The 60,948-nt window shown below is 44.5% G+C and overlaps 1 protein-coding gene and 1 pseudogene across 1 annotated transcript; both read left to right on the forward strand.

The window, feature by feature from the left end:
* The first annotated feature begins 32,667 nt into the window (after positions 1 to 32,667).
* On the forward strand, positions 32,668 to 34,370 carry LOC148136918 (putative G protein-coupled receptor 139; annotated as a pseudogene).
* Positions 34,371 to 34,518: 148 nt separating this feature from the next.
* LOC148136919 (putative G protein-coupled receptor 139) lies at positions 34,519 to 56,083 on the forward strand. Its single transcript, XM_087982857.1, has 4 exons — positions 34,519 to 34,607; positions 49,630 to 49,746; positions 54,401 to 54,447; positions 55,173 to 56,083. The coding sequence occupies exons 1-4, from the start codon at positions 34,519 to 34,521 to the stop codon at positions 56,081 to 56,083; spliced, it is 1,164 nt and encodes a 387-aa protein (XP_087838983.1).
* Positions 56,084 to 60,948: the final 4,865 nt, after the last annotated feature.

A 60,948-nucleotide genomic window follows, 5' to 3' on the forward strand; every position in this document is an offset into this window, starting at 1 on the left:
AGGTTCATAAAGGTCAATCACAGCTTAAATCTTTGGGTGTGTTAATTAGTCCTACTGACCGTTCCCTTACTCAGGAGTGGATTGCCCCATCTTACAAATCTTGCCCCAACTCACCCAAAAGGATGAGAGCCATTTTGGGGCTGGTCAAATTTGCAGGCAGTGGCTTCCGAACTCCTTATTCCTCTCCGAAGGCTCCCCTTAAATTTCAGTTGTCTGACTCGGCCATGCAGTCAGTTAATGCCCTCAAAGGCCGCCCGCTATTTGACCGACCCTTTCAGTTTTATGTTAATGTACCAGATGAACGAGCCACTGGTGTCCTAAGTCACCAGCACGGTGACCGTCATCGCCCAGTAGCCTATTATTCCACTCAATTGGATCCTGTTGCCTGTGGTCTCCCTCCCCGCATTCAACTCCGAAACGTTGCCCACTTGTTAGTAACAGGCAGCCTCTAATCTGACCATTCACCAGCCCGTACTGGTGTACATCTCGCACTCCGTTGTCACCTTCCTCACGTCGAAGCATGGCTTAGAAAGGGTGGATGTTGGGAATTTGTTTCCGTTCGGTGGGGAAACTAGGACCCATTAGAAGGGGCAAACTTAGAACGGAAATGAGGAGACATTTCTTCAGCCAGAGAGTGGTGGGCCTGTGGAATTCATTGTCACGGGGGCAGTGGAGGCCGGGACGTTAAATGTCGTCAAGGCAGAGATTGATCAATTCTTGATCTCGCAGGGAATTAAGGGCAACAGGGAGAGTGCGGGTAAGTGGTGTTGAAATGCCCATCAGCCATGATTGAATGGTGGAATGGACCCGATGGGCCGAATGGCCTTATTTCCACTCCTATGTCTTATGGTTTCATGGTCTCAGCAGACCCAACACGTCAGCCAAGCTAGTCCTGAGATCCCACTGTTGCAGAAGCCTTACCCATCGTTTCGCTCCTGCTCCAATTTGAATCCTGCTACATTCCTTGAGCAACCTCCTGACGATCTTCCTGATTCCCACCCCATGACTAGTTGCTTAGGATTCACTTACTTACTGTACCTTGCCCAGATTTGGCAGTCTTCCCATTGGAAAATCTCGAACTCATGCTTCGTATTTTGGGGAATGTCCTCTGTTTCCCTGGACGGTGTCCAGCAGCCAGGCTATGTTATAGCAGCAGACACTGCTGTTCAAGAGTCTGCTGCTTTTCAGACCCCTGTATCTGCATAGAAAGCCAATGTTTTTGCCCTCATTAGAGCTTGCATTCGCTTTGTTGATAAAATTGCTAACATTTATACTGATTCGGTGTTGTCCATGAGTTTGGTTGCCTCTGGCAGCCGCAAGACTTCCTTGATTCTACGGGGACTCCCATTCAAGATGTTCTTTCGGTTGAAAATCTCCTCACGGATAGCTTCAGTGTGAGTAGGGGCTGCCGTCAGGGATGTCCCCTCTCGCCATTGATATTCACGCTAATAATTGAACCACTAGCAGAAGCTATACGAGCTGATCCTAATATAGTGGCCCCAAGGATTGGTACAGGTAAACATAAAATTACCCTTTATGCAGATGATGTTCTTCTATTCCTCAGTAACCCTTTGATGTCCATACCTCGCTTAATCCAAGTTATTAATACATTTAGTGCATTCTCAGGCTATAAAATTAATTTTTCAAAATCGGAGGCTATGCCAATGGGTGGCCTTGCTGTGATACCCCGCTTAGCGGACGGTTCCCTTTTTCCCTTTCGCTGGTCCCTGGAGGGTTTCTTATATTTAGGCATTTTTATTACTCCAGTATTTGGTCAGTTGTATAAGGCTAATTTTGTGTATTTATTGGAAAGGATAAGGCAGGACCTCCAGCGATGGGGAGACCTGCCAATTTCCTTGTTGGGTAGAATAGCATTAATCAAAATGAATATCCTGCCCCGTCTCCTATATCCTATGAGAATGCTTCCGGTGATGCTGCCGAGGACAGCTTTATGTAAATTATACGGCTGACTGAGTTCCTTTATCTGGAACCATAGGCGGCCCCTCATTAAGCTGAAGAAGCTACAGCTTCCACAGGCAAGGGGTGGATTGGACTTCCCAGATTTTAGGAAATATCAATTAAGTTCCCTATTAAGTTACATAGCTGATTGGGTCTTGTCTGATCCACAATCAATCTGGTTGGACATCGAGGCTTCTCAAGTAAAATACCCACTTATTAACCTTTTATTCTCAGACAAGAGGAAAATCATTACAGATCACTGTAAAAACCCTATAATACTGAATACAATCAAGGCTTGGAATATAATGCGGCAAAATGAGGGCAATTCACATAAAACATCCCCCTATGCACCGATAGTGGGAGCATGGGGATTCCAACCGGGGTTAACAGATGCCACTTTTAAACTCTGGAGATCCAGGGGTATCTCATGTCTCGGGGATTTATTTAAAGATGGGGTCCTGATGTCTTTCGGACAGCTGCGTCAGAAATTCGGATTACCCAATGGAGACCTCTTTCGATACTTCCAAATTCGAGATTTTATACAGAAAAAGACTACGTTATTAGATAGTCTTTATAAATCCGATAGAGAATGTAGTGTCCTACGACCAGTGGGGGTATCTTCCGTCAGTAATATTTATCATTTACTACATGATGAAGTATCAGGAGATATGGATAATCTGCTTAAAACATGGGATCAGGATCTGGGACTAGAAATCTCCACAGAAACGTGGAATGATATCTGGGAAAATGCTAGAAGAATTACTATTTGTAACAGAACCCAGGCTATCCAGCTGAAGATACTTCATAGGGCCCATATAGCACCGGTTCGATTGGCAAAATTTAAGGCAGGAGCATCTCCAATGTGTCCTAAATGCAAAATTGAGGTGGGCACTCTTGTACATTGCTTATGGACCTGTCATAAGATCCGTAGATATTGGACTAAAGTAGCAAGTACCCTGACAGAAATTTTAGGAACGGAAATAAAAGTGGACCCTGTATCTCTCCTCTTGGGCTTTTCGAACTTTCCCTCCCTGGACACGTACGGGAAGAGACTATTTTCTATTCTTTCTTTCTGTGCAAGGAAAAATATTTTGATGAACTGGGTGGCGGAGGGCCCCCCTGGACTTTCAAATTGGCACAGACTAATTATGGAATGTATTCCCCTTGACTTCCTTACAAATATGGTGCACCGAAAGACCGAATTATTTTATAAAATATGGCAGCCCTTTTTGAATTACATAAATACAGATATTTCGGCTATCCTAACAAGGGCTTTTATTTAATTGAGATTACAAACCTGGCTGGTCCGCGGCCCCTCGGGGGAGGAATCCCGCACGAATACGGGTTTTATTATATCTGATGCTAACACATCCCGAGCATGTAAGAGACTTAAATATACACCCTGGTTAGTTGTAGGTTAGATTAGTAGATAGTTGAGTTTTGTTTGTTTTTTTTTTTCTTTTCGGTTTTTTTTTGTTGTTTTGTTTTTTTTTTGTCAAATTTTGGCTATTGTATATTTGAGCTAATTGTATATCAATGTTTATATCTGAGAGTTTTGTTTATTTTTGTAAACTTGTAAAAATGTTAAATTTCTAATAAAAATATCTATTAAAAAAAAAAGAAAATCTCCTCGATGCTATTCGCCTTCCTCATCAATTGGCTGTTATTCAATGTACCGCACATGCAAAAGTTGTCACTCCGGTACAATGAGTAAATGCCCATGCTGATTCGGCTGCTAAGGAGGCAGCTGCATCAGCCATTTTAGTTGGTGCAACTAACAGGAATCAGGCTCGAAATCAAGTAGCTACTTCAGGGACAAAGGACATGGAAGATCTAACTGCAATTTAAACTTTACAGAGAAGCACCTCTGAATCTGAATGTGCACTTTGGAGGTGGATGGGATGTTCGCATTCCTCGACACGAGACGTCTGGCTAACACAGTTAAAAATCACACAACACCAGGTTATAGTCCCAACAGGTTTAAATGGAAGCCCAGTCCAACACCGGCATCTCCGAGTCTGGCTAACACCGGTGGGTCGGGTTTGTATTCCTGATTCTTTGTTACCAGTGCGTATTGATTACTCGCACATTTGTACCCAACATGGCAAGGAAGGATCGGTACAGCATTTTTTTAAAGCCTCATGGCACCCAGATTTGAATACAGCAGCTCAAATGTGGCGAGATCGATGCCCTATTTGCATAGGTAAGGCAAAGGTATTAACTGGCCTTCCACGACTACCCCCCGCGAGATGGTCCTTTTGCTTGTATACATCTTAATGTTATTGAATTACCTGGTACAAATGTTATAAATACTGTTTAGTGATGGTCGATGTATTTAGGAAATGGATTGAAGACTTCCCCACTAATTGTTCTGCACATACAGTAGTGAAAAATATTGCTAACTGAAGTTATTCCCTGCTTTGGGTTACATCAAATGATAAGCTCAGACAATGGGCCACAATCAATGCTGAATTACTGAAACGCTTTCAATTAAACAGCAGCGTGCATCTTCCGCAGACAGCGGGGACTGTGGAACGGGCTAACAGTGCCTTAAAAGAAAACTCATCTAAATTAGTCAAAGAAAAGAGGTTAAATTGGCTCAAAGCTTTTCCCTTAGCACTTTTTCACATGCTAGTGACTCCACATTGACGGACCGGACGATCAACTGCAGACATAGTTTATGGTCTGCCAATGAGGACTCTGTGGGATGTTCATACTGAAACCCTAAAGGCCGTAGATCTCCACGTAATGGGTGAGCAATTGCAGAATTACTTAAAGCAATTAACTCTTTCTCTGAAGTTTCTTCAGTTGCAGGTCCACCAATCGCATTGCCAGATGAAGAAAACATGATCGCATCCCAGTATCCACGAGTAAACCCAGGGGATTATGTGTTGGTCAAGAATTGGGAAAGAAACTAATTAGGACACCACTGGAGTGGCCCCTTTCAAGTGCTACGAGCAATACCAACCTCAGTCAAAATTGAAGGACTTTGCAATTGGGTCCATCTATCTGATTGGAATCATATTTCTCCTCAACCGGTCGATGACACAGCATGAACATCATTTTGGTACTCTTTGGACTTTTTGAACAGTGAACATTTGACATTAACAAACCAGCCTCTTCAGGAACTGCATGTAAACATCTATTTACGTATGTCATGTATGTATGCTGAGAAATTAAATATAAGTAGGTGTTGGGTTTGTATCCATATCCCCATCCATTCAATGGAAGAAATACCTCTTCAATCCCTTCCTATATCATAAACAGTTGAGTGGATGTTACGACAAAATCACACAGGGTCTAATGGGGAATTGAGGTTATGGAAATCGGCAGGTAATGAAATGACTACATTTTTGACATGGTATCAGCCCACATATAATCACAACTCAGTTCCTCCTTCCCTTACAGACCATTTGAATAATGCTACAGGATCGCAATGCTTTAGAAAAGGAATGCTCTTGGGGCAAAGCAAATATTCTCTCCCATTTGACTGGCAAGGTCCAGTAGTCAATATTTCAAGAAATGGGATGTTTAATTGTGATTGGACCTGGATCTGGAATATTACATCTGATAGTCCATGGGCCCATTCCACCATGCAGTCTTGGATGCCTTTTGCTGATGACTTTACAGCTTACAATGGCACATACCTTATATGCAGCAACAAAGCGTACACATGGCTTCCTACCAGTTGGATAGGATCCTCTGTCCAGGTTATGTTGTACCCTATATGCATCACCTGAACTCCCTTAAGCACTACTATCCACGAACTGCGAGACCAGTCCCTCTTGTTGTGCTTTCTGTTGCAAAGAATAGGCCGGGCATCCGGCGAATTGGTTCACACAGCCTCAACACTGGAACACCTGGCCAATGAGACAACTTTGGAAACCAAGGCAACTGGACAAGCACTGACTGCGGTCTCAGCTGAGCTGGTGGCTGTTTGGACAGTGGCATTGCAGAATCGACTGGCTTTGGATTATCTGCCAGCCTCGCAAGGGGGAGCATGTGCTGTTGTGGGTCAGGAGTGCTGTACCTATATTCCAGATACCTCTGAAAATATCACCAACCGAGCTGAACATATTAAGCAACATGCTGACCACATACAAGACCTTGGCAGGGAATTCTATGATTATAGCCCACTGAGTTGGTTGGGTCACGGATTGCTTGATAGTTTCTTTAAAGTCTTTTTCGGTCATGGTACTAATGCTAGTAGGAATAGTGTTACTTGTTTGCTTGTGCCAATGCATTTTCAATCGGATTTTCAATGTGCCTACATAAGTGATTGTCATAATAGACAAAAGGGGGACATGTGGAGTATTGTGGGTTTCATTTAACATTGCATGATGGGAAAAAATGGCCAACTTTGGAATTATAGATCAGGACTGTGGCAAAAGGCCTGAAACAGCTTTCAGGACAAGGCTGATTGTAAACAAATTCCACGAGTTTCATAAAACTTCAGTAATCTTCTTAACGGTTCCTTGTATATTTCAAACTGCAGATTTTAGCCTGAACTAAATGTCTGCAAAGAAACAGGGTTACAGAATGAGGCAAGTGATTAATGTTTTTCAGGCTGTGTTGTGATTGTCCCTGGGTCTGAGACAATCCTTAATTGCCCTGGGTATGAGACAACTGGAAGACATGATCGAGCCATTTCAGAAGCAGTTAAGGGTCAACCACATTACTGTTGGTCTGGAGTCATGAGTAGGCTAGACCGGGTAATGGTAGCCTATTTCCTTTCCTGAAGGGTATCAGTGAACCAGATGGGTTCTTATGCCAATGATTTTTGATTCAAGATTTTCCTGAATTCAAATTTTACCACCTGCAATGGATGGGATTTGAGTGTATCTCTGCAAAATGCCAAACTGCTCTATATTCCTGGCCCAATAACTAAATCACTGCAGCGGCAGTGCGAATGTTGCATTCATTATTGCATATTCTTTTACTTTCAAATGAAAGTCAAGAAAATATACCCTCAAAATAATAGCTGTGATGTGAAGTGCGTTGACCCATTGGCATTATCAGTTGACTGGGAGGACACAGGTCAAATTTAGGACACGGGGCTTTAATCCTATTCGTGCAGACTAATTTGGATGTGATTTGAGTCCAGTTTGACCCTGTGTGAGGACATTTCCCTTGACCTTTGTGAATGGGTCAAGTACTCATCTACCTCACCAATCCAGTCAGATTGAAGAGTTGACAAGGAGAGTTCACCAGGATGTTTGCATTTACATAATCGGTTCAATATTCCATCAGGTACTGAGAGTGAAATATAGTGAGAAAACCAGAATTAAAAACATTTGTAAATGATGTAAACCATTTATCGTTTCAAATCTGTCCATAACTACACTTGGGGCAGTCTCCAGGTCAATGTCATGAAAAAATTTACATTGAATGCAACCCAAGCTACAACTGCCAGCATGTAGATGTAAGGGAAGTTTTATGATTTTACTCAGTATCTCCTGCGTTAGCAATATGATGGTTTACAAGATATGCAGGGCCATGGGGTTACTACATCAGAGAATCATCAAGCCGTACAGCACAGAAACAGATTCTTTGGCCCAAGTCAATCATGCCAACCACATTTCACAAGATCATCTCATGCAATTTGCCTGTATTTGTCCCATATTCTTCTAAACACTCTCTGTTCCTGTACCTGTACAAATGGCTTTTAAATGTTGCTATTGTACCTGCCTCTACTGATTCCTCTGGAGGTCTTTACACATATGCACTGCCCTCTGTGTTAAAAGATTGCCCTTCAGTTCCCTTTAAAAACTTTCTGCTGTCTCCTTAAACATATGCCCTGCAGTTTAGAACTCACCTACCCGAGAAAAAAGACCTTTGCTGTTTACTTTATCTATGCCCCGTCATGATTTTAAAACCCTCTAAGAGCTCATCCCTCAAACGTCTCTGCTCCAGGGAAAGAAATCACAGCCTTCCCGTTTTTTCTCCTTATAACTCAAATTCTGCAGAACCGATAATGTGCTTGTAAATATTTTCCACACCCTCTCCATTTTAATAATATCCTTCCTGTGGCAGGGCGACCAGAACTGTGCACAGTACTCCGAAAGTGGCCTCACTAATGTCTGTACAACTGCAACCTGATGTCCCAATTCCTATATTCAGTGGTCTGAACAAAGACAGCAAGTGTGTGAAACAGCCTCTTTACCACCCTGTCTATCTGTGAAGCAACTTACAAAGAATTAGGTTCCTGGACCCTTAGGTCTCGCTGTTGGACAGCATTCCCCAGGACCCAGCCATTAACTGCGTGAGTCCATAATTTTCCTTGGAGTCGAGAAAGCAGAGGGGTTCTTATTGAGATGTACAAAACAACGAGGGGCGTCTCGAGGTGTGACGTCGAGATTTCCCCCTCGTAAAGGGGTCAATGACCTGGAGGCACAGATTTAAGTTAACGAGCAGGAAATTTCAGCTATTTGCGGAAAAGTGGTTTCACTAATAGGATTGTGGGTAGCGGGAGATCATTGTCTGAAGAGTGACCCTGTAACAGATTTAAAAAGGATTCAGGTAAGCATTTGAAATGACATGACATGTATGGTTTCAGAGCAGATGCTGCAAAGGGAGATTAGACGAGATGTTTGATGACCAGTCCAGATTGGAGGGGATGAGGTGGTCTGGTGGCGCTGTTAGTGAACTATTATTCCAGAGACTCTGGTAAATTCAGAGGGGGTAACCTGAATTCAATCTTTAAGAAACGATCAGCGGTTATGTCACCTGAACTAGCACAATCTGAAACCTCATGCCCTGGCATATCTCACACTCAATCATTATCATCAAATTAGGGGGATCAACTCTGGTTCAATGGAGAGCGCAGCACGGCATGCCAGGCGTAGCACCGGCCAAACCTGAAATTTAGGTGCCCACCTGGTGAATCTACCAAACAAGACTACTTGCCATCAGCACCAGACAGGGCAAGGCTAACGAATCAGATCCAATCCTGCCACATTGGAGGAGGAGGCTCCACAAATATCCCCATCCTCAATGATGGAAGCGAAGGAATGTCTTCACCCTGGGAGAGAGTTGGTCACTTTCTCAAGCACAACTAAGGAGGAGCAATCAACGCTGCCCAAGCCAGTGACAAGCACATCCCACAAATTATATTTTTTTTCAAAAAAGCCTACTAGGGAGTATTGGCGTGGAATTACTTTCTTCAGGGCTTGGTATGACTATCCTCAGGAATTATATGCAGTTGTGTGAATCCAATTGAAGCGAGGAAATTATGCCAGGACTTATTTCCTCTTGTATTTAGTTTATGGGAAGAGTCCTGGGTAAAAAGTAAATTTCAAGAGTTTTGTAACTAGGTTACTGCTTGTAAAATTGCCATCTGTGGGCAGAGAGAGCATCCAAATATTTTTGAAAACTGTGAGTGAATCTTTAATTCCAGATAATACAATTGGCTAGTCTCGATGGACTGTTCGAAGTTGTATGATCTATGAATGTTTCTTTTGCGTATCTGAGCTCTGGAAAGATAAGGAAAATTGGAATTTTGAGTGTTTCCCCAACTGCTAAGATCTGAGAAAAGGCTTTGAAGTAGTAAACTCACACAAAGGAAGTAAACTATTTCCTCACCTAGAAAGCAAATATAACACATGGCCCTTATCTCCTCACCAGGAGGAAGAGGGAGGTGCTGACATAATTATGTCCAAAAGACTATTGCATCAGCTCAGAGCATTTAGATTTTATATGCAATACGTTTTATGAATCAGAGGTACATGGACTAATTAACCCATTCTGCTTGAAGTGGGATAGATGGATATATTTTCATTTTTAAATTTTGTTATTTTCCGAATTTCTGAATATGTCTGAATGCTTCTTGTATCACAGCTGTTCCAAGTGGACGTTAATGTTGGGGCTGATGATGAGATGGACTTCTCCCTTGATTTAACGAATATCAAACAACACGCGAGCGAGAAATCCGAGAGCGGCCATCAACTGGGGCTGTTATCTTGCAAAACAAGGCAAGAGAGTTGTTAGTGTTTCCCCAACTGTTCCACCTCAGTGCAGAGAGGTAAAACCAGTGTGTAATGTCACTCAGGAGCTGGAACGGGTGGACAAACAAGTATAATGCTTCAGAACAGCTGAGGAAGAGACCCACAAGTCCCTTTCCCCTAGTGAACTGAAAGAAGCTCTCTATGAAAATTGCATCATACTCAAAGAGATTTCCTATGCAGGTTACAATGACAGCACCCTCACCTTCAGCTGAAATCAGTACTAACATAGGGAGTCGCCTGAAAGAATCACTGCAAAGCTGAAAAATAGTATTTTTTCTTATAAATACTGTAGAAAAGATGTGAACAAAAGAAGCTTAGCTTGTCCTCTATTGCAAGACATCCAGTTTGAACACAAATTGTCATGAGAAATGTTTTGTCAGTATACTTGTTTCATTTTGAAAGTGGCATTGAAAGAAAGATCTGGAACATTTGTTAAGGAAATTGAGATTAAAAATGCCAGTTTGAGATTGTTGGAAGATTTGTTTTGACAGTTTTTGAACAGAGTACGTGGAAGTATGATATGAACTCACCTGATGTCTTGGGTTCTGCTCCCCCCACTCCTCCCCTCAACAGTTAACTCTTCTGTTGACACTTTGAAACCATCTCTCCCAATTCGTGCATGGCCAGATGTGTTGTGTGGGTATTCCTAACCCACTGGGTTTCTTTCTGAGCCACCATGGGTATGTTTTTATTTTGATTTTTGTTTGAACAGGTTTCAAGAACAGGGTAAGCGAACTGGAAGTATGGAAGATAAGTCTTTGAAATCAAGTGAACCCTGAGCTGATTACAATCACTGGCATCTCCAATATAGAACACTGCTCAGAATGGCTATAAACAGGTCCAGGCAGCGGGCTGTGGAGGGGTCGTAATGACCAATTACCTCTCCCTCTTCTGTGGCTACGTTTGAGCGCGGTTGTCCCTGGAGAAGGAGTATGCAATACCTTTGAGCTGTTCAGGGAGAGACGGGCACTGCAGGGAGTGGAGTGTTTTATTGCCCTCTCCAACTCTATTTTGATTTCATCCCTGCCCACCCCTTCACTTTTCTGATCACACAGCATTGCCTTTAGATGTGAAGGGCATTATTTGTCACTGGCCACTGAGGTGCTTCCTTTCTTCCTGGTGGTGGAAAAGGAATAAAGGAATATACACCAGTTGTCTTCCACTGTGTCTCACACCTGCACATACATACACACACACATTATGCATGCTGGGGAAAATATAAGCACGACTAGTGTTAGGCGGTGGTGTGGGGGAAAGAAAAAAAAATAAGAGCACTGCTTAAAACCACCAAGCCTGGATGTGTAACTCTTTCTGAAATTTGGATTAATAAAAATATTTGATACAAGTTGCTTGTTCAATTTTCCAATAGGATATTCAACTGAAGTTTAAATAGCAAATCCAGTTGTATGGCTGGTAGAAGATATTTATTTTCCTCTTTTTTCTGCCATTAATGTTCCTGGCAATTCATATTTTAAGTATTCCTGATGGTGCGAATTACGTTGCTTAATGTTTATTATTTACCACTGTATAGATTCAATAACAACCTATCCTAGAATTTAAATGTTGCTATTAGATCTGCTCATTCACTCTTGTAGCGAACTAATTTTACCATTGATGATGACCTATAAGCCTTGTTGGCATATTTTATTCATTTGTTCTTTGGATTCCAAAATATGCTGTTGTAAACTGTGTTTCATACATATATTTGTAGGATAGCACTTAATTATTCAATTTACACCTGTCATGAAACAGTAAACCTGCAAATTGGGCCTAGGTTCTGTCACATTGTTCTTTGAAACTGGACTTGATCTGTAAATATTACCTTCTATTTCACGCCCTTCCCTCACAGTTAATTTGGTGGCAATTATGATCCTGTCCCGCCAAAAGTGCGTTCTCTCCAAGTGTGTAACTCATTACTTGATTGGAATAGCAGTGGCTGATCCCCTTGTTGTTGTATTTGATGTCATATTGTGGATCGCTGTTCCAATGTATTTACCACATTCGTTTGTGACAATTACTCCTGTGTGTAGTCTTTTTTTCCATCCTGGGGTCAGCCGCCACAGTGGTTTTGGTTTGGTTTGCAGTTACATTCATGGTAGTTTGGTGCACTAAACTCTACATCGCTGAAGCCAGGCGCCATCTCATGGAGACATCCTTCTACCGCTCCCTCGACCACTACATCACCTCTCATCACTAAAGCATCACTAAAGCATCATCAAGATTCGAAATCCAATGGGGGATTCCCCACGCAGGTTCAAATTCTGCTCACAGCGTTGTACCCGTTGAAATCCACTACTTTCTTATGGGCGGCATGGTGGCACAGTGGTTAGCACTGCTGCCTCACAGCGCCTGAGACCCGGGTTCAATTCCCACCTCAGGCGACTGACATGTGTGGAGTTTGTACATTCTCCCCGTGTCTGCGTGGGTTTTCTCTGGGTGCTCCGGTTTCCTCCCACAGTCCAAAGATGTGCAGGTCAGGTGAATTGGCCATGCTCAATTGCCCGTAGTGTTAGGTAAGGAGTAAATGTGGGGGCATGGGTGGGTTGCGCTTCGGCGGGTCGGTGTGGACTTATTGGGCCGAAGGGCCTGTTTCCACGCTGTAATGTAATGTAATGTAAATGTAATCATCTCCCAGACCATCCACAACATCATCACCTCAGGGGATTTCCTATCCACAGCCTCCGACCTAATAGTCCAGGAATCCCGCACCGTCTAGTTCTATCTCTAACTAAAAATCCACAAACCCTACTGTCCTGATCGACCCATCGTCTCCACCTGCTCCTGTCCTACCGAACGTATCTCCTAACATCTTCACACCATTCTTTCCCCCTTGGTCCAGGAATGCTCCAAATACATTCAGGACACCGCCCACACCCTCCACCTCCTCCATGATGTCTGTTTTCCCTGCTGTGAATGCCTCATCTTCACCATGGACATCCAGTCACTCTACATGTCATTCCACTATGACAAAGGCCTCTAAGCCCTCCATTACTTCCTCTCCTGCAGACCCAAACCAGTACCCCTCCACTGACAAACTCATTTGATTGGTGGAAATGGTCCTCACCCTCAACAACTTCTCGTTCAAATCCTTCGATTTCCTCCAAACCAAAGGGCCCGAGCTCTGACTGGCTCTTCGTTGGATAATTGGAACATTCCATCTTCTTTAATTACATTGGCATTCCCCGCATTTTCCTTCACTACATTGGTGACTGTATCAGTGCCACCTCGTGCTCCCACGAGGAGGTTGAACAGTTCATCAATTTCACGAGCACCTTCCACACTGACCTTAAGATCACCTGCACAATCTCGGATGCTTCTGTCCCCTTCTGGACCTTTTCATCTCCATCTCCGGCAATCAACTCAGCACAGGCATCTACATCAAGTCCACCGACTCCCCCAGCTACCAGGACTTCACGTCCTCCCACACCCTCTCCTGTAAAAATGTCATCCCTTACTCCCAATTCCTCTGCCTCCATCGTATCTGTTCCCAGGAGGAACAATTTCACTCCAGGACATCCCAGATGGCCTCCTCTTTCAAACACTGCAAATACCCCTCCCACTTGATTAGCAATTCCCTCTAGGGAATCTCATCGACGTCTTGCATCTCCACCATTGAACCCCACCCCTCCAACCACAACAAGGATAGCACTGTCCTGGTCCTCACCTTCCATCGAACGAATCTCTGGATGCAGTGCATGATCCTCCTACATTTCTACCACCTACAAGCAGACCCCACCACCAGAGATATGTTTCCCTCCCCATGCTCACCAACATTCTGTAGAGAGAATTCCCTCTGTGACTCCTGCGTTAGGTTCATGCACCCCCCCCCCCCCCCCCCCCCCACCACCACCACCCTAGCAACCCACTTTCCAATCCTGGCACCTTCCCTTGCCGCAGCAAGAGGTGTAAAACATGTGCCCACAACTTCCCCCTCGCCTCCATCCAAAGCCACATAGGTTCCTTCCACATGCTGCAGAGATTTTCCTGCACATCCAGCCACCTCATCTACTGTGTCCCTTGCTCTCGGTGTGGTCTCCTCGACATTGCAGAGACGGGACGCCAACTCTCAGATTATTTCACAGAATATCTCTGGGGCACATGCACCAAATAACCCGACTGCGCTGTGGCTGACTGCTTCAACTCCCCCTCCCACTCTGCCAAGCACATGGAAGTCCTGGGCCTCCTCCACCCCAAATCCAAGCCACCAAACACCTGGAGGAAGAATACCTTGTCTTCTGCCTTGGGATCTTTCAACCACATGGCATCATTGTCAATTTCAGCAGTTTCCTCATCTCCCCTCCCTCCACCTCACCCCAGATCCAAACCTGCAACTCAGCACTGCCCTCTTGAAGTGTCCTACATGTCCATCTTCCTTCCCACCTATATGCTCCACCCTGCCCTCCAACATATCACCATCACTCCCCAGCTACGCCTACCTGTCACCTTTCCAGATTCCTCACCCACACTCCCACCTCCACCTCCAATTTATCTCTCAGCCCCCTTCATTCCTCTCCCTTCACACCCAACATTTCTGATAAAGGGCTTCTGCCCGAAACGTTGACTCTCCTTCTCCTCGGATGCTGCTGTGCTTTTCGAGCGCCACGCCTTTCGACTCTGATCTCCAGCATCTGCAGTCCTCACTTTCTCCCATACTCCTCTCAACCTTTCCCATTCACGTACCTGTCCAAATGTCTTTTAAATGTTGTGGTTGCACCTGTCTCTGCCAATTCTGCTGTCAGATCATTTCCACTCATGCACCAGCCTCTGTGCAGGTTAGGTGGATTGGCTAGGGGGATATGTAGCATTGCAGGAATACGGAGGAAGGGGGTGGATCTGCGTGAGATGCTCTTCAGAGTGTCAATGTGTGCTAAATGGGCTGATTGGCCTGTTTCTACACCACGGGGTGCTATGATTCAATGATTTTAAAAGCGGAATGATAAACAAATGCAAAATGACATTTTTCCTTTAAAAACTGAAAGGATACCACTGGAAGATGACTTTGCTAACCTCTTCAGGAAGAAACAAGGACAAAGGTTGACAGATCTGAAACCGTAATAACTTGTTAACACCAATAACAGTGAATCTGAGGTAAATACATCTGAATTAATTATGCCATTAATGGCCTGCTAGTATTTTCTGCACCTTTACGATATTTTCTCAATATTTTGTTCCACACAAAGTCCAGCATAGTGACATCAATCTCCTCACATTGGCAAAAACTAATCAAATCATAATGCACATTTGTCAAAGTGAATCTGTTAAATGGGTAGGATGTTGTTGTGGTTCTGTTCGCCAAGCTGGGAATTTGTGTTGCAGACGTTTCGTCCCCTGTCTAGGTGACATCCTCAGTGCTTGGGAGCCTCCTGTGAAGCGCTTCTGTGATGTTTCCTCCAGCATTTATAGTGGTTTGTCTCTGCCGCTTCCGGTTGTCAGTTCCAGCTGTCCGCTGCAGTGGCCGGTATATTGGGTCCAGGTCGATGTGCTTATTGATTGAATCTGTGGATGAGTGCCATGCCTCTAGGAATTCCCTGGCTGTTCTCTGTTTGGCTTGTCCTATAATAGTAGTGTTGTCCCAGTCAAACTCACGTTGCTTGTCACCTGAGTGTGTGGCTACTAAGGATAGCTGGTCGTGTCATTTCGTGGCTAGTTGGTGTTCATGGATGCGGATCATTAGCTGTCTTTCTGTTTGTCCTATGTAGTGTTTTGTGCAGTCCTTGCATGGGAGTTTGTACACTACATTGGTTTTGCTCATGCTGGGTATCGGGTCCTTCGTTCTGGTGAGTTATTGTCTGAGTGTGGCTGTTGGTTTGTGTGCTGTTATAGGTCCTAGTGGTCGCAGTAGTCTGGCTGTCAGTTCAGAGATGTTCTTGATGTATGGTAGTGTGGCTAGTCCTTTGAGTTGCGGCATGTCCTCGTTCTGTTGTCTTTCCCTTAGGCATCTGTTGATGAAATTGCGGGGGGTATCCGTTTTTGGCGAATACATTGTATAGGTGTTCTTCTTCCTCTTTTTGCAGTCCTGGTGTGTTGCAGTGTGTTGTGGCCCTTTTGAATAGTGTCTTGATGCAGCTTCGTTTGTGTGTATTGGGGTGGTTGCTTTCATAGTTCAGGACTTGGTCTGTGTGTGTGGCTTTCCTGTGTACCTTTGTGGTGAATTCTCCGTTAGGTGGTCTCTGTACCATCACGTCTAGGAATGGGAGTTGGTTGTCCTTTTCTTCCTCTCTAGTGAATCGGATTCCTGTGAGTGTGGCGTTGATGATGCGGAGTGTGTGATCTCTATTTCTGTGTTTTTAATGATTACAAAGGTGTCATTCACATATCTGACCCAGAGCCTCACAGGAGGCTCCCAAGCACTGAGGATGTCACCTCAGGGGACAGGGGACGAAACGTCTGCAACACAAATTCCCAGCTCGGCGAACAGAACCACAATAAAGAGCACCCGAGCTACAAATCTTCTCACAAACTTTGGGTAGGATGTTTAAAAAGTAACTTATTTTGTGGTTTTGATTCTTTTTCTTCCTTTCCCAAAGCAATCCACAAATGCAAGAAAAATAGTCTACATCTTTGTTGCTTCGAGGAAGAATAGCCAAGGTCTTGTTCTCAAGGTAGGGGAGTCCAAAGCTAGAGGGGCTAAGTTTAAGGTGAGAGGGCGGGGATATATATAAAAGGGACCTAAGGGGCGACGTTTTCACACAGAGGGTGGTGCGTGTATAGTAACAAGTTGCCAGAGGAAGTGGTGGAGGCCAGTATCATAACAACATTTAAAAGGCATCTGGATGGATATGCGAATAGAAAGGGTTTGGAGGGATATGCGCCAAATGCTGATAAAGGGGACTAGATTATTTTATCAGACATGATCGACATGGATGAGTTGGATCAAAGGGTCTGTTTCTGTGGTTTGTGATGCTATAACTGCACTTTTCCACTTCCAGACTTTCTTCCCTGTCTTTTCCTGAATCCTCCAGATCTTTTATAAACTGGCCTTTGTTCATTGTGGCTCACGGATTAGGAGAGTCAGTTGTTTAAAGTAAATGGCTGAAAGACAGAGAGTGGCACATTTGTCGATTTTTATTTCAGGCTGAGAGAGGGTAGAGATGTTCTACAGTAGCCCATGTTAGATCCACTGGCATTTTTGAAACATATAAAGGACTTAAATATTGGAGAGCAGCATAACATTTGAAAATTTGTCGATGATGCCAAACATGGAGCAATGGTATGCAGTGAGGTTGATAATAATTGGCTGCATGAGGACACAGTTAGCAAGTATAATGGGCAGACAAGTGGCAGATGGAATTTAATGTAGAGAAGTGTGCGATGATGCATTTTGGAAGAAGAGATAAGGAGAGGTAAGGTAGAATTAGAGGCACAATTCTAAAGCATGGCAGATACAGAGGGACCTGGAGCTTCATGTGTGTAGAATGTTGAAGAGGACAGAACAGAGAGAGAGAGAGAGAGAGTAGTTAGCAAAGTATGTGAAGTCATAGACTTTTCTAAAAAGAGGTATGGAATACAAAACATGGAATTTATGCGCTGGTATGACTTCAAATTGAGTTTTGAGGGTCTTTGAGATGGTGCAGAGGGAGCTTTATCAGAATGATTTCAGCAATGAGGGATTCAGCAACAAGGTTGGAGAAGCTGAGCTTGTTCTGCTCAGAGCAAAGGAAGTTGGGTACAGATTTGGTCGAGGTGTACAAGATCGGGACTGGTTGAGATCAGACAGATACAGAAAAGAAATTCCAATGAACTTATATGAAAGGATTAATAACTACACATCTAAAGTATGAGGAGGAGATTTTTAAAGCTTATTTTTTAATTGGAAATTATCATTGTGAGTTGCTCCAGCATTTCTTGCTCATCCCTCATTGTTTTTGAAAAGGTGCTCGTAAGCTGCGTTCTTTTTTTAAAATGTATTTCTATTTAAAAAATGATTTTTTTTCTTTTCAATATTACAACAAACACAAAACTAATATTAGTTCACACTAACATTAAAAAACAAACCTGCTAATTACATAAATAAATATCAAGTAATAACTAAGCTAAAAAATAAAAGTCTTAACAATAATAATAATGATAATAACCATAACACAGCTCAGCAAAACAAAACAATAGCCCTTGCTCATCGAGTGCATACGTTCATACATATTCATATGTTCGTAGTTCCTCCCCTCTGGATACCAGATTCATTACATAGAATTGCCATGGCTATATAAAAGCTCTTATTGGTATTGGCAGACTACTCTGTACCCCTGTAGTCCAAAAAGGTCTGCCATGTCTTAGAGAAATTCTCAGTTTGATGGTGCACCATACTCATCAGAAAGCCCAAGAGTATGTGCTCCATGACTAGCTTACACCTGACTGCCCGCCCTGGAGGAAGTTTTGACACCCACCCTAAAAGAATGTTCTTTCTGGCACAAAAAAGTGAGGCTACTGAAAAGCCTTTTGTTGTGTGTGCATCTAACGAATGTGAATTAACAAAGCCAAGCAGAAGAGATACCAGGTCCATCTCCATCTCCGCCCTCAAGGCCTTCGCTCTTTCGCCTACCACAGCGTTCCAGTATGTCCACAGTCTGTGGCAGGACCAAAGATATTGAGTAAGCGTCCCCATGCTCAGTTTACATTTTGGGCACCTTGGAGATGCTCCCAATTTAAAATTAGCAAGGCAGTCTGGGACTAGGTGGACCCGGCGTTGAATCTTCAGTTGCAAGGTGTGGGTCCTGTTGCAAACTGAGATTCTTCTTGCATTTTCCAGATAACCCCCATATTTCAGAAGAGATCTCAACATCCAACTCCCTCTCCCATACCTTACGGAGTCCTTCAGTCTCGTCAAAGGGACCCTCTCCCAATAGATAGTAAGCGTTGCTAACAGATAATGATTCCTCAGCACTCAACACTCTCTGCTCCATGTCAGACCTATAAGGATCAGTTAGAAGTGTAGTCCCTTTTTGTATGAAGTTTCTAATTTGAAAGAAAGGAAAGAGGTCCCTACTGGGCAATTCATATTCCCGACCAACTGGTCAAAGGACATCAGTATGTCCTCTTTGGAATAAATCACTCAAACAACACATGCCCCTAGATGCCCATAGTTTAAAGCCTGGCATACCATTTGTGGGTGTCAAAAATGATGTTTTGATAATATTGCCCTCACCCTGACCCATTGCCCTCCACGCCTTGACAGTACTAATAACCATTGGGCTATGGCAATATTCGTGAGCTGTTCTCATTTTGTCTATGAACAGCAGGCTAATAAGGGGGCATCTCACCTGAGGTGCTTCAATGTGCAGCCAAAGTGAGTGAGCAGCATTCCCCCCTCCCCCCCACCCTTTTCCCGGCCCAATCATTCAAGTAAGACAGCAACAAGCATAACTGATAGTTTTAATATCTTGGAGGCCTGCTCCTCGTAGTCTGTAAGGTAGCTGCAATTTAGTCGATTTAATTAGGGACCACTTGTGATATCAAATAAAAGAACTAAACCAGTTGCTCAGTCTTCTAAATATTTTCTTAGTAAAAAGCAGAGGGTGCATTCAAATGGTGGGCGGCATGGTGGCACAGTGGTTAGCACTGCTGCCTCACAGCGCCAGAGACCCGGGTTCAATTCCCGCCTCAGGCGACTGACTGTGTGGAGTTTGCACGTTCTCCCCGTGTCTGCGTGGGTTTCCTCCCGGTGCTCCGGTTTCCTCCCACAGTCCAAAGATGTGCAGGTTAGGTGAATTGGCCATGCTAAATTGCCTGTAGTGTTAGGTAAGGGGTAAATGTAGGGGTATGGGTGGGTTTCGCTTCGGCGGGTCGGTGTGGACTTGTTGGGCCGAAGGGCCTGTTTCCACACTGTAATCTAATCTAATCTAATCAAATAGGATACAACGGGGCAGAATGTTCATTTTAATGAGGGCTATCTGACCTAATGAAGAGATTGTAAATTGTCTTTAAATAGCGGATCAAAAATGGCAATAATAAATACACCTAAGTAGAGAAAGCCCTCCTGTCACCATCTAAAAGGGAATCAAGATCCGCCCTCAGGATCAGGCACTCTCGGGAGACCACCCATGGGCATGGCCTCTGACTTTGCAAAATTGATCTTATAACCCAAGAAGGCACAAAATAGATTCATGCATTGTATCAGGTGTGGCACTGAGACTGCTGGGTTTGAGAAAAAGGCAAGAACGTCATCCGCATACAGTGCGATCTTATGTGACTTCATCCCCACATCTTGGAATGGCTATATTGGGGTCCTTGCATATTCCCTCCACCAGCGGTTCAATCACCAATGTGAAAATGGTGACAAGGGACAGCCCTGTCGACTGCACCTCCAAATATTACAATTGCTTGATCTTACACCATTTGTGAGGACTGCAGCAAGAGGATCACTACACAAAACCTCCACCCACCTGATGAAGGTCCCTCCCAGGCCAAACCACTTCAAAGTATGAGAAAGATGTGGCCACTCAACCCTGTCAAATGCCTTTACCACCTCGAAGGAGATCACCAATCCCTGCAATGTTGACATACTTAGGTCATGTTAAGTAATCTCCTGGCATTATCTGTCTAGTTGTGACCTTTTATGAACCCCATCTGGTCCTCCTTAATGATGGAGGGCAGTACAGTTTCTAGCCTTAATGCCCGCGTCTTGGATAGGATTTTGAAGTTGACATTCAGGAGTGAAATGGATCCACAGGAAGCACAGTCCTCTGGGGCATTCCCTTTTTTAAGAATGATAGGGATGTTCGTCTCTCTCTTAGACATGGTGGGAGGAGGCCACGACTATGTGGGTCATTAAACATACTAAGCATCGGCCCTGACAATATACCTTATAGAACTTATTGGGAAGCTCGTGAGGACCCAGCGCCTTTCCAGCCTGGAGCTCCCTCACGGCCTCCTGCACCTCTTGCTCTGACAATGGGGCATTGAGGAGAGACTTTTGTTCGGGGGTCATTCCCGGAAAGTCCAAATTCTTTTAAAAAATGCAGTCTATCCTAACCCACCCACAATCACATCTTTCAAATTGGTATAATTCAGAATAAAATTTCCAGAATGCTACATTAATCCTTTTAGAATCGTGGGTCAAATTTCCAGTGTCCTCTCTGATCGAGGTAATGGTCTGGGTGGGGTGGGGGGGGGGGTGTGGGGGGAGTTGGAGGAACACTCTTTTTCCTAGCAATGTATGCGAGGTACTTGCCTGGCTTATCTCCGAGCTCCAACAGACTTTGACTTGCAAATGTTAATTCCCTCTTGGATGTCTGTGTGATCACGAATTTCAGCATCGCCCAAAGTCCTGTGATCCCCTGCGGTTTAACCAGTGAGGGCCTGTCAAAATAAGCCTTTTCAGCTACTTTCAGACGCATCTCGAGCAAGCGTTGCTGTTCACCCGTCCATCGCTTCTTACTAGCTGAATAGGAAATAACCAACCCCCTAGCATAGGCTTTAGTTGTTTCTCAAAGGATAGATGGGCTACTGGCCGAGCCTGAATTAATATCTAAAAAAGCCCTGAACTCAGTTGAAAAGAATTCAATAGCTTGCTATCCTTGAAGAAGGAGGGGTTCAGTCGTCAGTGCCTCGAGCCTACTGAGCTGCATTCTTGAACCACTGCAGTCCAGAGTGTAGCTACATCCATAGTGCTGTTAGGAAGAGTTACACACGATTTGGACTTGGTGATAGTGAATGAACTGCAAGATAGCTCCTCGTCTGAATAGGATGTGGGTTAGAAGAGCATTTGTAAGCAATGGTGTTCCCATATATCAAGTGTCCTTGTCCTATGATCTCAACTGGTAACCATATTAGGCATGTCAGATCCTAGAATGGAAACTGGGGTGATACGTGGTGTGTTAACCTTTGCAGTTGGTTAATTTGGTGGTTAGTCGCTGAAACATTTGTGTGAGGTTGCAGATATTATTTAGCAAGAGAACAAAAATTTATTATGGAAAGAAGAAAAATCAAACAAATCTACATGCATGTTGAAAACAGTTAGAAAGCTCTGAACACAGACATAAAAACAAAGGCTCATTTCCACATAAACATTACTCTTTTACTCTGACGCTGAGGTATCTTCTGAAAAAAAAAGACACTTACGAGGGATCATTCCCAACGACATCTTTCTGTACTGTCCTTCACTTTGTTTTAACAAATTTGATGTCACTTTTCCTACGGTGACAGCTCAGATTAACACATGCTTTTCTCTTTTCTGTGTGGTTCCTGTGCTGTGACAGCTTCACCAACGAGGAAGTGCTGCAGAGATTCAGCAGCGTCGACGTCAAGGCAAACCTATCATCTCCCAGATGTGGGCAAGTGGCAAATCAGTGGGCACTACCACACGACCAAAGAAGAAGACCGGGCCAGATAAAGAAGATTCAGACAAATATATTTAGGGAGGACTGTCAGGAATGAGGTACCGCCTGAGCTGGAGAGAGAGAGAGAGAGAAAGAGAGAGAGAGAGAGATTGTGTTGGACGTTAGCTGGCAGCAGAGCCTTGCTCCTGTTATAACCTGGAACAAAAGGATCTACATCTAATTTCTCTGTCTTTCGTTGACTGATCTACTCATGCAAGACTGTCATTTTATGTCTTTATTTCAGATCCCTGACATTTGCACAATTTTCTCTTTAGTGATGATTGATCAATCTCCAAAGACATTAGAGAGCTAAACACCAAGTGTCGATCTGCAGTTGAAGTAGCTTGAGAAGCACAAAGACAATTGTAAGTGCAATTCATTTCCCTTTTTGACTATACCCATACATTCATTACAGTCAGAGGAGCCTCTACAGAGTAGAGGGCGTGTGGAGTTACAAATACCATTGTCATTCATTAAGAAGATAAATGGGAACATCAAATCAGGATTGACAGGCATTGAATGCCACTATTTCATTGTTGAATACCACTTACCGAATAACATATTTAAAAATAAGAACCAATGGCTTGTTGATGTGTTAGACATTTGACAGCCATTGCCATGTATTTGAATCTTACCTCTTTTGTTAATGTTACTTTGACATTGTCAGTCCTGCAGATGAACTCATGCCCATTATTCTGCTTCCAGTTAGCTGCTGTATTGCATCTTCAGGCTCAGCATGTAAAATGGTCTCACGGCCATCAGCGATATAAAAATTCTAAAATTTCAGATATGGAACTTTGAAATCTTGGAACTATTGATGTAACCTTGGAGAGTCTCAGCCTCACTGGCTGGGTCTTCCTCTAATGTATCCCTACACTCGTCATATTACTGAGCGGTTCCTGTATGGATGCTCCTGTCCCACGTGGGATAGGAGAGTGCAGGAAATCCAGGTCCATCGCAAAGGAAAGTTACCTTAGGATTAAAGCTGGGCCATCCGGGAGAGAAGCCTAAAATTATGTTTTTCACTGGAAGGGTGTTCGATAGCTGGAGAAGGCTCCATCACATAAAATGGTGATTACGACTTCAATGATTGAATGATGTGAAATCTGAGATTGGTGGATTTTTTGCTAGAGCAGGATATTTAAGGATACAGACCCAGAACCAATGCAGCTGAACACGAGGAACAAGCCAGCCAAGATATCATTGAATGCTAGAATAGGATCAAGTTACTGAATAACCTACTTCTACTGCTATATTGTTGCTTTCCTGTTTCTTCCTCATATTGCTATTGACTTCCAAAATATGGAAACATTGGCATACAGTACTCCTGCCATGTACTCATGGAGACTGTTAAGTGACAGCTGATCCTTAGTAGCGTAGCTATTTTTGTTTTGTATTTCTGCAAGCCAGAAATCACTAAACTGAGTCAATTTAAAGTGCAGTTTAACATCATGAATAGTATTGCAATTGACCATGGTGAGAAATGTCTACGGTGTCTGCCAGTCAGGGAGCACCATTGAAGTAGCAAGAACTACAAAACATCAGATATAGATCAGAAGGGGTCACAAGGGAAGGGAAGGTAATGGCCTAGTGGTATCATTGCTGGACAGTTAATCCAGCTACCTAACTAATGTTCTGTGAACCTGGGTTCAAATCCTGCCGTAGCACATAATGGATTATAAATTCAATAAATATCTGGAATTAGGAGTCAAAGGGTGATTATGAAATCATTGTCAGTTCTGGGAAAGCCCATCACATTCCATAATGTCCTATCGTGAAGGAAACTGCCATCCTTACCTGCTCAGGCTACACGTGACTCCAGACCCACGGCAGTGCAGTTGACTCTTAACTGCTCTGTGGGCGATTAGGGATGGGAAATAAATGCCGACTCTGTCAGTGATGCCCTCACCCCATAAAGGGATTTTTTTTTTTCTAAATAAAAAAGGCTTGTATCCCGTTCTGGTAGCTATGGCATGAAGCGATAAAGAAAATGAAAGCTGGAGATTGCAGCAGAAATTATGGAGGAGTTGGAGCTGAAAGCTATGGTTCATGCAACTAGAGACACCCAAATCGCAAACTTCAAAATTCAGTGGGAGACAGGCAAAGAGTGAGTGGAAGAGGCAAAGATCCAAAATTCAGGAGAAGGTGGATGGTCAGGAGTTCTGAGGCCGAGGCCTATTCTTAGACTGGTTTTCTTGATTAACTCGATTGACAATCTTCTCCAATTCCTGGTGGATTACTCACTCTACCCTCCCGTGTCATTGTGGGTCAAATCCTCTTCATCACTCTCATCAGTGTCCAGGCTGGTCTTAATATCCTTCTATTCCTTTCTACTGATGTCAGTACTGAGGTTTCCCTTCGTCTTTTTTTTAATTTGCTACTGTCACTATCAGTGACTCTTTCATGTTTATATTTTGTACTTATACACCTTCATTTCATGAGAGGTGCCTCATGGGATACAAGCCAGGAAACTCCATCCAATGAAATTGTTTCATCTCCATGAGCTGAATTTTCTCATGAAAAGAACAGATGGTATGAAAATCCTGGTAGTGTAGGAGAATCAGGTTTACTTTATTTCTTATATGATAAAGGTAGCTTGGCCACCCTATATTGATCGTCCCTAATTACCTCTGAGATCAACTGCCTTCTTGAACCGCTGAGGTCTGTGGTAGTGGAGAGACAACCAAATAACCCTTTGGGAGGTAGTTCCAGGATTTTCACCCAGTGATACTGATCCAACGGCGATTTCCACATCAGGATGGGGAGTAAACGAGAAGAAAATTTGCAGGCGGCAGTTATCCAAGTCAATGAGGACTTGAGAGCTCAGAATCATATCAAAATTTCAATTCATGAGTTGCAACATTTTAACAGAAGCAATTTTTCTCGCGCATTTGCATTGCCCTCATTCTGATGGCTGTGTAAAATAAGCATTGAAGTATTTTTTTTCAACAATTTTCTTTAAAGATTAAAATAAGCTATTTTCTGCTTGAGTTTAATTCTCAATTGCTTGTGGAGAAAGTGAGGTCTGCAGATGCTGGAGATCAGAGCTGAAAATGTGTTGCTGGAAAAGCGCAGCAGGTCAGGCAGCATCCAGGGAACAGGAGAATCGACGTTTCGGGCATAAACCCTTCTTCAGGAAGAAGGGCTTATGCCCTTCCTGAAGAAGGGCTTATGCCCGAAACGTCGATTCTCCTGTTCCCTGGATGCTGCCTGACCTGCTGTGCTTTTCCAGCAACACATTTTCAGCTCTCAATTGCTTATACCTTGGCCAAGCTAACCAGCAAAGAATCATAGATGCCAACTGATTATCTTCATTTTCCATCTTGATTTTTAGGAATCACATTGGATTACAGAGGATGCTCAAAGATAAACTAGCTCCTCAGCCCAATTAGTGTATTTTAGTGATCATGGTCCAGCCAGTCTCCTCCCATCTCTCAGCTAAATATACCATGTGGTCCTCCATGCTGGGAGGCACCAGTGCCAACCACTGAGCCACCGCCCAAATTGTCTGTCTACCATGTCTGTCTGTCTCTCTCTCTCTCTCTAATCCCACACTTCATTTGCCACAATAACCCAGAAAATGTATTCAGTCCTGATGGGACGCATGGGCTTTCTGGAGGAAAAGAAACTTGGAAATCACATGGCATCAAATTTAACCTGGATATAGAAACCTCGATCTGATCATTGCTGCCAATAATGATCTGCTGCCTTTACATGGGCTTTGCCTCCCACAGCATATTTGTATCTAACGTGGCAATTGTTACAGTTACCATTCTATAAAATAACAATGAGACACAAGTGATGTTTTTAGATTACTTACAGTGTGGAAACAGACCCTTCGGGCCAACAAGTCCACACCGCCCCGCCACCCACCCATACATTTACCCCTTACCTAACACTACGGGCAATTTAGCATGGCCAATTTACCTGACCCTGCACATCTTTGGACTGTGGGAGGAAACCGGAGCACCCGGAGGAAACCCACGCAGACACGGGGAGAACGTGCAAACTCCACACAGTTAGCCGCCTGAGGTGGGAATTGAACCCGGATCTCTGGCGCTGTGAGGCAGCAGTGCTAACCACTGTGCCACCGCGCCGCCCACCGTTGCTGTGGACCTGTTGCGACAGTAGGCAAATTGCAAGAGATCAAGTCAGGATGGGGGCTCGAGTTGATGTAAGCCATGACTAACCTCACAAAGCACTTCCTCATTACGGAGGTCAATGCCACTGGGTGGTAGACATTAAAGAATGCTGGAAGAGTTTGCTTTGGCATCAGGATGATTGTGACCTTCTTGAACAAGAGATGAGGTTAATATCAAACATGATCTTATGGAATAGCAAATCAGACTGGAAGTGCTGAGAGTTCTATTCTTGTTTCTAGTTCATGAGTTCATTTTAGCGGAATGAAGAGCTGTTGGACTGGTCCAAAGCATGGACAGTTTAGCGATGACAGATGTTTGATTGAGGGTTTCCATGTCTGAGGACCTGAGTCATAGTGAGAAATGTTTGGACGCTCGAATGTCATGTGTTTGGGAGAGATAATGGGGACCTGTGCTTTGGTCAGCGTTGGGCAATGTCATGGTAATGGGTCACCAACACAAACTACTTTTACAGATATTTTAACATTTCAAAAGAAGTCAAATGAAAAACAGAAAGTGAGAACAAACATATATTCAGTCACTATCTGACAAAGTCACACTTATGGGGCCAGTAGAATGTCGCAACAGCAGAGTGCCAGGAAAACGTGAAACAAGAGCAGAAATGTGACAGGAAGAGATAGCTCTCTCACCAAAAGCTATCTTTCATGAACATTTGCATTTTAGTTTTCCTGAAATATTTTTTAAAAACATGCAGTTAAATACAGGCAGTGACATTCATCTGTGCGTATTACTGACCTGAGATCCTGGTGTGTAGACTAATGTGTACTGTGAAGGTCACAGTTTTGAAAACTGTGATTTAAGCACCCCTGCGCTGCAGGTTATAAAACAGGAAAAGGCTTTTGCTCACTCTGAGTGATGCTGGTCTGCCATTTGTGAAAGGGAACAGGCCGAAAGAATTGGAATCAACTTATAAACCAAGAATCTCAAATTCGGCAGGACCTACTAAAGTCATGTCTACTGGTAACCTCCATTGCAAAGCTCATGAAATTTAACTATCTGCCCTTCAAGAACGTTCAGACCACACCCATCTTATTCTTAATTATAAATTTTGTCATGCATTGTCATCCTACTTTTTGTTTCTAATCTGCTCATATGTGAAATGTCGCATTATGCATTCTAGTTTAGTAATGAATAACCACAATATTTTTGTTGATTCAAGAATACCAGTAAAATTAGGGCCCTTTAAATCCTAAGATCATTTTGGGTCTGGGAGAAAGGGATAATTTTAAATGAAACTTTTTGCAACCGTTGACACGATTAGGTTTATAATCAAAAGGAGCTAGTTCACTTCATCTCGCACAGTTGTTTAACGGCTTGAAATCTCCCACCCAGAATTATAACAAATGGGGAATCTAGCCTGAAGACTGGTCGTAACTTTTAGAAACGCACTACCAAAAGTCAGGCAACATCAATGTCATGACCAGGCACCAGCTTGAAAAAAGGGATGGAATTACATTTCACCCACCACCAACCGTTACCCCCGACCCCAATTGACAGATATTTCAGTGTGTGGAACACCAACTATTGCAGTGTGATCAAATATACCCAGTGATGGGTGAGCGAGATATATCAGGGAGAGACCTAGAAACTCACCATGTAGCACTGGGAGTCTGTGTGAGCTGACGCCTAATCCGTAGATTGGGCAGAAAAGGGGGTCAGGAATCAAATCGATTACTCTTGGTGCCAAAGTAAAGGTGGGTGGGGCTCTGGGGAGGCTGAGGTGAGGGGTCTGGGGAGGTGGGTATGGGTGAGGCAGGGAGTAAGGGCTCTGGGGAGACTGGGAATGAGGGTTGTATGCAGGCTGAGGGGGAGGGGTCTAGGGAGACTGGGAGTAAGAGGTCTGTGGAGGCTGTGGGTGAGGGATCTGGGGATGCTGGGAGTGTTGGGTATGGGGGAAACTGGGAGTGAGGGCACTCAGGAGACTGTGATTAAGGGTTTTGTGTTGACTATGGGTGAAGCATCTGAGGTGAGGGAGCTGTGAAGGCTGGGGGTTACATTTTTATAATTTCAGAAATACAGCCTACAAATGGCAGAAAATGTGTTTATTCATCGAGATTTGTGAATGTCAAGTGCCTCAGTGAGAATTTCTCCAAATCTCTCCCAATCTCTCACTGGCAGTGTGAATGTCTGTGTTTGTGTGTGTTATTAAGTGTGTTCTTTAGTGTATTTATGTGTACGTCTCGATCCAGATGCAATTATCTGTCTGTTTGTGTGTAGGCTTTTAGGTTTGAGACTGCAAATGTATTGTGAGGGAGATAGAGGGCATAAATAGTGAATGTCCATTCACCCATTAGAGAACTTGGAACTTAAAATAGCAAAAGCCCTGGAGTAGTTTAGAATATGCAAGGGCGATCTTCAATTAGAAGAGCTGAGGAAAGCATGCACACAGGTAAAAATAAAAGAGAACCCCAATTGTTTTACAGGGACATTAAGGGTAAAATGATAACAAGTGAAGGAACAAGGCCAGTTATAGACCATGGTAGTAATTTGTGCCTGGAGTCAGAGGATATAGGTATTGTTCAAAATGAATATGTTGTGTCAACGTTCACAAGTGAGAGGGATGATACAGATATAATTATTAATGAGAAAGTCTGTGATATTCCCCAGAGCCCTCACTCCTAGCTTCCCTGGACTCCTCACCCACAGCCTGCCCAGACTTCTTACTCCCAGTCTCCATAGACCCCTCCCCCTCAGCCTGCACACAGCCCTCATTCCCAGTCTCCCCAGAGCCCTCACTCCCCGCCTCACCCATCCCCACCTCCCCAGACCCCTTACTCCTAGCCTGCCTAGAGCCAGCACTCAGACCCTCCCCAGACCCCTCACCCTCAGCCTGCCCACAAACTTCACTTTCAGTCTCCCCTAAACCCTGACTCTCAGTCATGCAGACTCTCATCCTCAGTCTCCCAACAGCCCTCACTCCCAGCCTCCCCAGAGGCACACCCCCTTTCTATTTTGGCACCAAGAGTAATCACATAAAGAAATCAGTGTAAGCAGAGTGGAGTTTGCATCGAATCAACATGTCCAAACGCACTCTCCAAAGAGCATCCCCACCCAGACTCAACCTCCTACCATATAACCCTGCATTTCCCATGGCTCATTCACCCCATCTAGGCATCCTTGGATACCAAGGGACAATTTAGCATGGCTAATCCACCCAAACCTGTGCATCTTTGGTCTGTGGGTGGGAATGCACATAGAAACAAGAAGAATGTGAAAACTCCACAGAGACAGTCGTGCGAGGATGGAATTGATCCCAGGTCCCTGCTGCTGTGAAGCAGGAGTGCTAACGACTGAGCCATCATGCCACTATGCAGGTTCTGAGTGCTCTGGCAGGCTTAAAAGTAGATAGATTTCCAGGGCCAGATGAAATGTGCTCCACGCTGCTGAAAGAGGTGAGGGGCAGAATAACATGGGCACTTGCAAAAATTTTCAATTCCTCTCTGGCCATAGAAACGGTGCTGAAGGACTGGAGGACAGCCAATGCGCTGCTGTCGTTCAATAAGGGAGCAAGCGATAAACTAGGAAATGACAGACCAGTCAGTCTAACGTTTGTGGTGGGGAAACTTTTGGAAGTAATTCTAAGGGGCAGAGTTAATATGCATTTGAAGAGGCAGGGATTAGTCCAATACTGTGAGTTGAGTTTTGTTAAAGGGAGGTCATGTCTGACCAACTTGATTTAATGTTTCAAAGTGCTGACTGGATGGATTGATGATGGCAATGCTTTTGATGTAGGTTACTTGGAATCAACAAGGCCTTTGTTAAAATCCTGAAGAAGGGCCTGTGCCCGAAACGTCGAGTCTCCTGTTCCCTGGATGCTGCCTGACCTGCTGTGCTGTTCCAGCAATAAAGTTTCAACTTTGTTAAAATCCCACATGGGAGACTGATAGGAAATGTAAGAGCTCAAGGGTTTCAAGGAAGTTTACCAAACTGGACACAGACTTGGCAGAACGCAGGGAGTGATGGAGCTCTGGTGTTGCTTTGCCTGGAAATCTGTGTCCAATGGGGTCAGTGTCTGGGCCATTTCTGTTTGTGTTTTCTATAAATGATTCAGACTTGAATATGAAACCGACGTTGGCAAGCTGCTAAATACAGAGGAAGATTGCCTGAGACTACAACACAGGCTTGTCAAATGAGCTGGTCAACGACAAATGGAATTCAGTCAAGGTAAACGTGAGGTGATGCCCTTGGCAAGGCAAGAAAATACATGATGAACAGTAGGACCCTGGGAAGCAACAAGAAACAAAGGGACCTTGGTGTGTATGTCCACCGGTCCCTGAAGGTATCAGATTCCTTGGATCAGCGCATATTGAGAGGTGACAGGATTGAGATGTTTCCAATTATGAGGGAATTAGACAGGGTGGACAGGAAGAAACTTTTCTGCTTGATGGAGAGGTCAATGATCGGGGGGTGGGTGTATTGATATAATGTAAGGGGCAGCCGATTCAGTGGAGATGTGGGAATAAAAACGCTTTCACCCAGAGGGTGCTGGGAATCTGGAACTCATTGCCTGTAGGGATGGTGTAGGCATGGGCTGAGTGGGAGTGACAGGGCTGAGTAGAAATGACAGAGAGTGAGCGGGATAGACAGGTGGATACTGCAAGGGAGAGTGTGGAAGGGAAAGGAGGTGAAATTAATGGTGACAAGAACTGCAATTGTCCTCATGTCGTTGAAGAAATATTTCGATGGACACTTGTGACACCAATGCAAGCAAGTCTATGGGCCAATTGCTGGGAAATGGGATGAGGAAGCTGAGGTGGTTGTTTCTGATGGGCGTGCTGTGATACACCAAGGGCCTTTCTCTGTGCTGTAGCTCTCAATAGCTCTGACTCTAAAGCAGATTGAAAAATATATATGGGAGAGAAAGGGGCTGACTGGGAGAGAGAGAGGGAATGGGTGGCACAGACAGAGAATGTGTGGCAGAGACAGGGCCTGAGTGAGAGATATGAGGTACATGGGAGCAACAGAGTGAGTTGGAGTGATAGGGGTTAAATGGAAGAGACAGGGAGAATCGGAATGAGAGACTGAATGGAAGAGATGGGAGCTGCGTTGGAGAGAGAGAGAATGAATCTCTGAGCCAGAAAGTGAGTGGGAGGGAGAGAGAGAACGAGGTTAATTGACAGAAAATGAGTGGAAAGGACAAAGGCTGATTGGAAAACGCATGGGCTGAGTGGGAGTGACAGGGCTGAGTAGAAATGACAGAGAGTGAGCGGGATAGACAGGTGGATACTGCAAGGGAGAGTGTGGAAGGGAAAGGAGGAGTAAGTAATGGTGACAAGAACTGCAATTGTCCATCCTGAATTGATCTTGAAAAGGTTGTGGTGAGCTGCCTTATTTACATTCATCTCATTGTTAGATATGCATGTGAGGGGGTATGGGTGGTGCTAATTTTGGATGTTCACTCAGCGACAGTAAAGGAACAGCAGCATAGTTCCAAGTCAGGACGGTGTGTGCCTTGGAGGGGAACTTGCAAGGGGTATTGTTCCCATGTGTCTGTCACTGTTGATCTTCTAAGTTGCACAGGTTGTGATTTTGGAGCCTGGGACATTTGCTGCAAAGCATGATGTAGCTGGCTCCCACTCCTCTCCACAACCCACCCTCCAAAACCTAACATACACACACACACACACACACACACACATAATCCTGCATCTTCATCTCCACCAACTGTGAATCCAACTCGTATTTCAAATGCCCCATTTAATCTAATACTTGCGACCTTATCAGGCTGGTGTGGGATGTCAATGCAACAACAGATTGATAAATTCTTAATCTCGCAAGGAATTAAGAGACATGGGAGAGTGTGGTAAGGGGAGTTGAAAGGCCTATCACCAATGGTTGAATGGAGGAGTGGACTTGATGAACCAAATGGGCTTACTTCCACTTCTGTGACTTCTGGTCCTATGGGCTTATAAGAGTGAGGGATGGGACTGTTGGTGACAGAAAGAACAAGCTCAAGTCATTATTGCATTAATATGATTCACGACTCTCCAGCCCTTGGAGGGTTCCAATCACTGATTCTCATAAATGCACCTGTTCAACAACAACATTGACTTCACACGATGGCACAATCTATTTGCTCAAGTAAAAAGCAAATTCAATTGGACCAATGTTGCAACCTCAACATTCCCATGATATTTCCACAGGGTATAAATTGAATGAAGGGAATTCTATCGTCTCAGATGTAATACAGCCAGAGTACCAGCTGCAAAACAGACACTTATCCTCACACAGAAAATGCGTGAAATATTTTCCAGCGTTGCTGAAATATATTACCTGATCCTTGCTGTTATTGGAGTTCCTGGTGAGTGACTATATCTGTGGACGTTGTTTAAACTGGGCTGTGAACTGTGCTTTGGTATTACTCTGACTGATGTCGATGTGCACTTATTTAATTCTTGCCACTCTATAGGTGCTCAATCATTCCATGAGGGTCAAAGTCATTACTTTTCCCTTCCCATTGTTAAAATTAATTGTCTCAACAAAAAAAATATCTCCATTTTGCAACTTTTCAATTCTAAGTTATCAGACATTTATGAGGGTGAGTGTTCCATACCGAACATCGACGTACCCTGTATCAGTGTGTCTGACAGTCCATGGGAAGAGTTGGAATGGCTAGGAATGGGGAGATTTTCCACGAGTACAAACGATACTCTGAAGTAGCTTATCTTCTCTGGGGACCTCACTTCATCTCCGTCCAGCCAACATTTTATAAAGGTATGGAAAACTCAGCAGCCCACTGTGAAAAATGTAAGAAAGGTTAAATCAGAGACATGCAACCTGATTAAGATATTTAAATTGAAAACCTGCCTCAGTGCGAGATGTTTCCAATTACCCTGTGCCCTGACTCTATTAATCATAATTGTCAGTGAAGCTGGGACTGTGATCAGGTTTGCACATTTTCATTTTTGGTACATGCACTGTACTTTGTAAATAATGATTGTTTTTGGAGTTGAACCCCTCTCTGGCTAAACAGAATGCTAGATTAATTAATTTACAGCTTCTTTTCTCTACTCTTCCTTGCAGTTAATTTGATTGCAATTGTGATCCTATCGAGAAGAACATGTGGCCTCTCGATCTGCACTACTCACTATCTGGTGGCCATGGCAATGGCAGATCTCCTGGTCATTATCACTGAGGTAATACTGCGGAGAATCAAATACTATTATTTCCCGGGAACATTCCTGGACCTAACCGCTGTGTGTAGTGTCACTTATGCCATGCGTCGAGCAACAATGGACTATTCTGTCTGGTTCACCATCGCTTTCTCCTTTGATCGATTTGTGGCCATTTGTTGCCAAAAGCTGAAAAGAAAATATTGCACGAGGAAAACTGCAACTGTGGTTCTAGCAACAATCTACATCCTACTCTGTTTAAAAAATGTCCCATTCTACTTTATCCTTCAACCTGGATGGATAATCAATAATGTATCCTGAGACTGCTACCCAAAGTCAAGTTATTATACAGACCCTGGGTGGCTGGGTTTTGACTGGTTTGGTACAATTTTAACCCCATTTCTCACATTCGCTTTGATTTTGTTATTCAACTGTTTGACCATCAGACACATTTTAGTGACCAATCGGATCCGTAAGGGACTGAGGGGTCAAAGCAAGGCAGAGAATCAAAGAGACCCAGAGATAGAGAGTAGAAGGAAGTCTATCATTTTACTGTTCACCATATCCGGCAGCTTCATTGTTCTTTGGTTAGTAAATGTCATAGATTTCTTATACTATATTATAACAGCAACTTATCCCGGAGATTACAATGATTCTGAATATATACTTCAACAAGTTGGGTTTATGCTGCGGAATATGAGTTGCTGCACAAACACATTCATTTATGCAGTCACACAGTCTAGGTTCAGAGAGCAGCTGGAAAGCACAATGAAATATCCGGTTACTTGGATCATTCAGTTACTTAAGAAGCAAAATAGCTGAGAGGCACACAGCGGTGGGGACCATTTTTATTTTTTCCCAGTCCTTCAATGTAATAGCTACACCAGACTCCCAACAGACACAAGTGAAACAGTAGTGTGCCATTGGACAAGAGCTGTTGGCTGGAGGACTAGATGGAAATGGGAGCATGATGACCCCTGCTGGGGAGGACAAGGAACAGCAGCCACAATCTCAACTCCGCCTGCACTGTTTAAATTTCCAGCTCTGCCCAATAAAGAAGTAAGCTGTCCCATCAGAAATCAAAATCATGCAGAGACTGGAATTGTTCTTGTGTATTTTGATGTTTATCAAAAATGTCTTTGACTCATTTTGAATCAATCTGCTTTCTACATTTCCCCTGAGGGAGTTGGTGGAGGGGGCAGGGTCAAGGCTCTAAGGCAAGATAACGGGACTCTGAGCGAGAGATAAAGCCTGGACTCAGCACAGGAGACACACAGATTTAGAGCTAAAGCAGACCATCGAGTCCCTACAGTGCGGAAACAGACCATTCCACCCAGACTGATCCTCTAACCCAATAAATCCCATGACCTCTGCACCCAATCTATACATCCCTGGACACCAAGGGCAACTTAATCAAAGCCAATTCGCCGAACCACTCATCATTGGGCTGTGGGAGAAAACGTACACAGACACGGGGAGACTGTGCAAACTGCACGGAAACAGTCACCCCCAGGCTGGGATCGAACCTTGGTCTCTGGCCCTCTGAGAGAGCAGCGTTAGTTCTTGAACCATTGCACCACACCCATTTGCTTGGTGTTCTCGCAAATGGATGCAAACAAATCTCTTCATGGTTCCCATCTTTGCAGATTTTGTAAATAAATTTTCCTTGTTGTGTTTCACCACTCTCTCTTGAAATTCTATAAAAATGACTTATTGCCCTTTTTGCCATTCCAAGTTATGACCACATTCTTCGGCATCGCTCAGATTATCTGAAGGCATTTGCCGATTCCCAAACCTTGGCTGGCACGTGTGTTGAAATGCCCCAGCCCTTCAGGTTCACATCCCACTCATATTAACACAAAAGCTCTTGCAAAAGCTGCAAGTGGTATGCAAGGTGACTGAGGCAAAGGTAAGTTATCCCTCCATCTTGACTTGTCCCCTTTTCATTCACCAGACTTGCTCATGGGATGGTGAGAATGTCCTACGAAGAGATTTTGTGTAAACCAAACCTGTGTTGTCTAGAGTTTCATGACTGTGAGATAAGTTCAATGCAAGTTCCAAAATAGTTAAGAAATACATTAGGGGGAGGCTGTTGGGTGAATGCAGGGTAAAGATGCTTCCCCTGCTTCAGGAGGCTAGAACCGGGTGAACCTTCTAAAAATAAGGAGGATGCCATTTAGGATTGAGATTATAGAAAAGAGATTACAGTAGCCATAAAAAAGCCCTTCAGCCCATCGAGTCCGCACTGCCAAAAATACGTTAGTACCTCCCTGAGCCCCTTGTATTGAATGATGCCTGTAGTCTTGAATGTTATGATATTTCATCAGGTGCTCCCCCCTCCAAGCTCAAAAGCTTAACCTGAATCACGCTGGGACCAGAGGCCATGCGAATCACATCACTTTGGTTGTGAATAGGTCTTGAAGCTAAATAGTGGTGGGAAGGGGGTTCCAGTTGCATGGAAAATTATGGGAGTGCTCAACAGTGTATAGGAGCGTTTACAGAACATGTATTAGGACAGAGAGTAAACTTCAGGGGCAGCAGACAAGGGGACAGCTATGAGAAGGGATGTAGTCAACACAGAAATGAGGCTGTGGTACTGAAATGCATACAGTACACAAAACAAGGTAAATGAGATGGTCGAACAGATTGGAATTATTCAGTGAAATGTGGCTACAACAGAAATGCGGCTGCAAGCGAATCAGGGCTGGGAATGAAATTTTTCAAGAATATGCATATTATTGATAGGGCAGCCTGATAGGTAGAGCGGCCTTGATACTAAAGGTGATGTTAAATCAGTAACAAGAAGTGATATGGACTTAGGTGGGTTAAAATCTTGGTGGATCGAATTGAGGAAATACAACGGAGAAATAACTCTGATGGGAGTGGTATACCGGCCTCCCAGCAGCAGTCAGGGTGTGGGGAAGAAAATAAATAGGAAGTTAGAAAGGCAGGGAAGAGAGGGAGCAGCACAGTGATCATGGGGACTTCAGTACACAGCTGCACAAGGAAAATCAGGTTGACAGTGTATCTGAAAAAAATGAATTTATGGAATGTCTATGGCATTTTTTGGAGAAGCTTGTGGGAGAGCCAAGAGGTAACAGGGAACTCTGGATTTAGCAGCATGTCATAGCAGACTTGATCAAGGCGTTGAAGGTGAGGGAACACAAATACCTCCCCACCCCCCCCCCCCCCCCATCCCCTGGGGGAGGATGTGGCCAAAAAATGAGGGACAGTCTTGAATCAGATGTAACGGTGTTGAAATTGTGTAAAGGTACAGAGAAAGACATGAGGGAGGAGCTGCCAGAGTTAATTGGATGGGGAGCCGAGTAGTGAAGAATGGAGACAGCTCTCCATTCTTTAGTGCAGCCATTGACTATTACCCTTGGTATCCTGTAACTGAGCCAACTTTGGATCCAAATTGTCCCGTTTGAGCTTTGACAGTTTTCGCCAGTCTGCCATGTGGGACCTCTTCAAAATTCTTACTAAAAACATGTGTACAGCATCCATGGCACTACCGTCTCCAGTCTCCTTGTCACTGCCTCAATCTTCGCGATCAAAGTTGTAAGGCTTGACCTTCCCTTAACAAAATCAAACTGACGATCCCTAACCAGTCCATGACCGGGAAAAGCTGGCAAAAAATCCGGTGAAGGTACAAACCACCATTAGGTCGAGGTTTTAAAAAGAAAAGAATAGGATAAGCAGCAGCTCCGATCTGAAATGTACCGGTACAACTCCTGGCAAATTAGAAAATTGCCCAGGTATAAACCATACCCGAAAAGCAGGGAAATCTGGCCCAACCAATTACTGACACATCAGTACAATTATAACTGAAGAGTTGGAAGGTGTCATGGCCGTAATATCAATCGGCACCAACTCAGTCATAACCTGCCCAGTTTGGGTTTCACCAGGACCCATCAGCTCCTGAACTCATTACAACTTTGGCTCACAAATATGCAGCACGGATCACTGCGGAAGGAGCTGAGGGTGACTGTTCTTGTTCTCAAGGTGGTATTGGAAAGAGTATGGAAACAAGAGCCCGAGGAAAACTGGAATCAATGGGCATCAGGGGGAACACTCTCCACTGGGTGGAATCATATCTGACACATAGGAAGATGGATTGAGGTTGCTGGAGGGCTGTCATTTCAGCTCCAGAATATCTCTGCAGGAGTTCCTCAGGGGAATGTCCTAGGCTCAACAGTTTTTAGCTGCTTCATCAATGAATTACCATCGATCATAAGTTCAAAGTAGGGATGCTTGGTGATTATAGCAAAATGCTCAGCATCACTCACGATTCCTCAGATACTCATGCAGTCGGTGTACAATGCATCAAATTCTGAACAATATCCAAACTTAGGCTAAGAGATGGAAGCTAATCTCTATGCCACAGGCTGGACAATTACCATCTCCAATAGCGGTCAATCTAACCACCGCCCCTTGACATTCAATGGTGCTTCCATACAGAAGGTTATTCATTCTGTGTGACTGGGTTGGAGTCCTACACGTTCCCCCTTATCACATTATGGGTCTATTTGCAGCACATTGACTGAAGCAGTTCATGGAACCAGCTCACCAGAACCTTCTCAAGTTACACTTAGGGATAATGGTGAATTACTGAGCACCCGTTCAGCGGTGCCCAAGTCCCAAGAGTGAATTCAACAAAATCAAAGTGGCAAAACCTTGCCTCCCAGGCGACATTGAACCTTAATTTCAATTTGCTAATGAAGATGCAGAGAAGGAACATGTACGCTCCATCTCTTTGTTAATTGTACAAATCAGACATCAGTGTGAAGTTAGGTTAGGTGAAGGGTTGGGGTTGTATCGGGTATAGGTCCGTGTAGTACTGCAGTAATTGAATAATTGCACACAAATACCATGTATGGGCACTGGATTTGGGTTTCAGAGTTAGGATTTGGACATCAACAATTTTTCACCTTGCGAATAAATCCAAGACTGGCTTCTAAACATTTCCTTCACCAACTGTCACACATTAAATTCTATAGATCCCACCAAATCGTGTGGTATATTGGTCTATGTAACTAAGCATTTGCAGCTCAGTTCAGTGGACATTGTCCTCAAACAGAGAGACAGGTGTCAATGCTCTTAGAGAATTAGGTTCCGGTTCTAACGGGAATCTTCAGGAAGAGAATTAATCTGTGTCTCTGTATTCAGTTTACCTTGCAGAGTAGCAATAATATTGTGGTGGAGCACTGTTTTAATATTTAATGGAGGGGCGAAATTTTGTTCCCTCTGACGGTTGTGCACACTTGGATCTGATCAGGAGGCGATTGCGCTGCTGAGGGTTTGTCATTGAATATTTTTCGAAAACGTTAGATAGATTTCTTCACAGCAAAGGAAATGAAAGGCAAATCGAGCAGTCAGAAGTTGAAACACAAACAGATAAGCTGTGACATTCCCAAATAGAGACGAATAAACTGCAGGTGCTGGAATCCAAAATGTACAGGCAAGAGGCTGGAAGACCACAGCAAGCCAGTCAGCATCAGGAGGTGCAGAAGTCGACGTTTGGGGTGTAACCCTTCTTCAGTGTCCTGAAGAATGATCTTACCAAATGGTGGAAAAGGCGTTGGGGGTGTGGGGGATACTCTTGCTCCTATTTCACGGATGTATATGTTCATCAACGATTATAAGCCTCACAACACTCCAGAGTAGTCACCCACATCTTTGTAAATTTACACGTGCATTTATAGCAAGAAGATCATTGATGTCCTTCCCGAATTATCATTTAGGGGATACTGAGCCATTTTGTTAAAGGTTTACAGTCCATATTATAGGGATACCACATTTTCCGTATCATGAGAGACAGGGAAAACAATATCAATTATGACTCAGTCGTATGTTGCCAGTTCCAAGCCCCACACCACCCCCAGTAATCCCAGAGGAAACAAGTGAGGGCTGGAATCTGTAGTCTATGCTGGTTTGCTGTTTGTGATCCTCATGCTGCTCATCCTTACCTTAAAGAACGCAGGAGCAGGAGGAGGACATTTGTCACTTTTTCAACCTGCTTTACCAATCGATGTGGTCTTGGCTGATCATTCATCTTAGTCCCCTGCTTCCACTTCTCCCAATGCCCTTTGACACTTTGATCCGAAGAAGGTATATCTCACTTTACTTGCCTTGAAACCTGTGTGCAGGTTGGGTCTCCTTTTCCGATGAATGATGATCTTGCTTTCGAGGGAGTGCAGTGAAGGTTTCCCAGGCTGTTTCTGGGGCTGACAGGACTGACGGCTGAGGGGAGATGGAGATTAGGATTCTTTTCGCTAGATTTCAGATGAGTCTTGGGATCGCATAGATACTTATCTAGAAAGGGTCCTGCAGGAAGGATGTTCCCGATGGTGGGTGCATACAGAACTCGGGGTCACAGCATGAGGATTCAGGGTGGACTATTTAGGATGCAGATGAGGAGATATTTCTTCACGCAAAGAGTGGGGAGCCTGTGGAATTCATTACCACAGGAAGGAGTTGGTGCCAAAACATTGAATGTGTTCAAAAGGCAACTAGATATAGCACTTGGGGCAATGGGATCAATGGTTATGCGGAGAAAGCAGGATTAGACTATAGAGTTGGACAATTAGCCTCGTTCATGAGGAATGTTGTGCCAGGCTTGAAGGGCCAAATTACCTCCTCCTACTCCTGTCATCGATGTTTCAAGGTTTCATGAAAAATATTCAATGTTGAGCCCTCATCCACCTTCTGTGGCAGAGACTTCCCACGGGCTCCCCATCTCTGGGTGAAAACGTTTCTCCTCAGCTCAGCCCTAAATGGTCTACCCGGTGTCACGAGACAGTGACCCCTCATTTCCGGAATCCTCCATCATCAAGAACATCCTTCCTGTGTTTGTCCTCTCTGGTCCTGGTCGGATTTCCTGGGTTTGTGTGAAATCTGTACCAAATCATTCTTTAAAACTCCAGTGGACACAATCCAAACCGATCCAGTCCTTCTTCAGACATCAGTCCTGTCATCCCATGGATGAGTCAGGCAACCATTCATTGCAGTCCCTCTCTCACCAGAACATCCTTCCTGTGATAAGGAGACTGAAACTGCAGACAGTATTCCAGGAGCAGTCTCACCAAGGCTCTGCCTAATTGCAGCAAGACATCTCTGCTCCAAAAGGATCAAGGTCCCATTTGCCTTCATCAATACCTGCTGCACCTGTATGCTCAGTGTCACCGACTTATGAACGAGAGACACTCAGGTCTCGCTCCAGCAGTATGTTCCATCAGCCATTAACAATAGGACCAGGTGAGACAGATTAAACGTTTTGAAGAAAAATATGTAGTGTGCGATAATGCATGGGGCTTCTTGTCTCCATGGATGGTGAAAGCAGGAATCATGAAACGTTTCTTAAGGGACCTGAAGGAAATAAACTGGCCAGGCTATGTGTATGGAATGGGTCATTAACATTGACTGGATTGCTTTGCAGAGAGCCAGTGTGGACTCAATGTGTGGAGTTTCTTCCCTTTATAATGTAATAACTCTGTGTCCTCATTCCAACATCTTGAATAAAATTTACTCTCAGTTATTCAGGATGGCAAAGAAACCTAACACTTGCAGTCCAGACAAACCCGCCTTGATATTCAGCCAATGGCAAGGCAAGGTTTATTTTGTATCTAAATGTGGGCGTCACTGACTGAGCCAACATTTATTGCCCAGCCTGAGTTGCCTTGTGCATGAGACAATGAGAGACTCACACGGGCAATTTCAGAAGGCAGTTCAGATTCGACAACACATCAGTTGGTGTGGAGTCACGTGGAGCCCAGACTGGGAAAAGGCGGCATATTTCATTTCCTGAAGTGCATTGTGTTTTTATTCCAGTGGTGACATGGGCAACATGAAGCTGAAAGTTTGATTCTGGATTTTGCTGAGTTCAAATGTTACCGCCTGCATTCATCGAGATTTGAATCTATTTCTGCAAATGGTTAATCTGTTCTTTGCATAGTTGAAGGAAGCGCTGTAGATGTCATATATTTGGACTTTAGAAAGGCATTTGATAAGGTTCTCCATGGTGAACTAATGGAGAAAGTGAAGTCACATGGTGTGTAGGGTGTTCTAGCTAGGTGGATAAAGAACTGGTTGAGCCACAGGAGACAGAGAGTTGTTGTTGAAGGGCGTTTCTCGAAATGGAGAAAGGTGACTAGTGGTGTTCCACAGGGATCGGTGCAGAGGCCACTGTTGCTTGTAATATACATAAATGATCTGGAAGAGGGCACTGTTGGTATGATCAGCAAGTTTACAGATGACACGAAGACTGGTGGAGTAGCATAAAGCATAGGGGACTGTCAAAGAATACAGGAGAATGTGGATAGACTGGAGCGTTGGGTGGAAAAGTGGCAGATGGAGTTCAATCCAGGCAAATGTGAGGTAATGCATTTTGGGAAGACTAATTCTAGAGCAAACTGTACTGTAAACGGAACAGCCTTTGGAAAAGTTGATGAGCAGTGAGATCTGGGAGTTCAGGTCCATTGTACTCCTGAAGGTGACTGCACAGGTGGAGAGAGAGTGGTCAAGGTGTGCGTGCCTTCATCGGATGGGGTAGTCAGTATAAGAACTGATTAGATTACTTACAGTGTGGAAACAGGCCCTTCGGCCCAACAAGTCCACACCAACCCGCCAAAGCGCAACCCACCCATACCCCTACATTTACCCCTTCACCTAACACTACGGGCAATTTGGCATGGCCAATTCACCTAACCTACACATCTTTGGACTGTAGGAGGAAACCAGAGCACCCGGAGGAAACCCACGCAGACACGGGGAGAATGTGCAAACTCCACACAGTCAGTCGCTTGAGGCGGGAATTAAACCCGGGTCCCTGGCGCTGTGAGACAGCAGTGCTAACCACTGTGCCACCGTGCCGCCCAAAACTGATAGGTCATTTTAAAATTTTACAAGACTTTGGTTTGTCCGCATTTAGAATACTGCGTAGAGGTCTGGTACCACATTACCAAAATGATGTGGACGCTTTGGAGAGGGTACAGAGGGAGTTTACGAGGATGTTGCCTGAAATGGAAGGTGCAAGCTATGAAGCATGGTTGCGTAGGTTAGGATTGTTTTCATTAGAAAGAAGCAGGTTGAGAGGGTCCTGATCGAGGTCTACAAAATCACGAAGCGTATAGACAGGGTGGATTGAGCTAAGCTTTTTCCCAAGGTGAGGGATTTAATAACGAGAGGTTACGTGTTTAAGATTAGAGGAAAAACGTTTAAGGGGGTTACTCGCAGAAAGTACTTCACACAGAGGGTGATAGGTGCCTGGAATGTGTTGCTAACAAAGGTAGGAGAGGCAGGCAGAGTAGATTCATTTAAGTTGCGCCTGGACAGCTGCATAAGTCAAAGGGGTACAGAGGGATACAGATGTTTAAGAATTGTGCGATAGGTTCAGACAGGAGATTTGGATTGGCTCAGGCTTGGAGAGCCAAAGGCCTGTTCCTGGGCTGTAAATTTTCTTTGTTCTTTGTTCTGCATTCCGAGCCCAATGACATTATTACTGAGCCACCAGACAGAACTTGCCAACGCAATGTTAAGGACTGGATATTCCTGAGTGTATTTGTTTTAAATAAGAAACAGTGAAATAAACTTGCAAATGATTCGTGGCGATGTTAAGTACTTTGCCACATCAGCAGTGTCATTTGACTGGGCGGAACCATGGCACCTTAAAGTCAGGAGTTTAGATCCCACTGTGGCAGTCAGTGAACATGAGATTGGAATTCGGAAGTTAGCTTTGTGGTGGAGGTTTCTGAGTTTTTGTCATTGATTTTGATTGTGACTTGCACTGAACTTGACCGTATGTGGGACAACCAAGACACTGACCTTTGTGAATGGGGCAAACACGTACCAGCCTCATTAACACAGCCGCTTGTCAATAAGAGTGTAGCAGGAAGTGTGCATTAACATCGAGACGATATTGTTAAATAAGGTCCCGAGAACGAGGTATTGAGAGAAAACACCGAGTGAAAATGAAATTTTTTAAAGATCTAAGGCATGTAATATTCGAAATCTATGGCAGAATTACCATTGCATTCCCCAGGTCAATGTACTGGATCCAAACCGGGATACAACTGTGTTTATTGTGTTAAAAGTAGGTGTCAGAAATTTTACTCAGTATTTCTTGGCTTCGCAGCAATGATAGATTCTGGGGTATGCTAGGCCACGTGGTTGCTGAGTAATAGAGTCACAATACTATACAGCACGGAAACAGACCTTTAGTCCAACTCTTCCACGCTGACCATATTTCTAAAAACAAACGTGTCTGATGTAACTGTCATTGGCCCATATCTCGCTAAACCTTTCCATTTCAAGTGCCTCTCGAAATGTCTTTTAAATGTTGCAACTGTACCTGCCTCTCAACTTTACATTGGCAATTCATTTCACACGTGCACCACTCTCTGAGTGAAGTCGTTGCTCTCTCATTCCCTTTTAAAATCCCTCCCCTCGAAATCTAAACCTTTCCACTTAGTCCTGAACGCTCGTGTTCTCAGCAAAAGACCACTGCTCTGCACCTTATCTATGCCCCTGATGACTTTATCGACCTCTGTGTGGTCAACCCTCACAGTTCTGCTCTCCAGGGAGAAAGGTCCTATTCAGCATTCCCTTATAGCTCAAACCCTGCAGCTCCTGTAATGTCCTTGTAGATATTTTCTGCATCCAGTCCAACTTAATAATGTCCTTCCTATACCAGGGAAACCAGGACAGCACACAGTATCTCAAACGTGGCTCACAAACATCCTGTTCAACTATAATATGTCATTCCAAATCCTGTACTCAATGGTCTGAGTCATGAAGGCAAGATTGTCAAATGCCCTCTTTACCACGCTGCCTATCTGTGATGAAACTTTCAAAGAACTATGTACCTGAACCCTGAGGCCTTTCTGTTTGACAACATCCCCAGGACCCGGCCATTAATTGTGTAAGTCTAAAAATTTTGTTAGAATACAGTAGGCTGAGAGGTCTGATTTGGAGCTACAATGTAATCTACATTATAAACTCTAGCTACGGTTCATAGGGTGAAATATTTCCCTTCAATAGAGTGGTCAATGACCTGGAGGCACAAATTGAAGATAAAGAGCAGCAGGTTTTGATGATTTGAGGAAAATTGTTTTCACTGAGAACGTTGTGGGTATCTGGAATTCATTGTCTAAAAGAATGATAGAGGAGGGACACCTTCATCTATTCAAATAAAACTTAGATGAGGATTTGAAGCGACCAGGCATTCAGACTTACAGGACAATGTTAGAGAGTTGAATGAGAATAGATGTTTGATGACCAGTCCAGTCTGGAGGGGAGATGGTTGTCTTCTGGTGCTGTCTCTGGATTATCATTCCAGACAATCAAGTAATATTCTGAGGTCTGAACCTTGAATCTTACCATGGCAGGGAGTGAAATTTGAACCAATTCTTTCTAAGAACTTGCTGTTAAGATTCTGATAACCACAAAACTATTGCTGGTTGTTCGAAGAACTTATCTTTTCCTCCAATGTTAGCAGTGAAGGGGACGACTGTCCTTACCTAGTCTTATTTACATGTGAGTCCAGACGGATATTAATGCAATTGGCTCTCAGCAGCCCCCGGGAAATTAGGGATGGACAATGAACGCTGGCCTGCCCCAGCAACGTCTACAACCTCTGAATGATGAAAAGAAAGGACATGATGGGCCATGCTGTCAAAACTCTATCAGCTCATGCAATCGGGAGTCAATGTTGTGAACTCCCTCCTGTATAACACACAGTCATGTTCAGCAGTGGTGGGTTTATCAGGCTGGTGTTAAAGGATTTGCCAGGTTGCATTATGAAGGAGCCTGGCACATTGTCTCTAAGGCAGGATTTGGACAGTCTGAGTACATCGGGCTGTTGCATGAAGAGTCCAATAAGACAACTCTGCCAGTAATTGTAAAAGTGAGGAGGGCAGTGCAAGGTAAGTGTTCACCATTTCCAGTCTTTGGGACTGACCCCAGGTGAGGATTTGGTTTTATTCCTGTTTAATGTTTCCATTGCAGATTGAAGGGGGCAGTAAGAAAACGAGTCGATTGCTTTGTGGATGGTCTGGAGTCACACACGGTACAAACTGGGAGAGGTGATAGAATAGCCCACCTTGAAGGGCATCAGAGAACCAGATTTGATTTTCATGTTAATCCAGCAGTTTCATGATCTCCCTTCCTATTACGTTTCACTCGCCCCAACCAATGACACGCAGCAGCATTACTGTACATTATCTACAAGACGCACTGCAGAACTTTACCAAGGATTCTCGGAAAGCACATTCCAAAGCCACGACTACCACTATCTAGAATGACAAGTGCAGCAGATACGTGGGAACACCACTCCCTGCAAGTTCCCCTCTGAGCCACTCACCATTCTGACTTGGAAATATATGTCGATTACTTCACTGTCGCTGGGTCAAAACCCTGGAATTCCTTCCCTAACAGCATTGTGGGTTTACCAGCAGCATGTGGACTGCAGCGGTTCAAGAAGACAGCTCACCCCCACCTTCTCAAGGGGCAACTAGTGACGGGTAATAAATGCTGGGCCCAGCCAGTGACAGCCACAATCCACAAAATGAATAAATTAAGAGCATGTACCTGGGCACAGTGAAAAGTTTTGCTTTAGAACATAGAACATTACAGCATAGTACAGGCCATTCGGCCCTTGATGTTGCATTCATCTGTGGAACCAATCTGAAGCCCATCTATCCTACACTACTCCATTAACATACATATATTTATCCAATGACCATTTAAATGCCCTTAAAGTTGGTGAGTCAACTACTGTTGCAGGCAGTGTATTCCACGCCCCTACTACTCTCTGAGTAAAGAAGCTACATCTGACATCTGTCACCCTCAATTTAAATTTATGCCCCCCACGTGCTAGCCATCACTATCCAACCTATCTAACGCCCTGATTATCTGGTATGTCTCAATTAAGATACCTCTCAAACTTCTTCACTCGAAAGAAAACAGCCTCAAGTCCTTCAGCCTTTCCTTGTAAGATTTTCCCTGCATACCAGGCGACGTCCGAGTAAATCTCCTCTGAACCCTTTCCAGAGCTTCCACATCCTTCCTGTAATGCGGTGAGCAAAACTGTATGCAATACTCCAAGTGCGGCCACACCAGAGTTTTGTACAGCTGTAGCATGACCTCATGGCTCCTGAAATCAATCCCTCTCCAAATACAAGCTAACATACCGTCTGTGTTCTTAACAACCTTTGCAACCTGGGTGGCAACTTTCAGGGATCTATGCACATGGACATCGAGATCTCTCTGCTCATCCACACTGCCAAAAGTCTTACAATTAGCCCAATGCTCTTTATTCCTTTTGCTCCTTCCAAAGTAAATCACTTCACACTTTTCCACATCAAATTCCATTTTCCACCTCTCAGCCCAGCTCCACAGCTTATCTATGTCCCTCTGTAACCTCCAACATCCTTCAGCACTATCTACAACTCTACTGACCTTAGTGTCATCCACAAATTGACTAACCCATCCTTCTACGCTGTCATCTATTTCATTTATAAAAATGACAAACAACAGAGGTCCCAAAACAGACCCTTGCGGTGCACCACTAGTAACTGAACTCCAGGATGAACGTGTGGAACAGGCAGACCATACCAGACAAAGTACTTTAGGGTAATAGAACGGAGTGAAGAATACAAGGACATGATTGCAGAGGAGGTCAAAACAATGACTGCAGATGCTGGAAACCAGATTCTGGATCAATGGTGCTGGAAGAGCACAGCAGTTCAGGCAGCATCCGAGGAGCAGCAGCAAAATCTGCAGATTGCAGAGGAGGTGCACAAAGAAGAAGATTAACATTTATGTTTAAAAGTTGAGAAGTCCATTCAGACATCGGACAACAGCGCTGAAGAAGCTGCCCTTGAAGCTGTTGGTGCATGTGTTTCAGTTGTCGTATGTTGGTTGCCTTCTTGAGGCAACGATAATTAAAGATGGGGCCAAGGCTGGAAGGCTGATTTCCATGATAGACTAGGCTGTCTTCACAACTCTCTGTAGTTTCCTATGGTCCTGCCAAGCAGTTGCCATATGAAACCGTGATGCATCCAGATTGAAGTCTTTCAATGGGGCATCGACAAAAGTTGGTGAGACAGGGAAAACATCAATGTCATTTCTGACCATTGCAAGGCTCATGCGATTTAAACATCTGTCATTCATGAACATGCAGACCACATCCATATTAGCCTTAGTTATACCTATTATCTTGCTTTGACCTACTTTTTATTTCTCATCTGTGCATATGTGCAATGTTGCATTATACATTCTCGTGATTAGGAATGAATAAACTCAATCTTTTTGTTGATTCAAGAAATCCTGGTAAAATTAGCGCCTTTTAAATCCTAAGGTCAATCTGGGTCTGGGAGGAAGAGGTCATTTTAAATTAAACATTTTGCAACCGTTGAAGTGAGGAGGCTTATAATCAAAAGGAGCCAGTTCACTCCATCTCACCCAGGAGTTTAAAGGTTGAGATCTTCCATCTGGAATCGTAACAAATGGGGAATCTAGCCTGAAGACTATCAAAACTAATAGAACAAATACAGTATCAAAAGTCAGGCAACATCAAAGTCCTGACCAGGCACCAGCTTGAAAAACGGGATGGACTTACATTTCACCCACCACCAACCCTTACCCTCGACACTGATTGGTAGATAGTGAAACCTGTGGAGCAAGAACTATAGTAATGTTATCAAACAGAACCAGTGATGGGTTAGAGAGAGAGAGAGAGAGCTGGAACCTCACTATGTAGCATTGGGGATGTGCATGTGCTGACAGCTAACCTGTGGATGGGGCAGATAAGGAGACAGGAATCAAAGTGATTACTCATGATGCCAAACTCGACGGGGGGCTCTGTGAACGCTGGGAGTGAGGGCTATGGGGTGGCTGAGGGTGAGGTAAATGGGGAGCCTGGAAGTGCGGGCTGTGGTTAGGTTGAGGGTGAGGGTTTTAGGAGACGTAGGGAGGGCATGGAGGAGGCTGGGAGTTAGGTCTCTGAGGAGGTTGGGAGTGAGGGTGTAGGAAGACTGGGAGTGAGGGTTGTAGGCAGGCTGAGGGTAGGTGAGGTGAGGTGTCAGGGCAAGCTGGAAATGAGGACTCTGGGAATGGTGGGAGTGAGGGATTTGAGGAGGCTGTGGGAAGGTGTCTGTGGAGAATCAGGGTGGGAGTATGGGGGTGACTGGGAGTGAGGGCTCTCAGGAGGCTGGGATTATGGGTGAGGCATCTGAGGTGAGGGAGCTGTGAAGAATGGGAGTTACATTTTCATACTTATAAAGACACAACCTATAAATTGCATAAAATACGTTTATCCACTGAGATTTGAGAGTGTGGGGTGCCTGAGTATGCCTCAGGGTACTAAGGGACAATTTATCACCACCACTCCACCCTAACCTGAACACTTTTGGGCTACCGGTGGAAATCCACATAGAAACAGGTTGATTGTGAAAACTCCACACGGACATTTGACCAAGGGCGGTTTTGAACTGACATCCCTGGCGTCCTGAGGCAACAGTGATAATCAGTGTGCCCCCAGTCAGGCTCTGAGTGGCCTGGCAGGCGTAAAAGTGATCAATTTCCAGGGTCAGATGAAAGGTATCACACGCTGATGAATGAGGTATGGGAGGAAATAACATGGGCACTTACAAAGATTTTCAATACCTCTCTGGCTTTATAAATGGCGTTGGTGGTCTGGGGAGCAGCCAATGTGTTGCTGTTATTCAAGATGGAAGCCAGAGATAAACTAGGAAATCAAAGGTCAGTCTGTCTAATCTTACTGGCGGGATAATTATTGGAAGGAATTCTAAGGGACAGAATTAATGTGCATTTGGAGAGGCAGGAATTAGTCAAGAACAGGCAACATGGGTTTGTAAACCATATCTGACCAACTTGATTTAAATTTTCAACGTGCTGATCAGATGTGTAGATGAGGACAATGCTTTTTATGCAGGTCAATTGGAACCAGGGAATGTAAGACCCAATTGGATACAAATAAATTTTGCAAATTGGAAACAGAATTGTCAGAACACTGAGTGATGGTGTTCTGGTGTTTTTCTGACTGGAAATCTGTATCCAATAGGGTCAATGTTTGGGTCATATCTGTTAATGGTTTCTATAAACGATTCCGACTTGAATATCATACAGAAGTTGGCGAGCTGCTAAATAGTGAGGAGGATTGTCTGAAACTACAAGACAGGTTGGTCAAAAGAGCTCACCATTGACAAATGGAATTCAGTCGAGGTAAATGTGAGGTGATGCACTTGGACAGAACAAACAACGCAAGGAAATATATGATGAACAGTAGGTTTCTGGGAAGCAACAAGCATCAAATGGACCTTGCTATGTATGCCCACCGGTCCCTAAAGGTATCAGATTAGGTTTCCTTGGAGCAGAACATATTGAGAGGTGACAGGATTGAGATGTTTCAAATTATGAGGGGACTAGACAGCGTAGACAAAAGGAAATTTTCTGCTTGATGGAGGGATCAATGATCATGGGGTGGGGGATGGTATTGATTTAAGGTAATGGGCAGGTGGTTCAGAGGAGATGGGGAAAAAAAACGTTTTCACCCAGAAGGTGCTGGGAATCTGCAACTCATTACCTGTAAGGACGATGTAGGCAGAAATCCTCATGTCATTGTCGAAATAATTCAATGGATACTTGTGATGCCTAGGCAAGCAAGGCTATGGGTCAAGTGCAGGCAAATGGGATAGAAAGCTGAAGTGGTTGTTTCTAATGGGCGTGATGTGATACACCAAGGACCTTCATCTGTGCTCTCGGTCTCAATAACTCTGACTCTGAAACAGATAGAAAAATATACATGGGAGAGGAAGGGGCTGACTGGGACAGAGAGTGAATGGGTGGCACAGACAGAGAATAGGTGGGACAGACAGCGTCTGAATAAGAGACAGGAGGTAAGTGGGAGTGACAGGGGCCGAGTGGAAGAGACGGGGAGAATAGGAGTGAGAGAGTGAATGGTAGAGAACGGAGCTGCGTAGGAGAGAGAGAGAATGGATCTATGAGCCAGAGATTGAGTGGGAGGAAAGGGAGATCGAGGGAAATTGTCAGAAAGTGAGTGGTAAGGGCAAGGGCTGATTGGAAGACATATGGGTTGAGTGGGAATGACAGGGTTGAGCAGAACTGACAAAGATTGAGTGGGACAGACAGGTACCTACCGCAAGAGATAGTGTGGAAGAGAAAGGAGATGTAAGTAATGCTGACAAGTCCATCCTGAATTCACCTTGAGAAGATTGTGGTCAGCTGGCTTATTTCCATTCATCTGATTTCGCTATGCGTGTGATGGGCAGGGGGTGGTGCAAATCCTGGATGTTCACTCAGTGACAATAAAGGAACAGCAGCATATTTCCAAGCCAGGGCTGTGTATGGCTTGGAGGGAAACTTCTGGGGCTGTTGTTCACATGTGTCTGCTGCTGTTGATCTTCGAAATTTGCAGAGGCTATGAGTTTGGAAGGTGCTGTGTCAGGTGCCTGGGACAGTTACTACAAAGCATGTTGTAGATGGCTCCCACTCCTCTCCACAACACACACACACACACTACACACCACACAACCACACACACACACTACTGCATTTTCATCTCCAGGAATTGTGAATGCAACTCATATTTCAAGAACCCCTTTGAATCTCATTAAAAATCACACACCAGTTTATAGTCCAACAGTTTTATTTGGAAACACTTGCTTTTGGAGTGCTGCTTCTTCATCAGGTGGTTGTGGAGTATAAGATCGTAAGACACCGAATTTATAGCAAAAGTTTACAGTGTGATGTAAGTGAAATTATATGTTGCAAAAGACCTGGTTTGTTCGCTAAGTCTCTTGTCTTTTAGAATGAACATGTTGGTTTCGGTTCTTTCATATTTAAATCGCAGAACTTTATTAAAAGTTACATTCTCAAGTAAACTTTAACAGTTGGTTCCATGTTGTCCCCGAATGCATTGAAGGTGTGAGCTGGCCTGTGTGAGACTCTCTGTGTGACAATGGTCAGACTGATTCTGAACCAAAAAGCGGATTTATAGAATCTTACATGGATTCATGCAGTTTTTGAGCAAAATAAATTGTAATTCCGTAAGTACAAATTCACCCCAAAAACTTATATGTGTATGTGCGCATGTGGATGTGTGGGTGGCGGGGGTTGGGGGGTTATGAGTGTCTGTGAGAGAGTTTGCGTATGTGTGTGAGTGTGAGTGTAAAGGGGTATAAGTCCATGAGAGGTGAGTGTGAGTGTGCGGTTGTGTGTGTATGTGTGTCTGTCTGTCTGTGTGTGTTTGCGTGTCTGTCTGTGTATATCGTGTAGTGTGACATGAACCCAAGGTCCCAGTGGTGGCCATCCCCATTTTTTCTTCAAAAATATACTTTATTCATAAATAATTTGATGGTCTGTACAATTGGTCATGCCATACGTATGTAAACATTTACGTACAGAGATCAAAACTTATCATTTTTATACAGGTCTGTACATTTTTTGATCATATGCCCATATAATTAGCTGAGGCGTCAGCAGAGTCCAAATGACTGCATGGGCCCCCTGTTCTTCGTTAGGCAGGCAGACTTTACACAGTGGCCTTTCCCCACCGCGCCTTGGCAGCAGCTGCCCCAAGCTTCAGCGCATCCCTCAACACGTAGTCCTGGACCATGGAATGTGCCAGTCTGCAACACTCAGTCGGGGTCAACTCCTTCAGCTGGAAGATCAGCAGGTTTCGGACCACCCAGAGAGCGTCCTTCACCGAGTTGATGATCCTCCAGGCACAGTTGATGTTCGTCTCGGTGTGCGTCCCGGGGAACAGACCGTAGAGCACGGAGTCCCGCGTCACGGCGCAGCTCGGGACGAACCTCGACAAACACCACTGCATTCCTCTCCAGACTTCCTCTGCATAGGCACATTCCAGAAGGAGGTGTGTGACAGGCTCGGCCCCCCCGCAGCCGCTTCGAGGGCAGCGTGCGGTGCGGCTGAGAGTCCGGGCATGCATAAAGGATCTCACAGGCAGAGCCCTTCTCACCACCAGCCAAGCCATGTCTTGGTGCTTGTTGGAAATTTCTGGCGATGAGGCATTCTGCCAAATGGCTTTGACAGTCTGCTCAGGGAACCGCTCGATAGGATCCGCCCTCTCCTTTTCCCGAAGGGTCTCAAGAACACTACGTGCTGACCACTTCCTGATGGACTTGTGGTCAAAGATGTTTTTCTTCATAAATTTCTCCACGAAGGACAGGTGATATGGAACGGTCCAACTACTCAGAGCGTTCCGGGGCAGCGAGGCCAGGCCCATCCTTCGCAACACCGGGGACAGGTAGAACCTCAGTATGTAGTGACACTTGGTGTTTGCGTACCGGGGATCCATGCACAGCTTTATGCAGCCACACACGAAGGTGGCCATCAGGGTGAGGGTGGCATTGGGTGTATTTTTTCTCCCGTTCCCCAGATCTTTATACAGTGAGTCCCTTCGGACCCGGTCCATCTTTGACCTCCATATAAACTGGAAGATGGCCCCGGTGACTGCAGCGGCACAGGTTCTGGGAATAGGCCAGACCTGTGCCACGTATAATAGCAATGACAGTGCCTCACACCTGATGACCCGGTTTTTTCCCGCGATGGAGAGCGACCGTAGCTTCCATCTGCCCAGTTTCTGCCTCACTTTGCTGATACGCTCCTCCCAAGACTTGGCGCACGCCCCAGCCCCTCCGAACCAAATACCCAGCACCTTTAGGTGGTCAGTCCTGACGGTGAAGGGGATCGAGGATTGGTCGGCCCAGTTCCCGAAGAGCATGGCCTCGCTCTTGCCTCGGTTTACCTTGGCCCCCGAGGCCCATTCGAACTGGTCACAAATGCACATGAGTCTGCGCACGGACAGCGGATCCGAGCAGAAAACGGCGACGTCATCCATGTACAGGGAGGCCTTAACCTGCAGGCCCCCGCTGCCAGGAATAGTCACCCCTGTCAGGCTCGCATCCTTCCTGATGGACTCGGCAAATGGCTCTATGCAGCACACAAACAAGGCAGGAGAGAGGGGGCAGCCCTGCCTGACTCCAGATCTGACTGGGAAGCTATCTGATTCCCACCCATTGATTGAGACTGCACTGACAATGTTGGTGTAGAGCAGTCTGATCCAATTGCAGATTCCCTCCCCAAAGCCCATTTTGGAGAGAACATCTCTCATATACCTGTGTGATATCCTGTCAAAGGCTTTCTCCTGGTCCAGGCTGATCAGGCAGGTGTCCAACCCTCTGTCCTGCATGTAGGCGATTGTATCCCTGAGGAGTGCGAGACTCTCAGCGATCTTCCTGCCCGGCACAGCACAGGTTTGGTCAGGGTGAATCACCGACCCCAGAGCAGACCTGACCCGGTTGGCGATTACCTTTGACAGAATTTTGTAATCTGCATTCAACAGTGAGATTGGTCTCCATCCCCATGGGTACCAAACTTGGCTATCATCCACTGAATCTAATACCTGTGACCCTATCAGGTAGGTGTGGGATGTCAGTGTAACAACATAATAGTGAGGGTTAGGACTGTTGGTGACAGGAAGAACTAGCTCAATTCATTATTGCATTAATATGATTCACAACTCTTAAGCCCTTGGAGAGTTCCAATTGCAGATTCTCATAAACACATCTGTTCAATGACAGCATTGACTTCACACGATGTCACAATCTGTTTGCTCAAGTAAAAAGAAAATTGAATTAGACCAATACTACAACCTCAGCATTCCCGTGATATTTCCACAGTGTATAAATTGAATGAATGGGAGTCTATCATCTCAGATGTAAGACTGTGAGATTACCAGCAGCAAGACAGGTACTATTTTTCACACTGAAAATGCGTGAAACATTTTCCAGAGTTGCTGAAATATATTACCTGATCCTTGCTGTCATTGGAGTTCCTGGTGAGTGACTGTACCTGTGGAGGTTGTTTAAATTGGACTGTGAACTGTTCTTTGGTATTATTCTGACTGATGTCGATGTGCGCTTATTTAATGCTTGCCACTCTATAGGTGCCCAATCAGCCCATCATTGTTCCCTTCCCATTGTTAAAATTCATTGTCTCAAGGAAAAATATATCTCTATTTTGCATCGTCCGATTCTACGTTATCTGACTTTTATATGGGTGAGGGAGGATAGTTGTCTAATTTGTGGGGGTCCCATACACTACATTGGTGTATTCCGTATCAGTGTATCTGACAGTCCATGGGAATAGATGGATGGGGGAGAGGTGAAGAGATTTTCCAAGCTTGCAAGCTTTACCCTGGAGTGGCTTATCTTCTGTCTTCAGCTCTGTCCAGTGATCCTTTTACAAAGATCTTGGAAAGCCAGCAGCCCCTGTGTTCAATGGAAGAAAACTTAAATCAGAGACAATCAAACCAATTCAGATATTCAAATTCATAACCCGGCCTCAGTGGGAGATGTTGCCAATTACTCTGTGCCCTGACTCTATTGAACCTAACTGTCAGTGAGATGGAGCTGGGACTGTGATCAGGTTTGCACATTTTTATTTTTGGTATATACACTGAACTTGGCACATGCTGATTTCTTTTGTGCTGGACACCTGTCTGGCTCAGCAGAATGTTTAATCGATTAATTTTCAGTCGCTTTTCCCTATTTTTCCTTGCAGTTAACTTGATTGCAATTGTGATACTATCCAGGAGAACATGTGGCCTCTCGATCTGCACCACTCACTATCTGCTGGCCATGGCAATGGCAGATCTCCTAGTCATTATTGCTGAGGTCATACTGTGGCGGATCAATTACTATTACTTCCCAGGAACCTTCCTGGACATCACCCCTGTGTGTAGTGTTAATTATGTCCTGCTTCGAGCAGCAACGGACTGTTCTGTCTGGTTCACCATCGCTTTCTCCTTTGATAGATTTGTAGCCATTTGTTGCCAAAAGCTGAAAAGAAAATATTGCACTAGAAAAACTGCATCTGTAGTTCTAGCAACAATCTACATCCTACTCTGTTTAAAAAATGTCCCATTCTACTTTATCCTTCAACCTGGATGGATAATCAATAATGTATCCTGGGACTGTTACCCAAAGTCAAGTTATTATACAGACCCTGAGTGGCTGGGTTTTGACTGGTTTGGTACAATTTTAACCCCATTTCTCACATTCGCTTTGATTTTGTTATTCAACTGTTTGACCATCAGACACATTTTAGTGACCAATCGGATCCGTAAGGGACTGAGGGGTCAAAGCAAGGCAGAGAATCAAAGAGACCCAGAGATAGAGAGTAGAAGGAAGTCTATCATTTTACTGTTCACCATTTCTGGCAGCTTCATTGTTCTTTGGTTAGTAAATGTCATAGATTTCTTATACTATATTATAACAGCAACTTATCCCGGAGATTACAATGATTCTGAATATATACTTCAACAAGTTGGGTTTATGCTGCGGAATATGAGTTGCTGCACAAACACATTCATTTATGCAGTCACACAGTCTAGGTTCAGAGAGCAGCTCGAAAGGACAATGAAATATCCGGTTACTTGGATCATTCAGTTACTTAAGAAGCAAAATAGCTGAGAGGCACACAGCGGTGGGGACCATTTTTATTTTTTCCCAGTCCTTCAATGTAATAGCTACACCAGACTCCCAACAGACACAAGTGAAACAGTAGTGTGCCATTGGACAAGAGCTGTTGGCTGGAGGACTAGATGGAAATGGGAGCATGATGACCCCTGCTGGGGAGGACAAGGAACGGCAGTCACAATCTCAACCCCACCTGCACTGTTTGAATTTCCAGCTCTGGTCAATGAAGAAATGAACTTTCCCAAAAGAAATCAAAATCATGCAGAGACTGGAAACGCTCTTGTGTAATTTGATGTTTATCAAAAATGTCTTTGATACATTTTGGATCAGTCTGCTGTCTACATTTCCCCTGAGGGAGTTGGGGGGTGGTGGTTGATGTCTGGACAGGGTCAAGAGTCCCAGGCAGGATTATGGGACACTGAGTGAGGGTTCAAAGCTGGTCTTAGCACAGGAGATACACAGATCCTGAGCTGAAGAAAACCATAGAATCCCTACCGTGTGTAACAGGCCATTCGACCCAAACGTTCACACCGACTCTCTGAAGAGCATCCCACCCACTTATCCAATAAGCCTATACCTCCCATGACCTCTGCACCCAACCTATCCATCCATGGATACCAAAGCATGGCTAATTCATCATTTGACTGTGGGAAGAAATACACGTGGACACGGGGAGAACGTGCACACTGCACAGAGACAGTCGTCACACGCTGGAATCGAAATTAGGTTTCTGGCCCTCTGAAGCACCAGTATAAACCAAGCCTGTAATCTCTCGAGTTTCATGAATGGGAGATAATTTCAGGGAAAGTTCCAAAATAGTTCAAGAAATAGACCAGGCGGTGGATGTCGGGTGAATGCAGGGTAATGATGTTTTACCTGCCTCAGGAGTCTACAACCAGGGAGCACCCTTCTAAAAATAAGGAGGATGACATTTAGGATTGTGGTTATGCAATCATGCAGCACAAAAGTGGCCCTTCAGCCCATCAATTGAGTCTCATGTACCAAGTGAGGCCTGTAGCCTTGAATGTTGAAACATTCCATCGGGTGCTGACCCATCCGAGCTCAATAGCTTATCCTGAATCATGCTGGAAACAGAGTCCATGCGAATCACATCACTTTATCTGTGGATAGGGCTTGAAGCTAAATAGTAATGGGAAGGGGCCTTCAGTTGCATGGAACATTATGGAAAATGTTCGAGGCTGGAGTGCTCAGCAGAGTTTAGGAGCATTTCCAGAACAGGTGTTAGGACACCGAGTAAACTTCAGGGACAGCAGACAAGGGGACAACAAGAGAAGGGGCGGAGTCAACACAGGAATGAGGCTGTTGCACTTAAATGCATACGGCACACAAAGCAAGGAAAATGAGATTGTAGCACAGATTGGAATTGGGTGGGGCAATGCTGTGGGTATCCCAGAAATGTGGCTGCAAGGGAATCTGGGCTGGGAAGGAAATTTTCAAGGATATCCATACTGTAGGGAGGATAGGCAGAGGGTGCAGGATTGCTGCGTTATTAAAAGTGATTGATTAGATTAGATTAGATTCCCTACAGTGTGGAAACAGGTCCTTAGGCCCAGCAAGTCCACACCGACCCGCTGAAGGGCAACCCAAGTTGACCCATTCCCCTATATTAACCCTTGACTAATGCACCTATCACTGCAGGCAATTTAGCATGGCCAATTCATCTGACCTGCACATCGTTGGACTGTGGGAGGAAACTTGAGGAAACCCACCCAGACCCGGGGAGAACGTGGAAATTCCATACAGATACTGGCCCAAAGCTGGAATCGAACCGGGACCCTGGTGCTGTGAGGTAGCTGAGCCACCGTGCAGCCCCAAAATAGGTCAATAATTCTTCACCTCGCGAATAAATCCTAAGATGAGCAAAGACTGACTTCTAAACATTTCCTTCCCGAACTGACTGTCAGACGTTTAACTCTATAGTTCCCATCAAATTAAGCAATATCCTGCTCCATGCAACCAAACATCTGCAGCTCAGTTCAGTGGACATTGTCCTCAAACAGAAGGACAGATGCCAATGCCCTTAGAGAATCAAAGTTTGCGATTTTAATGGGAATCTCCAGCAAGAGAATTAATCTGTGTCTCTGGATTCAGTTTACCTTGCAGAGTAGCAATAATTCATTTAAGCAGCAAGGTGAAAACAAAGTTTTGCAATGAGAAAAACTGCAGCAGTATTTCTGGGAATTGGAATCTCTACCCTGGTACTTTATATATGAGCCACGGTACATTATGGACAATATTCCAAGGGGTTGGATCCATAAATCCACTTCTTTCACTTCCCCTGCGTGGGCTGCCTTTGAAATGATCAACTACATTTTAACCCCTTGTGTGCCATTCTTTCTTCATGCTATTCAATGTGCTGTCAGGCGTGTTTTAGTGAGCAGTCAAATCTGCAGGGGTCTCCGTGGGCAAAGGATTGGAGAGAAACACAAGGATGCAGAGATGGAGAAGCAATGGAAGTCCATCATTTTGCTCTTCAGTATATCAGGCAGTTTTGTGATGTGTGGGTGACCCAGGTTGCGTGCAATATTTACACACACCCGATATTACTCCTCCTACAATGACCCTGGCTTTATCACAGATTCCAAAGCCAAGATGCTGCAGGTGCTCAGCTCCTGTTCAAACACATGCGTTTACGCTGTGATCCAGGCTAAGTTTAGAGATGAGCTGAAGAATTCGATGAAGCGAATCATTAAATCTTGCAACAGATTGAAGGGTTTGAAATCTGAGAACTAAATACCAGCTCACATTCCATACCCTACCATTGCCAGAGGCGAGGAAAGTGCATGCTCAGTCCGTCTGATTCAGTGCATTCAAAAAATTGACTTAATTTAATGCTTGCTCTTCGGTTGGGTGTTGTGGTGGGGCACTGTTTTAAAATTACAGAGAGGGGCCAATTTCTGTTTTCACTGATGGTTGTGCACACTTTGATCTGGTCAGGAGGCGATTGTGTGGTTGAGGGTTTGCCACTGAATATTTTTCGAGCAACAGTTAGAAAGATTTGTCTGCAAAGGAAATGAAAGGTAAACTGGGACGTTAGAATATAAAAACAGATAAGCTATGATCTTACCAAATAGAGGCAAAAAAAAACTGCAGATGCTGCAATTCATGAACTGATCTCCAAAAAACAAAAATGTGTAACTCAAAAGCTCAGATCAGTTCCAACAAAACCCAAAGAAAAATAATTATGGAGAAACCCGCCAATCTCTACTGTGGAACTAATGGGAGCGGGGGCTCTCAATTTGATCAGAGATAAGATTTGTAATAAACTGCGGATGACTGACATCAGTCTGAAAAGCTGACTCTTTTTTTCCAAATCAATGCTATCTGAAATGGCAGGTATTTCCCACTTTTCCTGCCTTACCTGTAGATTTTATAGTGGAACTGGATTGCCGCGAGATCAGAATTTCAATTCAGTCCAGGGCTTTTCCAGGCAATGGGCAGGCATGTGGCAATGGGATAGAACATCAGCTATGATCCTGATCAATGGCTCTGCAGTTCAGAGAGAAGATATGGTCAGTCGCAGTCCTCACTGTTAAGATGAGAAATACAAAACCACCTCTTCATCTTTGCATAAATAGACTAAGAAATGAATGCTCCCTAATGTACCTTTCTAATGTGGCTCTGAGCAGAACCAAAATGTGTCAAATCACTCAAAGCACATCAGATCCAAAATAGTTTAACAAGGTGCACATGGAAAGGACATTTTGTCTTGCGTCAGTGCAGAATGAGCAGTTGGGTGTTGCTGCAAGGCACTGTTTAAAAATTTAAGAGAGGGGCCAATTTTTGTTTTCACTGATGGTTATGCACACAATTCGATCTGATCAGGAGGCGATTGTGTGGTTGGGGGTTTGTCATAGAATCTTCTTCGAGCAACAGTTAGAAAGATTTGTTGACTGCAAAGGAAATAAAAGGTAAACTGAGAATGTGAAGCACAAACAGATAAGCTATGATCTTACCAAATAGAAACAAAAAAAAACCCTGCAGATGCTGGAATCTAAATTGATAGGTAGGAGGCTGGAAGAACACAGCAAGCTAGGCAGCATCAGGAGGTGCACAAGTCCACGTTTCAGGTGTAACCCTTCTTCAGCATGATCTGACCAAACGGCAGAACAGACTTTGGGGGTGGGGAGGGGGTGGGGAGGGGGTGGGGTGGGATAATTTTGCTTCTGTTTCATAAATGTCACCCAGGTAAATAGTGCGGTGAAGAAGGCATATGGCGTACTGGCTTTTATTGGTAGAGGAATTGAGTTCCGGAGTACTGAGGTCATGTTGCAGTTGTATAAGACTCTGGTGCGGCCGCATCTGGAGTATTGCGTGTAGAGCACAGGAGCAGTAGGAGGACATTCGGCCCTTTTTGAACCTGCTGCCCCATTCAAAATGGTCTTGCCTGATCATCCATCTTCGTCCTCTGCTCCCACTTTCACCCCCATGCCCTTTGTCACATTGACCCGAAGTATATCTCACTCTTTCCTACCTTGAATGCGGTGTGCAGGTTTGGTTCTCCTTTTCTGAGGGAGGATTGTCTTGCTCTTGAGGGAGTGAGGCGAAGGTTTCCCGGGCTGTTTCCGGGCATGGTGGGCCTGACGGATGAGGAGAGATGGACGAGGTTAGGATTGTTTTCGCTGGAGTTCCAACGAGTGAGGGGGGGGGGGATTTCATAGATACTTACAGAATTCGAACAAGACTCGACAGGATAGATGCAGGGAGGGTGTTCTCGATGGTGGGTGTGTCCAGAACCAGGGGTCACAGTATAAAAATTTCGGGTGAAGACCTATCTTCACCCAAAGAGTGGGGAGCCTGTGGAATTCATTACCATAGGAAGCAGTTGGTGCCAAAAC

This window comes from Chiloscyllium plagiosum, unplaced genomic scaffold (genome assembly GCF_037043375.1).
Source record: "Chiloscyllium plagiosum isolate Xiang-an unplaced genomic scaffold, Cpla_swu_hap1 HiC_scaffold_44, whole genome shotgun sequence".
Lineage (NCBI taxonomy): Eukaryota > Metazoa > Chordata > Chondrichthyes > Orectolobiformes > Hemiscylliidae > Chiloscyllium > Chiloscyllium plagiosum.

Bases quoted from the DNA above. Each gene is read 5' to 3' on its own strand.
- LOC148136919 (XM_087982857.1), top strand. From the start codon at position 34,519: ATGACCCCTGCTGGGGAGGACAAGGAACAGCAGCCACAATCTCAACTC. The intron at 34,608-49,629 runs GTAAGCTGTCCC...TGTATCCAATAG, and splicing joins CAGCTCTGCCCAATAAAGAA to GGTCAATGTTTGGGTCATAT. The intron at 49,747-54,400 runs GTTGGTCAAAAG...AACATTTTCCAG, and splicing joins TGTCTGAAACTACAAGACAG to AGTTGCTGAAATATATTACC.